The sequence below is a fragment of the Coloeus monedula genome (assembly GCF_965178545.1).
Source record: "Coloeus monedula genome assembly, chromosome: 3".
Taxonomy (NCBI): Eukaryota; Metazoa; Chordata; class Aves; order Passeriformes; family Corvidae; genus Coloeus; species Coloeus monedula.
In genome coordinates, this window is record NC_138783.1 from 43,894,918 (window position 1) to 43,967,006 (window position 72,089).

Below are 72,089 nucleotides of genomic sequence, written 5' to 3' on the forward strand. Positions count from 1 at the left end.
AAATCAGGTCATCATATCCATATCCTTTCTTGAATTATTTTCTAGCCATAAGTAACTACTTGTGATCCTTGAAGAATTCTTCTCCTCTTCAAGTAATAATAGAGGATATGTGTATGATTGATGAATTAGAGTCATCTGTTGGACAAGGAAGCACATAGGACAGGTCCTTAGTTCTGGAAGAGTGACCTCTGTAAGTACATGACCCTGAATTAAGAATAAAGGACATGCGCAGAAGGAAAAAAGCAGGAATAACGAAAGGCAAAGCAGGCAGGAGCAGGTTTGTGGGTGGCCTTTCACAAGAGCTGGTCCAGAAAACAGACCTGGGTACCATGAGAGGGCAGACAGGAGATGAGAGGTGAACCTGAGGCTGAACAGGATACCACTGAAAGTTTGGAATAATCATCCTTGAGGTTGGGATACACATGATTTCAGGCTCTCAGGCACATGGTGTGACTCGGGGTGTCCTGTGCAGGGCCAGGAGCTGGACTCGATCCGTGTGGGTCCCCTCCTACTGGCAGCTTTCATGAGGATCACAGAAAGCCACCCCTGAACAATGAAAGTACCCCCATTTTAGAGTTCTGAGTCCATGTATCTTTCCACAAGCAGTGCTTGTTTCCCCCTCAGCTTGACACTCAGGTGTAAGCTGCAACATAAGCTGAAACTCATGTCATGACATGACAAATGCACTTCCCACCAGCTGGGAACGAGCAGAGAAATCCACCTTTTTCTTTGAGGACCAAGCCAGGAGGAGGAGGGGGTGACTCACAGGGAGCTGACACTCCCACAGCAAGCCCTGTCAGCTCCAGGCTTGGGGTGTCTGGTGGCTGCCAGGGAGTCACTCTCGGTCATTTTTTTTAAAATTTGGTATTTGTTTAGTATGATACTTCTACTACTGAATAGTTCTAGAGTTTAAATTAGAGTTGCATCAAGAACATTCAGGAAGGAGAGCATTGGTGAGTATCCTCCCTGTCAGAATATCCAGTTACTTAAAGAATAATAGAAGAAGAAGGAAATAATACCTACTGCCAACAAAGTAGATTTTGTCACTTATTTCAATGACCGCTGAAGATTGATGCAAATGAATCTCCCAGTGGATCCCTTTTAAAATGGATATGTATGTCCATTTGTATTTTTATGTAATGTCCATCCGTTTGGTAAGTAAGGTGAATCTCTGTTTCTTAGATCAGAGATTACCAGATAACCAAATAAATACCTTTATTGCTGGCTAGCCTGTGACCAGTTAGATATGGTAGCAGCATGGGTACTACTTTGACTTTCTTTGTCAATAGTGTGAAGACCTGAGAGATGACTCTCATATTCACACTGTTGATCCAGCCCCCGGTAACGGGAATTTTTAAATGTATCAGAGAAAGAAGAAACTTTATTTCATTTTGGTTTATTAATCCTTCTTATCATGTAGCATATTGTCCTGTATTATTTACTTTAACACATGCAAAAAAAAACCCAAACCAAACCATAGAGTTTTTTCTTTTAAAATAAATCTCTTATATATGGTTAATGCTGTCAGATCAGCTAGATGGATAAAATCAGATACATAAAAGAGGAGAATGCTTGTACTCATTAAGCCAGGAGATACTGTTCCACAAAACCTTTTGCCTTTTATATAACAAAGAGTTTCAAAATCCTTGATTGAAGAAGAGGACATAAAGCACAAGAGAAAACACACCCTAGACTTGCTGATGATATTGCAACTGGATTTCATAGACAAAGACTTTGAAACAGTGATCAAAAAGCTGTGAAAGTAATATAAAATCTGATTGAAAGCAGGCCCAAGTACACTCACAAGATAGCTTTTGAAACTACTCAGGCCAGTTTTAAGAGCCAGCTCTTGCCAGAGGCCTTCATCCTCATCAGTACTCCAAATAATGATTTATTACAGAAAGCAATTACACGTAATTTAATATTAAATTAAAATGCAAAGCTAAATCCAGACAAGTATTAGTCTGACAATATAGGGAGAATACAAATGTGGGTGCAATATTATACAAATAGGCAGCCGTAACTATAAACACATGGCATTGTTCCATGGAAGAACAGAGAGGACCCTGCAATAAGCATTGGTTTGACTGAAAACACAAGGGCTGGGTTCCCTACTGTGAGTGAATGCTTGATCATGGGAAAATGCCAGGAGAGCTGTCATGGCTCTCAGACCTCAGGATATCAGCCAAGGGATTACCTGCTGGCTCCATGATGGGAGCAAGTGTTCCTGTGAGGTCAAAACATTCATTCTGTAACTCATGATTTGTTTTCTTTACTTGCTTTCCTTCCCAAAGGAAAATCTGCCTCAGCAGTCAGTGAACTACTGATTCTTCATGAACTGATGATTTTTTTCAAGAAGAAGAGGAGAAAATTTACAAGTTTGGATTCAACCCAATATACAATATTTTTGTGTGAAAGAGAGCCTTAGCTTAGTTTTATTCTGTCTAGTTTTCAGGCAACCACTTTTAAGTCTTTGAGCACTATCAGAATATATTTATTTAATCAGAAAATATTTATTTCCCATGCAATAGACAAGTATGGAAAATTTTAACCATTTATTAACATGGGATAATGTAGCATAGTGATCCACTTCAAGAAGTCCACAATTAATAATATGGTTAATGAGCACAGTTTGCAATAAAAGCCAAACCATTTTAAGTGCAAAGCCCCAGAAAATGTCTGAAATTTTTTTTACGTGTTAAATTGGGTTACTTAAGTGACCAGTATCATAACATATTTTCTCTTTTTCTATAGAATTAAGAATTTCTCAGAACAGACCATTTTGTTCTCAGAAACAAGTAGGAGACTACAATCTGATACGACGCAATTTTCAAGGGCCAATTTAATGAGTTCGGTGGGTGTTGATGTTGCCTCTGTTACACTGAAAATGACACAGTTTATCATCCACATTCATTGGGCTCTTCATATCTAGGCAGAGGTTGTTAAAATTGTACTTAATGGTGTAACCATAAGAATTAAATCTAACTGACAAGGAGTAAAATTTCGTCTCCATAGCTTTGCCAGTTATGCATATAATTTCTTATTTGCTTTAGGTTTTTAGCTAGTCTTAACAAATGATGGAGTGGTTCAAAGGACTTGATTCAGAGGACAAATCATTAATTGTTAATCAAGTTCTTAGAAATAGGAAACCGCTTAGCTAGATTTAGATGTCCTGTGTCTTAACCCTAAAGATAAGCAAGCTAATTTTTCATTTGTCTATGGACAGTAGGTGCTTTTCCCTTAATTTTTTCATTGGATCAGGTAACCTTCAAGACCTTTACCTATTGTTACAAACCTGAATGCACTCAGCAAAAACCCAATGCCTTTTACTCTAATGGGACCAGAGTCTGGCCTTTCTATGTGAACATAATTAGTATTCCCCATCAAAAGTGATTTTTTAATGGCCTCCTTAACAAGATAATCCATCAAGGAACAAGTGACAACTGCACCTAGTAACCTACTTAACAGATCCAGTTTGGCAACAATTATGCATTACTGCATGTCATCAGGGCAGGGTGTAACTTGATATTAAACATAGCAAACACATTTGATAGTGGACCATAGTTGCTTGAGAGGGTGAAGGTGGTGACTTCTGAGCAGAAGAATCACTTGGCTGTGGGGTAATACTGACTTGGGGCTGGAATGGAAAAAACATCTACTGCATATGAGGGTAGTTCAATCATCACCAGATTCAAGTAAACGCTTGAGTCTGTGGATGGTACTCAGAGCTGTGTGCTCATGAAGGACTTCCTGAAGATTTTAATTCATTAGATTCATAGGATAGGCATATGATGGTAGAGGAGACCTAGAGGAGATCTCATTCAAATTGGCATCTTGAGAGCACATATTGCCTGTTCTGGGTTGATCAATTCAAATTTTATAGCGAAAAGCCAATTTTCCCATGTCTCTCTCCATTTTGAAATAAAAGATCCAGTTGATAGTGTGTGTTTCTGTGACTGGAATGGAACTGCAATGAGGGAAATAAATATTTTATATATCTATATCTACATATATACATCTTGCAAAAGAGTAAATAGCAATAGCCAGTAATGATTCCAGTGAACAATTCACTGTACATACAGTATTATTAATATTCAGGAAAAAGTCACAGTTTTTCTGGATCTTCGGGAATATTTTGATGTGAGACAACATTTTATCACAGGGAAATTTGCCTTCCCATAGGTAATCAGAATTTGGAAACTATTTCACAAAAAATACTCAGAATTAATCTGCGTATTTTGTATTTACTACTTGCATTCAAGTATTGCCAAATATTTACAATTGTTAGAAAGTCATAATCTATGTGACCTGTACCACCTTTAAATGCTTGGGTTTTTTAAAGAGTCAAAAGTTAATTTAGTACAAATCAGGTATTTAAAATTTACACCTACATTTCAGGTTCAGTTACAGGAAGTTTGGGATCAGTGTGACTGTTGGTTACCTTATAGACACAAATAAATCTTTCAGGAAGTAGAGGAAATACCAAAGTCTAAATAATATGGAATGGTTGTAATGTAGAAAGGCATGCTGGAGTTTGTCAGTAAGGGTTAGTCCACATTAAAGTCCCTTTGTTCCTACGGCAGAAGAAAGCAGAATTTATTGGCAGAGATGCAGCTTCTATCAGTAACATACATTCCTGACATTTTCTAAATAACTCACCTTGCCAAAAAGCTGAAGTAAACTTAAGAACACTTGGCAGAGTAAGTTGAATCTCTTCTCTACAGGATTTTGTTTGAGTGCCTATGTCAGAGGTATAGTGTTTTCTTGATTCTTCTTTATCTTACATTTTAGCAAATAAAATCTAACTGCATAACCCAGGCTCTTATTTTCACTGTTTTGAATTATTTAATCTTGGAGATCACTATTAGTGTACAGTAATACAGGATAGCCTATTCCCAAAGTATCCCTTCAAACTTATTTTGCTTATAAAGTTCAGTTCATGCTTTGCCTTCACTACAAGGAACATACCAAAATATCTGTTGCAGGCATCTTCTTAAAAAAGAGTAACAACTTTTACGTGCAGAGTGGTTTTTTGTTTGGTTTGGAATAATGTTTCTTTTTTTCACTCATTAAATGAAATGAACTGTACTGACAAAACTACCTTCTTCTTGAGGTAAAAGCTGATGTTCCTGAGAAAAAAACCCCATCATTTGGAAGCAAACCCAGTTTTCATTCTAAACTATTTTCAGTCTGAGAGTAGATTTCCATGTTAAAGTTAATAAGATACTCAAATATCTTTCTGTTGCAACAGCAAAAAATTTGGTGAGAGTAACATGCAAGATGAAATCAGGTGTTGGACCTGCAGGATATTAATGTGGTAGCATTTTGGTTTATTGTGGATATCAGTCATCAGATGGCAGATCTCTGCAGTTGGAGTGGTGAAACAGCTTGGCTGGGCATTTTGGGAGACATAGAATAACTGCAAGTGCAGCTACTGTTGACCCAAAGGTAGGCAAAATCACCTGCTAATGGTAAACTACTTCTTTGAGTCACGTAAGCTAGAGGGGAAGTTAAGGTCTCACAAATAACAGCTTGAAGTGATCGTCTTTCAGATAGGTTCCATCCAGGATAATGTATTTTGTGGGTTTTCAGCAGGATGGTTACCATGTTTCATGTATCTGAATCAGGTAGGCCCTTCTGGCATTCTGCTGAGCTGTCTTGAGCCTCTCTACACTACACTGTGAACCTGTGGTACAGATGGATCCTGACTGAATTTTTTTAGTGTTGGGAGTGGGACGGGAATATGTCATGCTCATTCACCAGCGGCCTACAGAGTATGCTGGCATTTAAGCATATGTATAACTTATAAAATACATTAATATTCTCACTGACTGTTTTAAATCAATTACTTTGATGGTTCATAACTGTACTCACAACATTTTACAATTGTCTCATACCTGTAAAGTATATATTCAGCTTCTTGAAAGAGCAGGTCTTGCACTTTCAGTCCAGGCCTGTACTGCCAAATCAATGTATCTCACTTCTGTCAAATCTTCTGTGTACTGCACGACTAGGATATATTGTGATTATATATATTAGCAAGGTATATTATTATGTTATACATATTAATATTATACATTTAATGTATAATTAATATTAATATATAGCTTTATGGCCTTACAAGCCAACATAAAAGCAAGGGAGGCATAACCATGACTAGTGTGAGAAGTGTCAGCACAGAAAGGCTACATTGCCTCTTGCAGACACTCAAGAGCTTGATTCATCCTTCTGCTATGTGACTAGATACATGCCTGCTGTATGACTGAGATGTAGTTCATAGAATAATGAACATCTGGAGATCATGTAGGCCAGGCTTCATCTCCTTGGGGATACCAGTTTAAGATTTTTTTTCCTTTATCTAACTGGAATTTCTGATGACGCAGCCTGCCTCTGTCGTTAGGATTTCTGCTGTGTCCCTCTGAGAAGTCTTCTCTTTCTAAGGCTGACCTAACCCTGCTCACTCAGCTTCTCCTCATACACCATGTGTCCCACCTTTATCACCTTGGTGGTCCATGTTGGATGTCAACATATTTCTTGTACAGCGGAGTCCAAAACTGAATACAGGACTCCAGCTGCAGTCTCACAACTGCCAAGAAATGCCTGCCTTGACCTGCTGGCCACACTCCTGCTAGTACACCTCCTGCTTACCACTGCTCACATGATGGCACTCAAGGAATGTGCTGCAGAGGTCTAAAATAACTTTCAAACAAACATGTAAATAATCCTTTTTCCCTTATTCTCACAGCAAAATCCAATATTAGTGCCGTAACTGTCTGCAGTACAGATTTTCCTATTAACAACTCAACACAGAAGCATTGTACTCAAAACTCAAGCATTAGTACTCACAAAGCCTCATTAAAATGCTGTAAAACTTTCCACAGACAAGAGGATTCCAGCCGTTAAATCCTGTGAAGTCAAACAATAATATTTAATATAAAATCTTGCACTTCATCACTGCCCTTATAGAGAAAACTTTCGTAAAACTGCACTGCTAAAGGAGCTGATAATATCATAGGTTTATATAATGCTTCTTTTCCTTATTATAGCTTCTTTGCAAGCTTCTCAAACGTGCTCCAACAGGTGATGTATGTTTTCCCTGTCAGCTCTCCTCCCTAACTAAATAATTTACTTTGTAATGTAATAAATGTCGGGCGTATGCTTCCCAGCATGGATGCTTGAATCTAACATTCCATCAGACAAGCTTTGATTATAGGGTTTTTTTAATTATGAATCTACAAGGCGGGCCTGGCACAATTCTGTCACGAAACCAGTATATTGGTGATCTTGAGGTAAATGTAAAAAAATACAGACTAAAATATATATGAAACTGTATCTCCTTTATGTTCAACAGATCAGGATTTACTAGTTCTCATTTCAAGATGAAATTGAGGTTGGGTATTTCCAAATGTGGGTGCCTAAATATATAAGGAAATACATATGACATAACACAAAAGCAGTGTTCACAATATGAAGCTACTGTTAAGGTTAAAGAATCTGAAAATAAAAAACCTTATGTAAAGACTCTGCCTACCCAACATTTCTGGAAGTCAAACCCCTTCTCTGCAGATTCCTATGTTTGAAAACACTTGCCCTGGGCTTTAGGACACACTGTTTCAAACAAATAAAACAGTCTCTGTCATCACTGGTAAACCACTGATGAAAACAGGACAGGTTTTACTCTCTACTTAAAAACTGAAATTACTATAGCAAAATTTAGTGCTGTGGTATGGTACCAGTTTTCCAAAATTACCACCAACAGGAGATTTTTACACCTTTGAACAGTCGCTGTTCAAGAACTACCACAGAATAATACAAAGTCCAGTCTTTGTATGCCACTTAGAAATTCTATTTCATGTATATATTACACTTTACTTGAAAAACCAGGTTTTACTCAATATTTAGCAATTCCTGTAACACACCAGGCCAATGGGTATCATCTTTTCAGCAAACTCAAATAGATCTGACATCTTTTCGGGCCTGGTGGAGCAGTTGTTATGACTGTTCTTCATTACAATTTAAACTGTATAGAGTAGCACCAATACAAAGAAGAGAGACTTTGCCTTACCTTCTTTTATCTTTGGAAGACCTGCAGTTAATAACTGAACCAGATTTTCTCCAATTACTATGGATTAGTAGTAAAAGTTCCACCGTCTCTCTGCTACTTTTTAAATTACAGCAAAAAGATGAATGCAGTCATATTTTTCAGGACGTTTCTTGCCTGTAAACTATTAAAGCATCTGTAAGGCACTCTGTTGATAAACTAGTCTTTGCTTTGAAGTGATGCTTATTACAAAAGCAAGGAGTTTTTTGGCAGAGAAGAATTAAAAATAGTTTCCCTTTTTATGAGGGAAGAAAGGAGGGATAAAATATTCACATTTATTTATATTCATAATTTAACTTTTATCTGATTCTTCTTTCAGTTTGAGAGACCTCTGTTTCAAGCCAGGCAAGTTTTCCTACACAGCTATTTCCAAAGAACCATAAAGTATGTGCCATGACTCCCCCTATTCTCTCCCATTTTAAAAAATACAAATGGACCACTTTTGGACTCTTGATTTGAAATATGTGGAAAGCTTTGTTGTTCAACCATCTGTTATGCTTAATTGCCTTTGCTGAGCACACCACCTTCACAAATACTGTTGAATATAAAAAGCACATGGTATAGTGGGTAATTTCCCAAAATAAGATCGTATAATACAGTAAAAATGACCATACACTGTCATAGAAGGAAAGAACTGCACATACTCAGTTTTAAGTGTAAGCTTCAGCAATGGAACCCCATTCCTGAATTTTGATGTAGAAAATTTTATGTCAGATGAGTTGAACATTTATTTATAGCCTGAAGTTCTAGGACTGATTTTCATGCTAAATAAAAATACAACCACTATATACATGAATGTTTGAAGTGGGTTGAACCAGAACAAAGAGGATTATGGTTAGAGCAACATGATACAGTTTTTTTTCTTAACTGGCATAATATAATAAATGACTGATGGACAGTTGCATTAACCTCTTAAGAAACACAAAGTTCTTTCCATATTTAGCATACTGAAAAATCTAGCCTTTCTTCCTGTTCTAATGGAGAAATTTTATGTAACTTGCAGTATAGAACCAAGAATGAAGCCTTCATGAGGTATAGAGCACTAAACTTTTTGCACCAAATCAATCAGACAAGTCCACTGTCCTAAGACATCTCCATTCTTTTTAGTGTAGGGAGAATTTGGTATCCATGAAAGCTTTCATCTGACTGTAGTGAGTTGGGAGCTGCTCAGGCAGGTTGCATTAGCCAAGATGAAAACACAGAAATGGGTGCTTGTGGGCACTGATCTTGGTATTGGCATCTCCTTCCAGGACTATTTATGCATTTTGAAGTAGACAAACTTGGGTAAAAATCAACAGAGGTATTTGGAGCCACATCCAGGACTAGGAGTCTTCTTCTGCCACACCCGAAGACACGCTTTAGCACAAAGGTATGACCAGCTCCTTCTGCCCTTGTGAGTTTTGCATTGCTAGCTTCACGGCTGCACATGCACTTCAGCAGAAGACCTGAAGACCTCTTGTCCAGTCTGGAGCTAAGGCACCCTCTGGAAAAAAATGGCTTTGAATCAAACCAAGGAGGACAACCAGCTTCCCAATTGCTTTACATGGACTCAACCCCTAGATTGTTACACAAAAGTGGAACCTAGGTGGTCTAAAACTCTGCTAACAAATTTCAGATTTCAAGTAGTCTAGAATACTGTAGATGCTATTGTTGAACTAAGACACCAGTGTTTCCCATGGCCTGAAATTTCCAAGTCCTTTTGTGGATCTGTGCCTACATTCACAGACACTGTCACTGGTAGAGAACAGTCTTCAGAGCGGGGACTTGGCACCCAAAGCACTGTGATTGTGATAGCTATAGAGTCTGTTTTAAAGCAGCATTTAATTCTGGTGACTCACAGCCATGATGCTTATAAACATATTTTTCTAATCTCTCCACCTCCTCTCCATTTACCTCTAAAATTGATGAGTATTATATAATGTTGTCTATTCTGCTACCTGCCATAGACCACAAAATAATTTGAAAGCACGACCAGATCTGGTATCTGTAAATCTCAAATATTCATTTTCTTTGTCAAGTTCAAAAGTTGTTTTGTATACAAGAAACAATCTAACACTGAGGTAAACTTTATGAAGAAATCATAACACTGTTTTAATGTATCACAAATGCTTCTTTAGAATAACTTGCACTGACTCATGGCAAGATCTCTTGTGGTGACTAGTTCCTCATAAAACTTTGGTAAACAGGTCCCATCTGGAACACGAGCAGCTCTGTGCTCTTCTTCCTGATGATGCAGTACATCAAACAAATCCCCCAGACACTCCCCACTGCAGACTCAGTGTCTGTCTGGTGGTGGTCATGGAACCAAAACTGTGGGAACCAACATTGTACATCAGAATAAGTGTGAAAAAGGGTATGAAAATACAAGAAGAATACATAACTAAGAATGTCTGCTACTGCATAAGTGTCTTAGATTTCACAGCTTAATTCCTTTTCTTGCATTTTAAGTGGGTAATTTTCTCCATCCAGTACAGTTATAGATCTTCCCTTAAAGGCTTTTTCCTGTGGCAACTGCACACTGAGTCCCTGTCATCAGGCTGAGGTACAAGTTCCATTCCATCCCGTATTTCAGGTTTGCTGGCTTGGCGTTCGGCATATTTCTGAAATATGTAAACAACATTTAAGAATGCTATAAGCACCAACATATAATTCATGAAGCAGAATTTTCCTCCTCCCTTCCAGTCAGAAGCCTACCTTTATCCAGGCTCCTTATGTCATTGTTTACAACCTCTGCACAAGGTGTCTTTGTAACACACCTACTAATAGGCTACACTGCCTCTGAAAACCTCCTTTCATGTTTTTGCCTATTATTATGGTAACTTGAATATTGTCATTATTCGTTCCTAACCACTTTATGCAGATAATGTCATTTTTGTACACAGAACAGCTCCAAACTTTGTGTTAACCTGTGGCTGCTGAAGCTGACATCTAACTGCACAGCAGAACAGGAAAAAGAAATCCGTATTTTCAGAAAGTAGAAACTTCTTTTGCTAGAGATTTGCATTTTCTAAGGAAGAAATGACTACTGGGCCTGCTTCACTGCCTACCACTCTACTAGTCACACTTCTGGAATTTCTTTTCCATATATTAATTGATTTGTAGTAGAAGTAGCTCATGATGTAAGCATGATGGGAAAAAGGAAGAAAACTGGATATACAAATGATACCCTACAGAGATCTACTGGAAACCAACTACCAAGTGACAAAGAAAACAGGGCTGATTGGGCATGGGGGCAAAAAAATACAATTGCTGATTCTGTAAAATAACTAATATGTGCTTTAATGAGGAAGCAGGGTTTAGCAAAGCTCTTCACACTAATCTCCTGTGAATAATATGTACCATGTCTGCTATTGATCTAAGTAAGGAGTGAATATGAAATCTGTAGCATAGGTAGCAGTAGCACCTGGGGGAGAGTAATAAGGTGATCTCTTGTACTGACCTGGAGCACTTTATAATAGTAGCAGTAAAACCTGTGAGGCTGAAGTAATTCTCTTGCCATTAATTGTCCTTCTTTAGCAATTTTTCTTGCTTCCTCATCATTTTCCTGGAAAATTCAGATGAAAGAAATGAATAACAGAGCAATCAGTGAGTTACTCAAAGCCTGACTAGCATTAGAAGTTTTATTAAATGGGCTAATCAAATATGCAAATTTATGTGCAATTACTGGTAGATTGCAAAGGCGTTATTAAAATTGCAGATTTGTTTTAAAATACTGGATTGCTTTTACAGTCAGTACTGCTACCTTAGGGCTATCAATAACAACTTTCATGACTAACTGTACAATTTTGAAAACTCAGTTGATTACTGCTCTACCCTTTTGTCCAAGCCACAAGCCTCTTCAAAATCAGGGCTGACATCTCCCAGACTTACTTAGTTTTACAGAAGACAAAACCACAGCTGTTGTCCTGTCCAATGCAATGGAATTCAATGCCTTCCTTTTGAAAATAACTGCATGAATTAATGTACTTATTCCCAAGCTTTTTAGGTCTATATTTCAAAGCTTACAGTCTTCTCCTGATTCCTTAGGCAGAACCACAGTACTCTCAGAAGAGAAACTTCTCCTGTGTTCTTTTAACCTTAACAGCACTTTGACTTAAAGCACAAATGGTGTTTTCAAACACACAGTCATGTCTCTTTGCTTACAGGATCCCAGCCTCTCACTCTGAGCATGCTACACAGGGCAGCAATTTTTTGTACATTCAAACAGAACATGCAGTAACTTCTGCTCTAGTCAGGGCCTAAAAAAGCTATAGCATTAATTAAGTAGTATCTAGGAATCTGGTTGTTTCTTCCACAATTACCTTAATCAGTATACTAAGGCTCTGACTCACGAACTCTTCTGCCCATACCTAAAATGAACACTTAAGTATTGCCCTAAATAGAGATGGTTACTTCAATTAAGGCCTTCCCATCTTATACTAACAACAAAATGTATTTCCTTTATTCCAGGATCTCGATAGAGTTCATGCAAAATATATATGTGGAAATACAGAAAAAGAGACTATTAAGAAAAATTATTTTCATGTTTGTTTACAATTTTGAACTTGAATCAGTAATGGAACTTACCTTAGCCCATTTTATTTTCTCTAGCAAGTCCTCTAAGTTTCTCTTAACTGGAACATAATGTTTCCAAGGTTTTAATCCAATATAAAAGTGTTCATAGTACTGGGAATCTTGCTTCAGTACCAGGCTGTCACCCAGCAAGAGGTATGGAAACCTGTAAGCTGCTACGGTGCCGTCTACATTCACTTGGTATTTGTACTACAGCATGAAGAGAGAGGAAAAAAAACGTGAAATGTTTTGTATCAGAATGGGAACACTGACTGTATAAAATATTATTTTAACAGGCAAGGAGTAATCATGTTTATTCATCTTCATCTTCAAACTCGTTTTAGCATTAAGCATGTGGTCTTCTAACACAGTGGAAAAAGGATTTGTTTTCAACACCTGGATGACACTCAAGAACCTTTCTGTCACATGAACTGCCTGATGGGTATCCTATTGAAGTGTCCTGGGATAAAGCCAGGGCTACAGCAGAGAAGGAAATAAAACTGATCTATACTTCAATTCAAACAGAGTAAATTTATTCTGACTTAAAATTAACATTATTATGTAGAATAATCTGAAACACGTATTATTATATAAAATAAGCTGAAACATTATACTAAAAGTAACCATGAATGTACTGCTTTGGCAGATGTTCTTGGCTGTTACAGCATTTCTGAAATATCAATCTCTGGAACAGAATTTCAATTGCTATATATTATAATGGCTTTACACAGGACTCTATCCCCTTTTTTTAATACCTCTTTTGCCGTGGAATTTGTGTGTTGAAGTACAATGAAATTACTCATCTATTTTTCTAACTTGTTACAACAAGGACTTTCTGACATCCATAATGTACTTGCAATGGATATAAATTGTGTCCATTGTTTTCATATTTACCCCAAATAAAGGAAAGCCTGATGGAGAGAAATCCAATTTCTCAATCTATTAAAAAATAAAGTAAGACAAGATATGACCTCTCTAAAGGTCTTTCTTGGCTTTCTTCACAGGTGTGTCACACTAGGACATTAATTACAGGTGGTTTATCTACCCTGCATAGACCCGTGCTCCCAGTGCAGCATAATTGTTTTTTTTACTGAAAAGAATTTACAAAAGTAAGCCTTGTCTTTTCAGTTGGTAAGAACTTAACAGCAAAATTAATCCAAAACTGTAATTTGACCGCTACCTTAAAGAAGTCAAAGAAGCCCATCAGCTGAGCCTTCCCCAGCTCTTTTTCTTTTTCTCTGAAGAAAAAATATCCTGTTATTCCAGCATCTAGTAATTCTGGATTTTCCTTGGATAACTTGACAAGATGGAGACGTTCCTCTCGGCTGTCTCGACCTCTAAATAAAGCCCGCTCGGTTTTGTTTTCCCAGAAGGGGCCTATGAGCAGTGAGTGATAAGGCAAAAGCAAACAGCAGTGAAATGTTCAGGATCCATTTAATGCAAGTAAGGAACTTGGTTTGACAGTGGCATTACACTCAGAGACATGGTAATAAGACATGCATGGTTTCCCATAACCACTTATTAATCACGGGGTTAAACTCCCAATTCTGGTTGGAATTTTGGGATGAGAAACTCATAATAGGAAAATCAGAGGATTGCTTTTCCACTCAACAATTTTGTATTTCAATAACTTCAACTATCTTGAAAGCTACATAAGGGATTCTTATAAAATATGTAAGGAAAATACTAATAATTAAAGTAATTCTCCATTCATAAAGCCTGCCACAATAACCACATTTATTTAGTAAAATCCATTTCTGTTACCCAGCAACTTAGTTAGGCCCTTGAAGAACCACTTAACGATGCCTTAAAAAAGAAAATAAATGGCTATGTTGTGTCCTCTAGATATTTAGCAAGAGCCTGAACAACTTAATCTCTGCTTATTACCTGCTTTTAAAAACATTAACTATGTCTTTCCTCACCTTTCTGCTGAAAATTTCCCTAAAGGACCTACTAAGTGGAGTAGTCTCTTATTGTCTCCTAATTGGAAAAGCAGCTGTACTAAATCAGTAAACACACAATGGCTCTAACTGATTACTTAATTGAAATATTTAATTTAAAAACTAATAAAGAAAAGAGGAGCTGAGAACTAATTAAATAAAAAGAAATAACTTTCCACTCCAGTTTTACTCCTTAGGTATTGCTTATGCCGTTTGATTCTTAAGTATTCTTCAATTTCCTGAGGGAGAGGAAGACACCTGTCAGTAAAGCTGACTCTTCTTTCAAAGTCAGAAAAGCAATTCAGGAGATCTCACTCCAAGGTACTTTTTCATACATACAATGTTTTCTCATTTGAAAGAGGCTGCAGCACAGTATCAGCTTACTTCTTTCAGGATTCAAATTCATTTTTTGTAAACAGAACACTGGGCCACAACACAGTTATGAAAATGGTTACTATTTGACTAGAAGAAACATATTTGAGTCCTTTACTGAGGAGAAAGGCTTTTAATTACATCTAGTTTTCCTTTGCCAGGTCACAGTAGGTATCTTCTGGATACCTTTAAGTTAAAATTCACATTTATTGCAAACTGGACTTCTTAAATTTTGATTCTAAATAACACATCTACTTAGTGGCAGTGTTGAAAAGTGTCTGCACTTAGTCTGTAAAGACTAAGCTGCTAGTATTCAGAGATGTCCTAGGGCACTTTGAACTGAAGACTGACACATTATTTGAATGCAACTTGCTTCTTCGATGGAAATCACAAATTCTTTTTAAATCCACACTCCCAAATTCACCTGTATTTCCTTGAATGGAAAGGAGATCATTTGTGACTCCACGCAGGGTTTCCAGAGTGGAGTGGGTTACATCATAGGTTGGCAGGACAATATCTCTGGAATCCACAGAGCCACACCAGGAGATGACAGGTACAGGACCAGGTGTATCATTAACTCTCCGATTCTCAACTGGCCAGTCGCCAACATTAAGATAAAATTCCACATCAGGAAGACGAACCTAAATGTACACCCAGGAAAGGATAATAACACAGAGAAGCTGTTTGTCACTCTTACACATATTCCTCAGCTCTCTCATGTCACGCAGACTCAGTGCATCTACTGGATAGTTCACAGGTTTAGCTGTGCTTAAGTTACGAGTTCCAAGTTTCTGCCCTGCAAGCGAGTACGAAAGGAACACCCAGAGGCCAGGAAACAGCTCACAGTTGGGCCTTAGCCCCTGCAGCTTTCCGAGCATTTTCATTACTGCCAAGGCCAGCCCCCACACATTACCCCTAACACACAGCATTGTCTTGATGAAAAAATGGAAGTCAAATCTTACTTCAGGAATTATAAATCCAAAGATACAACAACAATTGCAGAACTGCCATATTTAAATATGTTTAGCCTGGAGAAGAGATGACTTGAGATGGGATCTTATCAATGCTTACAAATATCTTAAGGCTGGGTGTCAAGAGGATGGGGCCAGACTCTTTCCAACGGTGCTCAGCAACAGGACAAGGGGAAACAGGCATATACCTAAACACAGGAAGTTCCATCTGAATATAAGCAAAAACTTCCTTACTGTGAGGATGATGGAGGCATGGAACAGACTACCCAGACAGGCTGCAGATATTCAAAACCCACCCTGGGGGTGATCCTGTGCTACCTGTTCTGGGTGAACCTGCTTCGGCAGGGGAGTTGGACTAGATGTTCTCCAGAGGCCCCTTCCCACCCCAACCACTCTGTGATTCTGTGATACTGCCTCAATAGTCTGACATGATCCAAGCTGATACCTTTCTGGCCAGTGACAGGAACATTTCATCGGAGAACATTTTGAAGTCTGTGTACTTCCCTAGGGAGCGCCGGTAGATGTGATTATTGAGAATAGTGTAATGAACAATAGCACCTCTTGTCTGGCTGAATTTTGCTGGGATTTCCTTAAGCATTCGCTGCAGGTCAATGGTGGGAAACGAAATGAAGTCTTCTGTAATCTGAGGTTCTTGGGATGGACAGGACATAATGTCCTGCCAGACCTCAGGGTCTTCTTCAGGACAGTCACAATATTCATGATAAACTGGTTCTGTGGAAAACAAAGCATGCAGAGTCTGTATTTGTGATTCTACAGCAAACATAATGTATACATTACAGTGGCTTGGCATTTTTTATTCCATGTTTTCTACAGTTTTCTTGGGAAATCATCCTTCCTATAATTTCTGGAATTTTGCAGTGTAACTGAGAAAACAGCAACATTCTTCTCTTTTCAGAAATACAAGACTTCGTGTTACCAGGGTGAAATTATTCTGCTAATTGAAGCTCCATTACTGTGAACCTGCCCAGCACATGGGGGACTCAGAACTGTTTGAGGTGTCCACAGCTACCACAGGCCAGCTGTTGCACTTTCAAATATAGCCTAATTCAGAACTTTGACACATTACATTACATCAAAAAATACTCTTACCTTTCAAAATATAAGGTGATTGAGCCACATGCTGATCACCATAAAGTATCTCAATTTTTAAGCCTTTTGTGACACTTCCATACATCCGATACCGCATAAGGAATGTACCATCATTTCTATCCAAAGGCCGAGGGGTGTAAATTCTTGTGACTTCTTTTGGAGAAAGTGCTTTAATTACCACTTTAAACTGTGATCTCCCTGGAAAGAGGAAAATAAAACCAGATAAAAGCACTTTAAGCTACTAGAATCACATCTAGTAAATAAGGGTAAGAGCAAGCTCTACTGATTTAAGACCATGGAATTGAATATATTTTTTCACTACAATTTTTAAATTTAATTAATTTAATTACCAAGTTGGCAAAACTAATTTCCAGTGATGAAATATCATACTACCAAATATTCTTGGTCATTGCATACCTCTAAATGGAATATCTGCAGGTGGAAATAAAAAATTAAATATTTGATTACAAGACAGAAGGAAAGGCTAACAGTATTTTGAAGCTAAGATTAGGTTTAATTCTGAGTTTTCAAGTTAGTGCTCTGAGGAACAATAATTTCCTCTAGAGTAAGAAAGACAGGAAACCAAGTTAAAGTAACAGGAGAAAAGAATACTTGCCAGCTTGCAGAAAGGCAGTTGCAGCATGTAGGAGTCACATACAAATTGTTCAGCTTTGGGCTGCTGCTGACTGTCTTGAACATTTAAAGTCCCAGCTACTGAAAAGCAGGGATAAGAGAATGATAATAGGGATGTTCCCTGGACATCTGTCTGACCCGTGCTTAAAGATGCTTAAAGACCACTAGCATTTCATCATTAATGCACTAAGACTTTTTAACTGGATATGGAATAATTTATGGACAATACGAGTACAAAAAACATAAATCTGTTATGTTCTTTAATTCTATCACAAGTGGTCATTGTAAACTTTATTCATAAAAAAAAGAGGGGCACAAATCATTCATGAAGTGTGACAGTCTAGATATTGTGAATCAAACAAATACAGTGAATGCTACCACCAAGTAGTATTTAGAAATATATGAAACTGAAAAAATCCAGATAAAATCAAGATGTTACTAAAATCTGAATGTGTCCCAACAGTACTAAATGATTCATTCTATACTTTGCATCCACAGACAAATGGTAAGTACCAGTCTTCTAACAATCAATCATGTTTTCCTTAGATCACTGAATCTTGACATTCGATTCAAGTCAACTACTGTGCAAGAGTATCCAGATTAAATGACTCTCCTGAAGGAATTAACATCACTGCTTCCAAAGGTCACTGTAAATCACAGCTACCATTTTTAACTTGCTTCAACAAGTACCCTCACACTATGACTATCACCTAGTATTATTTGCATGAAGCAGTATTCAAATCCAGAGCATGTCATGAGGATCACAGAGGAAACAGCTTTCTGTTGGCATCATGTCTTTGTCTCCTTGTACCCATTTTATTAAACCACATTTTTACTAGGTACAGTGATTTCCCACTAGAGAAAAGTAACTTTTCAGCTGTCATAAAAATGAGTGAATATTGAGAAATCACAAGTCAAGTATTACTGAATTTCATGTCCTTGTCCTCACCTACAGGAAATAACTATGTGGGTCTTTTTCCTTGCTGGTTATGTACATCCTGCTCTTGACATGAGGATCCCTGGATCTACCCAAATGATATGTTAGTTTTAGTTGGTGGCACTTTAGACACAGGAATCCTTTGATAAGGGAAGTGACTGATAACAAAGCTCTCTGGGAAAAAGCTAACTCCACTGAAAGGGAAGGGGAAGAAAAACGAGATTGAGTATTTCATGTAAGTACAAATAATTCATTGGAGGCAACAGACTTCTTGTTTATAATTCACAACATTCATTGTGTAATGGGGCCAAGGCCTCTAAGTTCTACTGAGGTATTTAATTATAATAGCTTTTTGCTTATTTTTATTTTTTAAGTGGAGGAAGTTACCATGGTACTTTCACTCATGCTTTTTTGTTTCTCTCAGTCCAAAGGAATTATAAAAGAAATCTGTGTCCTTGTTGAATCAGTACCACTAGTGCTTCTCTGTTACCCTGAAAACATGTCTGGGACAGCATTTTAAGTACAGAAATAATTTCCCAGTACTGAAGAGAGACTAAAATATAGACACAGTCAAAATGGGACACTTTAAGAAATCCAGATAATGACACTTGCTTTTTGCATCTTTTTCCTCCTGTGCAGCTTGCAAAAGAGGTACGCCATGCATGGAAGAACAAGTGACGAAACGGAGGAAAAGAGGGAAAAGATAACAAGATACTGATTTAGGAAAATTGCTAGAGAAGAACAAAAAACCTAGTCACCCTATTTCTGACATGTATGCTGAAGAGAAATTAAAAGATCTGAAGATTTTTTGATTCAACTTAGTGAAATCTTTGCTGGTTACTTTCACAGATGGAAACTACAATATCGATTGAGTCACTGAAGAGACATTCAAATTATTAATGTATTCTTTCAGAGTCGGATGCAAGAGCATATATCCAGCAACAAACAAATACAGGTCCTATGTGTGACCCTCACAAAAGCACAGGGATTATGCTCAACCAAAGACTGGAAAGGAGGTGCTGCAGTGCCCAGGTACGAAGGTGAGTGAACCGAGGTGTACAACTCTGTTTAGCAGCACTGGAACGAGAGCTGGAAGAAGCATGCTCTTCTCTTTGAAAGCATTTGGTGAAACCTGCAAGAACACCTGGGAGGCCTTGAAGAGTACTTGTTAGCAGAATGTGTAGATCATCTGAACAACAGTTAACAGCTGATTTTATCACGGTCAATAGCACATAAAGACATGGCTGGCAGTTGTTAAACCTAGGGTAAAACCCAGCAGGAAAGAAGGACAAGGTGTATCCCAGTATTCAAAGAAAAAAAATCTATGCAGTTTACACTAAAAGTAAGTTCTGTATTTTCAGCAGGGATTTTTTAATCTTTTAAATAATTTTTCTAGGGAATGAATTAATTCTGCATTGTTTGATATCTTCCTACAGAGGCAGTCAAAGACTTACAGTCTCTGGGTTGAAATTTCAGTGTGATGTGCAATGATGCATATCAATTCTGGTGAACAGACTTGACATTCAGAAAACAAATCTGGATTTAAAATCTACTAATTATGCTATACATGTTTTATAATGGATTCCAGTAAGTACTGACCCATTTGACTGAAATTCTAATGCACACAAAAAACAATTCAATAGATTTGGACAAATCTCACAATGCGCAGCCTTAACCATAGCTCTTCTGCTCTGATCACGGTGTTCCTGTTTTGCAATGGAGGTGATAATGTGCATTTTTTGCTATCTCATTAGGGATATTTTGGGATGTATTTAATTTATATTGGAGAGTGGTGCCTGAATAAATATTGTTAATTGTAATTCTTAATGACATTTTACAGATCGAATTTGAACATTTTAAATCATTCGAGAACAGAAGTTTATAGCCAGGGTCTCTATGAATACATTAAACAGTGCTCATGGACTGCAATATGATCAGGTCTACTCTTAATTTTTTTAAGGATCCTTGGCACACTCCTAAACAATTCTCAGCATGGGACAGCAGTTAGCACAGGCTGAGGCAACAGCTCTTCCCTGTCGGCAGCACGCATGCTCTGTCTTTGACTGGAGGCCACAGCAGGTCATGGGATGAATGGAGATCACTCCATGCCAGATGGCATTGGGACCTGGAACCTTTCCTGGGACATTGAATTTATTAACATAAATATGAACACACACGAACACACCGCGATCAAAACCAGGTTCTCAGTACCCATGTCCTACCAGTTTATCTTGGAGGACTTAAACTAGCATGAGAATCCAACTGAACTTCACACCTTTTCACCTTTAGCAACCTGTTGCTTGAACCCAAGGCCCTCCCTGTGCAGCTGATATCAGCCTCCACTTCACTGGCAGTGAGCATGCAGTCACATTCTTGACTGCAATTACAAAAGTGTGCTGACATCCAACACCAAGCTGCAACAGCAGATGGAGAAAGTCCAGACCTGAAAGATCTGAAGTATCCATGGTCCTGTCAGACTGAAGACATACCCAGTATAATATATGTCTACTCTTTGATTCTGCAGGCAGCAGCTTTCTAACTAACAAGACATGAAGAGGCCCTGCATACCTGGTAGCTGCCCTCTCAGTACCATCTCTGCGAACAGTAAATAATACACAGCAAAGTAGCTTCTACCCAGTATAAATTAACAACACAGGATTTCCTCTGGGGCTATCTCAGGGTTATCTTCATTATAGAATCTGTGACACAAAAGTAATTTTTATTCCAAATTTAAACTATTAATATAGTGTGTGGAGTTAACTTGCAGCAGCAAACAGCTGATTGGCATCATACCACTGGCCTACGAGAACAAACCCAATTTCCACCCTCAGGAGAAGTGTCACGGGATGGCTTGTGCTTGTGCTGAGTAAACAGATGAAAATTACTCCTTAACGGAGCAGCAGTAGGATAACAGAGCCCAGAGGGCTGTGCTGACCGAGACAGAAATTTTAAGCAACTGGTGTGTGTTCGGCATTAAAAATAATTGCGTTACCACTCCCAGCGGTGTACTGGGATTTTACGTCCACTAGTTCCAGGAGCACTGGTTCCTTTTGAGCTTGCTGGTTCTTTGCTGTAAATTACATATTATTTAGAGTAGACTACTGGTGAGAGCAGAGGAGGCACTGGGCAGCACCAGAAGAAAGGAGGGTCTGACCATGTGCCTCGCTTGCCATCGGACCTGCATGTCCCGGGCGGTGCGGGACCGGGTGCGGGACCGAGCGCGGGGGGCAGCCCGGGAACAGCGATGGCACAGTGAGCACACGGAACGGGGAAAGGAAGGAAGGAAGGAAGGAAGCAAGCAAGGAGGAGGAGAAGAAGGGAAGGGGTGGGCAGCTCCGGCCAGCTCCTGCGGTGAAACCGCAGCCCGGGGCAGGGTCTCCATCCGCGCCCCTGCCCACCCGGAGCACACGAACGGTACCTGGCGGAGAGCGGGAGAAGTTGCGTCCGGCCGCGCTGACCGCCTGGATGTAGAAGTACCGCACGGGCACGGTGACCCCCGCGGCCAGCCCGGGGCCCCATGCCAGGCTCCGCTCGGCGCTGACGGGGTCCGCCGGCTTCGCCGCCTCCGCCGGCAGCAGCAGCGGCCCCGCGGCGCCCAGCAGCAGCACCAGCAGCAGCGACAGCCCGCGGGCCCCCATCGCTCCGCGGCCCCCACCGCGCCCGCTCGGAGCGGGGTCCGGGGCCTCCTCCGGCCCTGCGCGGCCCCCGCCCGCTCCCCGCCCTGCGGGGCGGCCCGACGGGGCCGGGGCCAGGGAGAGCCGGAGGGAGGCGGGGAGGGCCGGACTACCCCCGGGCGGCTGAATCCGGCGCCGCCTTTCCTCGTTCTCCTCCTCCTCCTCCGGGCCGTCCCGCGGTGTCCCCAGGGAGATCGGGAGGTGAGAGGCTGCCCCAGCCCAGCCCAGCCCGTGTACGCCGGACCGTGCCGGCGGCGGGAGCGCGCCCTGCCCGCGGGGCTCAGGCACGGGAGCGGGTTCGGAGCCGTGCACTTCCCGAGAGCCGCGAAAAACACAGCACAGCCGCTCTGAGAGCGAGGAGCGGGCTCGGACCCACTGGTCTGCGCTTCCATGTCCCGAGAGGTTTTCTTCCCTGACTGTGGGCGCTTTGCGGGACGCGCTGAAGAGCAGATGACTGGGGGGTGTGTCGCCCCCCCTCAAAGAAGACATTACCTGTGGTTTAGGGTGTAACTCTGCCGGCAACTGAACAGCTAGCCTTGAATTTAAAGAGGAAAAAAAAATCGTCTTTCTTTATAGCTTATTGTTACTGCCATGTGTCTGCTGATGTAAATTGCTGTAAAAGGAAAAAAAAAACCCAAAACCCTGACATAGTTTAAAATTCCTCACTCTTTTTGGGGTTTCCCGTAGCAATTGTATTTAAAGCGAAGGACAGAGCAGGGACCCTGTTAGGATGCACCGACACATTGTTCCCTGTCCCTGGGCTCAGATCCGTGCCCCGGAGAGGAGGCTCAGGCATGCACACATGCCCAGGTGCTCCTGAGGCCTGGGGGTGAGATGCTGCTGCTGGCCCTCATCAGTGCTGTGATGCGTGGTGATGGGGAAAAAGGGATAACAGAATCCTCTAGCAAATGTAGCAACAAGGTAATTTCATGGAGTTAAAATGTTGGGATATAAGTAAAGAGGGTAAAACTCAAACGATTTGTCTCCTAGGGTTGTTTTATCATTTTTACTACTTGCTGCTACTAAGAAGTATTTCAAGGTATGAGTAGATGGAAGGGCTTATGAGACTGTAGAAGAATTCAATGAAGCTTCCGGGCAAGCCTGGATTTTCACATGCAAAGCAATGAGAGCACAAATGAATTCTGCCTGGTTTTGAATAACGTGAACTTCAAGTCTCTGTGCATATAGACCATGAAAAACAGGTTCCTTGAAGGGGGAATTACCAAGTCTGGTTTCCTCCTTGCTTTTGTCTTTAGTCTCCTCAATTCCCTCACTTCAGACAGCCACAGATCTCCACCAACATACCATGTGTGATACTCCCAACAGGTGAGAGAAAACTTGTGTCATGTTGCAGAGTACAGGTGAGGGCTGAGGTCAGGTGGGGACATCAATCTGCAGATCAGGATTGGTCCCTGTGAGGGAAACTGGGGTCAGACACCACTCTGGGCTAGCTGCCTGTCCTGGGGATGTCATCCTGCAGATAGGGCCAGACTCAACAGGGTGGGCTGGCCAGGAAGGGCAGTGGAGAGGTGGAGACCAGTGATCTGTGCCATCAGTGGGGCAGGGACTGATGGCTCCAGGCTGGGCTGAAATGGTGTCATGAGCCATGGGCAGGGAGAGCAGGAGGAGCTCTGACGAGGTGGGGGGCTCTGGGCCTGATAGTGCTTTTGGGCCACTGTCCCTGGGAAGCTCATACCCTGTTCTGGTATGAGCTGGGACCAGCTGCTGGGACCAGCTCTGAGAGAATGGCCCAGGGGGTCCTGCTGGGCAGGGAGAGGGACATGGGCCGTCAATGAGCCCTGGCAGTAACGATGGCCAACAGCAGCCTGGGCTGTATGAACACGGGCAGAGCCAGAGGTCAAGGGGAGTCATTATCCACCTCCACTCAGTACTTGTTAGATCACATCTAGATCCTGCATCCAGCCTCGTGCTCCACAATACAAGACATCAATAAACTGGATCAGTTCCAGGGGAAGCCACTGAAATGGCAGAGCTGGAGCATCGGCTCTGTGAGGAGAGGCTGGGGCAGCTGGACTTGCTAAGCCTGTTAAGAGATACCTTCGATGACGGGGTGGACCTTACAGAAGCCCCCAGGAAGATCATGAGATGGGGCAGGGCAGAAGGATGAAAGACAACTGGCATGAGTTGAAAGAAGAGATGGTCACCCTGTAATGTGTCCATGTTACAGACTGAGGCACAGGTTGTCCAGAGAGGCTGTCCAGTCTCCATCTTCAGAGATTTTCAAGCCTCAACTGGATGAAGCCTTGAGAAGCCAGCCCTGACCTCGAAGCTAATCTGCTGCGAGCAGGAGGCTGGACCAGAGACCTTCTGAGGTCACACCCACCCTGAGTTATCCTTTGATGAAACCATGAGATTTCTGTCCCTTCTTTCAAATGTCATCAAGATGGTAGAATGCTAAAAGATCACCTGGGCACATGCATGACCTACTGGGTGGACAGAGGTCTAGACAGATAAACCACCTTAGTTCATAAACCACGTTTCCTTCTGAAGCCAGACTGAGGGACTGCATCACTGAGCTCAGGTACCACAAATACTGGCTGCAGTAATTAAGGTTGAAAGACCGTGATGAGTCTCACACACCATTACAGGCACGTGCAGCCAGGTTTCTTTCAGGCCTAACTGCAGCTGAAGGGATTTTCATGTGGAGATCATCACCTTGTAAAACTATCACCAAACACTACCCTTGGCCCCTGCATGGAGTATTGGCACCTCAAGGCAAGTTGTAGGCATATGGCTCTCTAAAGGCTTAATATGTCTACTGTAAAGATTCTACCACTGACAGGAAACTCTTTGTGTGCTGGAGACTCATCAGCTGGCAGGACAGGAGAAGGCAGCACATCCTTCCTGTGCAGGACGCAGGCCTGAGCCCAGCAGCTGATGTGGCTGCTGGCTACAGCTGCAAGACGGACCAAGACTGGCTGCCCTGCTCAATCCATGGCTTTGTTGGCATCAGCACCCTGATGATGTTGGCAACCATATTAAGATGCTGTATTTTTTGAAGTTTTTTTTTTTTAATCTATTGCATTCACAGCAAGTGAAAAACAAATGCAGTACCAATACATTTTTTCATGTGAATGCGGAATTTATTTCAAACAAATAGTTTTAAATATGAAAATCCTATAAATTATCAATATTTATAGAATATATCTTTGCCAAAGAAAATCTTGGAAGAGTGGAAGTGTCAAAATTTCTAAAATGAATGGAAATGATTGCTACTCGGAAGGTATGTCTCCCTATGTTTTCATGCAATCAACTGTTAGAGTTCAGTGAAATTTTAGTTTACAGATCCTCAACAGGCTGCAGTCTTCCACAACTGATTTACAATCAAAAGCAGTTTTTACTTGCTTACATTAAATCATTAAATCAAGCCACCTGATTTCCTGTCATACACAGCATAGCAAATGAAAAAAATTTATGCCTGCAAGGTGAAAACTTAATCCAACTACTGTTGAATGGGTAGAAAATATTTACAAATAAAAATGTTCTAAACCATCCACCTCTAGTCAAGAAAAACTGTATGACCATTTACTTCCTTTGTAAACATTTCTTTTATTATTCTTTACCTTATGTAGGCTGGTATCCCAAATTTTTGGATTAATATATTTTGCAGAAATGTACAACAGCAGAAATTCCGCACAGATACTCAGCTGGTTTTATTGTCTTACTCTACAGAATCCTGTACACAGGGAATAGAAACATTTACAGAAAAACATAATTTCTCCTTAGAATACCACATTTTACAAGACTGCAATTATACAGTAGTCATTTCATTACAGCATTGCCCATGTCAGCATATTCTTATATCCTTGTGAAACAGGCATGTCGTAGAGATCAATTCTGACTATAAGTATACAGTTTATGTTAGTCCTTCTATGTACAACTAAAGACAAATTACCCCAGCATAAAATAATACTTATATATCAGTACAGATTTGAACTACAGACCCACTTCTTTAACGAAGCTTACAGTATGAAAAAATAAGGATACCTCTTACCTACTGTAATATTTTCATCTTTTAGTTTCTTGTGGAGTAGTCAGTGGTACAAGCTTGTTTTGTGTGAAAGATATAATTTTAAAATACCAGTATACTGTCCTTTGAGTTAGAAAAATATAGTTATATCCTACAGAAATTTTATTGGATTAAAAAGCATATAAAAATATGGACCATCACTTCAGACCATATGTGAAATTAGAAATTAAGTAGAAGAAAATGTATAATTATTTTAAAATATATCTTCTGGCTCAGTGAGCCACTTCTGATTTTTCATAAAAAGAGAACAAAGCTTAGTTAGAAATTTAATGGCCAGGGACAAGTTTTGGCTACCGAGTAATAATACTACATTATTGTTGTGGCTGAAGAAGAGCCAATGGAACATGTTTACAGCCGTTCAGTTTGGAGGATAAAGAGTACTGTGGTCACAGCAGGAACAGTAAAAATACCAAAAACGGATGGTAATTTAGCAAAGGGCAAAGAGCCTTTCCTACTGTTTTTTTTTTACTTTGCATGTAAAAAGCTACCAATCTGTACTACCAGTGTAGTGGTGCCCCAGCCAAATGCCCTCTCAGGCTGCCCCAGGTGCTGCTGCCCTGAAGGAGCCCAGTGGATGCAGCTGCCTCATCCTGAGACCAGCCAAGCAGAGGCAGCTGCAGAACTTTGGGACCTCACAAGTTGTTTTGGTTATCTTCCCACAACAACTTAAGATTCAACCTATGAGGTTTATATAGGAAATCAACAGGCTGAATATTTTTATATTTTGAATTGTTAAAAGTGTCTGACTACTAATCCAAATTAACCTGTTTCCAAGTCAAATGCAGAAATCTGGCCAATCATGTCAACTGTAACCAAAGCTGTGCCAGTTATGAATCTTCCATGTCTGGAAAGCAGATTTCCATGCTCAGCTGTCTTCCTTTCGGTCAGTTTTTAGGGCTGTACCCTGTGTTGAGCTTTTTCTCCTACACTAGAAATACTTCTGCAACTCACATTGCTCACTGCTCTTGCAATGCTGGAAAGTCCTGATGTGGAATCTGCCTCAACAGCACAGCAGAATAAATGCCACCAGGGACATTACTGCTACACTTCCCAGGAATGCAGAAAAATAACATTCATACAGAATATGCTGTAAAAATTTAAGAGGTTTCATTTTGTGAGGATATTTGTTCAGTGAGATGGATTAGCATTATCATGCTTGATAATGAGAAACATCAGAGAAACAGCAAATTATCAGCAAATTAACTTCTTGGTTTTCTATTAAGTTCTGTAAGAAAAAGCAGCTCAAGCTAGAATTTATCCATTCCAGCGCTTTGTAGCTGGCAGGAACCTAACTACTGCTTGCTGACTCAGCCATTCCTGGACTCACACTGCCCAAAACTCCACAGCTATTTACCTTCTAGTATTTGGGGAAGGGATTTTTTAACATTGTTTTTCCCTGCTAAGAGAAACAGGAATGGTGAAGCCACATATTTGATACAAAAGTCTAATGCTCAGCTAATATAACATACTAACTCCCTTGAAACTAAGGAAGCTGTACTGATTTATAGCAGCACAAGAATGGACTCAACGTATTTGACATGTTTTTGCCTGCCCAGAAACTACCACACTATCATGCCCTCTTAGTACCACAGTCCCTTCATAGCTCTGATTCTTTATCTATCTCATCTAGGTAATATTCATCATCGGTGGTGGTATCACTGTCCGAGTCCGAATAAGTGGCTGGGTCTTCCACGTAGGTATCAGTCAGCTCTCGGGGCGATGAAGCAGCTGATGACATTTTGCTCCCAGCAGAACTCGAGCTCAGAAGCTCAGCCCTGTTTGTAGAAGAGTTCTCTGTATCTCTGAAAGTGCCAGGGTTATTAAGAAGACATGGTCTCCATAATCGCCCTTCTGTGAGTGACCTCTTGATATTTTCCAGGAAAGCCAGTTGTTGCTCTTTGCCAAATATACCAAATTCCACAGACGGATACATTAAATTTCTAGTGCTGTAACATTTCTCATCGTCTGACGCCCAGTTTTCATTCTCGTCACAAGACAACAGCTCTGAGTAAGATTTAAATCTCTTCCCATGTATGCCATCTTTGGGTAGAATATTGCTTCCTGAGGCAGAGGTCTCAAGGGAATCTCGAGCACAAATGCTCTCAGAGAGGTGACGCTCACGCTGACTTTTCGCATGGCTCTTGCGCAACCGATAGCTATTGAGGTTAGCGTTTTCTAAGCCAGTAGGCTGAGAGGTATTTTGATGCTGACCAAGCACTGTCTGGGAAGCCAAGTTTTGCTCTGGACATGTGTCTGCCTGCAAGCAGTTATTTACATAGGTGTTTAAGTTTTTGTCAGTTAAAGGTGGCGAGGGAGGAGCGCAGGCATGACTGCTAGCTCTTCCTTTCTCTTCATCCAGTGGATATGAGGTAGTAGCACTGGGAGTGATGGGCTGGATTTTGCTTTCTAACCCGAGATCAAGCATTTGGGAATTCTTATTTCTCATGGTTACTGCTTTATCTGGAAATAGGGTTGTGAGTCTTGGCCTATTTTCCACTTTCACTGCAGTTTTTCGAGGACTGATGGCTTCCTTCTGGGTGTATGAACTTGTAAAAGGCCTCCTTTTGGTGTTAACAAGCAAAGAAGGATCATTCTGATTTTCAGTCTTCTTATTCTCAGCTGTTCTTGGTCTTGGCAAATTCTTATCAGAGTTCAGACTGTGACTCTGATTTTCATTGTCCAACTCCAGGAATGGCTGGTGGGAATCCATTGAAATCAATGAGTCAAGGGACATGTTGACCTCTAAAGAAGTGTCACTTCCATCATTCTGTGAAAAAATGTTACTTATGTGTGGCTTGGGGGGTAAATTTTTACTTGAAAATTTACGACTTGTTTTGTAAACAGCTGCCAATTTATTTTTAATTGAAGGTCTGTTTTTCCTTTTTTCTATATCTTTGACTTTGTCTCTTGTGCAGTCAGAGAGAAGTTTGTTCTCATCTTCTGCACTCTGTGTTATCTTCTTATCTTGTGTAGCCCTGGGAACTTTATCTTTAATGTTCAGGTTGCCTTCACTACGCCTCTTTGATTCCTGAAAACTGCTGTAAACTTTACCCATATGAGAACTCTGTGAGTTTTGCTCTTTTTTAATTTTTAAATTCTTTACTTCATCTGTATCTGTGCTAGTCACTTTGCCTAGCTGAAGTAATGGATCAGCACTGGAAGCTGTGCTCACCTCAGATGTTTTTCTCTGAGGCTCTGGAAGCACTTTGCTACAAAAGTTTAAACCATTTTCTTTTTTTCTTGAACTGTCAGCTCTTAATTGCAGTCCATTAAATTTATTATTACGCAGAGGGGTGGTTTGGTGTAGGAAATTTACTCTCTGTTTAACTTGGGTACTATCTGTGTACACGTCTTCCACGGGAGTAAGTGGCACACCAGCATGTGCTGTGTTACCACTCCTTCCAAGGGAACTCTTCTCTCCGGAGCGGAGGAGTAAACTGTTCAAATTTTTCCTGTTGTTCACTTTTGGGGGCTGAGAGCAACTTTCAGAGCTTCCCTTCTGAATAATATTTTTATTTGTTGAAGCAGAATATAAACGATTCTCTAAATGTCTGCCTGGCTTGGGAGGGGTTGATGAAGTGGACATTAGTGGTGTGGCTCTTTGTAAAATTTCCTTCTTTTCTTTCAGATGTATTTCTGCATTTTGGCTGCTTGAAGCATCAGAAATGACCTTACCTGACTTAGCCACTATTGCAGTGGGTTGTGGGCCACCAAAAGAAATTTCTTTTGTCACCACATCAGAAAGCACATTTTCTGCTAATGAAAGATATGCTGAATTTTCTTTCTTGTTAGTTACCACACTCACTGACTTCTCAGAGCTAGGGGAAAAGTGAGAACTCTCCTCTTCACTATCAGCAGCAGTTCTTAAATTCTGAGGTGTGACCAAAACTGAAGATACTTGATCAGAAGAATATGAAGGCACCTCTTTTTCTGAAGTAGTAGGGAAAAAACCATTTGCTAAACTCACATGATCTTCATTTTTCTTGTTTTGTATTCTTGGTGACTGAGCATTTTCTTTGGGACAAGGTAAATCTGCATCCTCTGAATTATCTCTAAAGAGGCTACAAAATGTTCTTGAATGCCTCCGTGGTAGCGTGTAATAAATTGAAACTAATTCATGATACTTGACATGATCTTCATCAACACAAACTGTAAATGTGCTTGTGGTTTTATATTTCTGCAAAAAATTTCCCCCCTCCTTATAATCTGAAAATACAGAGGATTCTCTTCTACTTAGATGTTTACATCTGTCTGTCAGATCAACTGATGTACTACAACTTATTGAATCATTCATACTTTTGGTTAAAGGACTGGGGTAATCTTTATTACTTGTAGCAGCATTTAATGATGCTGGTGTTAAAAAGGAACATGTTGGGTCTAAACAAGACACATCTCTTTGATTAAAACAAAAGGGGTCGGCTCTATGTGGAGTTTCAGACCTCAAACAATCGTATGTTGTTCTGCTTTCTCTAGGTAAAGAGATGGGTGTATCTGACATAATACTGCCTGCAATGCTAGCTGATTTTCTAGGCAAAGTGTAATAAATAACAAGGGGGTCAGAAGATTTGGAGCTGTTTCTGCCAGGGGAGCCAGTAATACTGCAGCTACTGGTATGTCTTGGTGAGCTGTCTTGCTTGTGAAACCTTCCGATACAAGGTGAAGTACTCCTCATTTTTCCAGTTCCTTTTTCAAGGCAAAAATAACTTAAACTATTTTCAGAGGTATTGGGGTCTCCATCAAAACTATGCATATAAATATTTCCAGAATTTCCATTATTTCCATTTTGTGGAGAACTAGCAGTGAATTGTCCATTACAGTCCTTAGTAACTAAAGTGCTTGCGTTTTGCAGTGTTTTCTGTGAAATCTCCTTGCTAACACCTGTTCTGCTCACTTGAGCTGTTTTTCTCTCTTCTGCTTGAGAGTCAGTAAATGTGCAATTTACTGAAGAGCTAGTTAGTGTTCCTAAGCATTGAGAATTGTCTTTATGAGAAAGTGCTTGTGGAGAGCTTTTTGAGAAACTAGATGAGCACTCAGGAGGACAGGACAACATGCCTTGACAGCTTGCTAATTTTTCAGTGGATAGAGCAGAAGTAACATTCAGTAGGGAGGACTGTCTCTTTGGGGTAGCTTCGTTAAGGGCTTCTGCACTCCAGTTACCCTGTTTGATGCTCTCTCTTTGTGCTGCATAATGCAGATTATGTTCCCATTCTTTCTGACTTGGAAGAAAAGGTTCTTTCCTGCTCTTACCAGCTGGGGAAATACAGAGAGGCTGACTGAACACACTGTTGGGTGGGCAATCATTTTCCTTCATTTCCAAACTTCTTTTATCACCATTTGATATATAAATTTTTGCAGTATCTCCTCTGGCAGTGGCTTGGGTTTGTCTCTTTGATGTCATTGTGTTAAAGAGAGATACATCTCTTTGCCACATGGCAGAAGCAGGGCTGTTAGAGGAAAAACTCCGTGTGTTGATGTAGCTTGTATCTGCTTGTTGAGGAACTGACTGTAACAGCATGTTTCCATCTTGCTGTTTCATACATTCAGCCCTTTCCAGGTGTGCAAAGTCTGCCTTAGTACTCCTTTGGGTAATGACAACTGAATTCCTGTTCAGTCCTGTAGGTTTTGGTTGGTCCTTTGAACTGGGAAAGACTGACTCATCAGTTCTGATACCAGATGAAGAAACAGAAGAGCTACGACTTAGCCAAGGTTGACAGCCCTCAGTGAATTCTGAAAAATTTCTGTTTGCAGTTCTTGTCATCCTTTTGATACTTGTATTTTCTGGAGAGTACATGTGAAAATCGTTCTGCAGGCGCTGTGAACCAAACTTGGCATTCTTTGTATGTGCCCACTGCTGGTCATTTAAATTGGCCATAAACACTTCAAAGTTGGCATCAGGGGAAACAAACACTTCATCACTGTAACACTGAGGAATATCAGCCCAAGAAGGATAGCTGTCTTTTCTTCCATAAGAAGAATTTTTTTGGTTTGCATACAACTTGCCATGAGAAGAGGTATCTCTGTAGTAGGATCTAGAGAGATTATTTTCTGATTTGTACAAAGGATAGTTTTCCCAGTTATCAAAGGGCAACGGAGAAGTAGCTTTGTCAGGGCAACTAACTCTGCTAAAGCAATTACTGCTTGAAATAGATCTTCTATAGTGGTGTTTTGAGTGGTAACTTGAGTGTTTCTTAGTTTCTTGTAAAGAGCTGGGATATCTACCATAGTCTGTAGCATGAAACTCCATCAGTGATTGAGTTCTAAACATTTTTTCTGGAGTTTCTTCAGAAGAGTCTGGTGTGTTGTTCCATACAATGGAAGACAGAGGAATTCTCTTTGGGTTCTGTCGACCAAACCTTGGTACAAAACCATTCTTGCTCTCCCTTGCCAATGGATGCTGTAAACTTGATGCTGATAGCTGATCAGAAGATACTGATGATGGACATCTCCGAAGGGAACATACAGAGTAACTTCTGCCAGCTGTATCCCTGTTCATACAACTCTTGTGTCTAAATCCACTGTTCTGTGTTACAGAAGGAGGATATAAGCTCCCTTCTGAAGACCGTCCGAAAGAAACCGAAGACAGCCTCCTACGGTGCAGACGAGGATTTCCATCGACTGCATCACCATAACTGCAATCTTCTTGAAAGGCTGTTTGGTGCCAGTTCATATATGCACTGTGTAACTTCCTTGGTCTGATGAAAATCTTGTGTTCATCTTTGGCCCTTAGTGTTCTCAGTCCATCTGGGAAAAATGTGCTAGGCATATCACTCCAGTCATTTCTCTGTTGCCCCCTACTAGCAGTCTGCCTCTTTGAAGTAGGGAATGCACTACTACTTTGGACATTTGATGCACTGCTAGTAGAAACTATCCTGTCCAAAGGGTCTTGGATTTGTTCCTGGGCCAGCTGGTCATCCAGATCACTCAGAACTGCACAGGAAAAAAAAAAAAGATACTTGGTTTTGTTTTCTTTAATAATCTTCTGACTATTTATGTTAAAAAGTTTCACGTACTACATTAATAATCAGAACTGGCTTTAAAAGAATTCAAAACCCTTCCCAAACCACACATTCTTCCTCCATAGGATCTTTCAGCAGTCACTCATTATAACTACAAGAAAAAAAATGTCCTCCACCATGACTGCTCTTTATGTAAATGTTAGTCTTCATGCTATTCAAAAGAAGAACAAAACAATTTGAAGTCTGAGTTCTCACTCACACGTATATTTGTGTGTGTGTGAACCTTCCAAATATAGTTTGTAAGTAAAAAAAACCCTGAAAAGAATTCACTAGGCAACCATGGACCTGTCTGCATGTTCACAAAGCACAGTTATGATGTAACTGTAAGAAAACAGAATCCTGCAAACCATCAAAGAAGCATATTCAGTAGTCTGGTGTGTCCACTGTTTGTTTCATTCATAAAAGAAGTTCTCTTCTGAATTGTAGTCTATTACACTTAATTGAGCACTGAAAATGGCATTTTCTGGATAAGAATGGGTAATTAAATAGTTAGGATTCAATCTAGCAACAAATACATATTTATATACATATATATAGGCAACCTCATGAACTGGAATTAAACATTATATAGCTCAATTAACCAAGATATTCAGTCAGAAGACTGACAGCAATGTACTAAAACTATTTTTATTGTCAAAACAAATTATGCCTTTGCTAATTGTCTTCTTCTGGTATTTTGAAAATACCAGAATATACATAATATAAAATGGATATGACTGTTTTGTTACAGAATTTCCTGATCCACTTAAGTACGTAAGACTGACTGACCAGTCATTACAGATCTGTGCTAACAGTACAAAATCATTAAGAAAGCATTGGTAAGTATGTATAGTTGGAATAAAATGTGATCTGAAGGTACTAAAATTCTCCATTTTTCTAAGTTTCTCTTCAGCACACAAAAGAGAAGACTCCTGAGAAACTCAGAACAAGAAAAAAGATGAGTTGTTTCTGAGTCTTTCATTGGGAGGACATGAGCCAAGCTAAAAAAGAACGTGCAACTCTTGACTGGGGCTATAAAGGCTCCCAGAAAGCTAACTGAATGCCATAATGCATCTTGCTTCTGTGGTTTGTGGCTTTACAGTTTTTAAAATCAGCCCAGTAATTCATCATTATCAAAATTATGCATGCAGGAAACTGGAATAGAATTCTCACAGAACCACATGTCTGCATCTAGAGGGTGCAGTGTGGGCTCCCAACAGAAACAGCAGGGAGAACTGTACACAGCTACATGTGACTCTTCTGAACTGTATCAGTATGAGATAAAATGCATTCTAAGAGTGATCAGTGACATCTCTTGAAGTCAATGTTGGAGTAGACATTCCACGGTCAGATGAAGAGAACAAAATGTAGCCACTCTGCTAGAAATGAGCCGTGTCTATAAAGCCTGTGCTTTTGCAGAAAATTCTCTCAAAACACAGTCACTTCTGGTAACAATACCATCAGAAAAAAGTAAGGACACACACTTACCACTGAAAATCTCCTTCTCCAGCTGTTCATTCCATTCCAGTGTACTTTTCTCCATTATTTCATTTTGGTTTGTATCAAAAGAATGACCACTTGTTACAGTTGACTTTGGAGAATTACACATTTCAGCCTGTTAAAAATTGTAAGGTAACCTGGTTTCAGTTCTACATGTGGGTTCAAATCACATCTCACATGTCACATCACAAATTGTGTCACAAGTCCCAGAGGTGAGCAAACTCTGTCAGTCCATTAAATAACGTATTATTAAAATACACAACTGAGGGTTGCAAAATTGCATGCATTTTATAGACTTCTACACATATAATAAGGAGAATTACTCATCTTGTCCTCATACTGTAGCATGTTTTGGATAAGGGCATAGTTTACTTATTTTATCCAAATGCATCCTTATTGCACTGTATTCCTTATTGCATTGTATCTCTCAATTTAGTTTTCCCCAATCACTTCTTCCTTGACCAGTGTATTTTAAAATTCACATGTTGACCTCCCAACAGAGATTTAGTAATTTAACACTACAGTCCATTTTCTTATTGCAAGACAGCACTTAGTGGTAGAAGTGGGGAAAATGTCATCCTATTCCCCATCTGTGTTTGGATCAAATCTTAAACTGGAGAGGTTCTGTCCCATCCATATTTCTCTCAGCTCACAGTCTCAGATGGTAGAAGTGCAGACAACTGTTTAACTCCTGAATTATTTTAGCTGAAACTCTTTCTCCTTTTTTCAAAAAAACCCACCTTACTACTTTGTTGTTCACCATATTCATAATATTTTACTAGTCTAGCTATAATACAGCTTTATATTATATGTTTATATAACACGCAGGATTCTCTGATAAGATCTTTGCTCAGCCATATATTAATATAGATTATCCCTCTGTTTTTGAAATATGAGAGAAGGGAGGTGGCCAGTTTACATCCTCTGTGCCTTTGATTATACACTGTATACCTTCTTAGTCCCCTCTGTGCTTATACCACCCAACTGAAGATGAGGAAAAACATGTTAGTAATACAGGGTAATAAAGTAATTAAACTAGAAAATATAATCCTTGGAAGAAAATCTGTTATTTCAACAGCATGCACTTAAAATTACATCAGAAATAAAGCTGTTGTTTTATCCTTAAAATGAACTTGTGCTTATAAAAGGAAACATACATCAAAAAAAAATTTCCTACTTCAAAATTTACATTTACATGGTAACTCTGTGCATGGAAATGTTGCAGAAGAGGTTCTACCCTACTGCCTGCCCAAGCCAGCTACTATTTTTCATCCTTGTACAAATGAAACGAAACAAAGTAAATACATGAGATTATTGTTTAGTGTGAGTTTTGATCTATTTACAGGTTGGTTACAGTTGCCAAGATATGTGAGTGTCTTGACCTAGGAAAAGATCCATGCAATTATTCTGTCATTATGAAAGAACTGAAATCTGGCAGAGCTAGACTTAGGGCCTAGCTAGGAAGGCTTTGGACTTTTATAGCTAACAGGCAAGCTCATTCTACTACATGCAACAAGTTCACAGCACAGACATTTTACTCAGCATTTAAAACAAGAACTTCAGGAATACTACTTAAACAGATGTTAAAGCAACGGCCTAAACCATGGGGACTAGTTTTTGAAAAATCTGTATTTAAGCATCACAGACAATAAATAGATACACTACTTACCGTTGCCATTTCTTCCACTTTTGAGGATGGGCTAGCAGAATTGTCATATCTGTAGGCAGAGGGATTTAAATGTTGGCTTTTAAAAGGAACTTGATGTAATTTTATCAGGTAGTGAATATCCGGCAGCTTCTCATTTTAACAACTATTGAGAAGCATCTGAAGAAAACTTGCTCTATGAAGAATTCATCCTTAACTCCCCGCCCTGCCAAAATCCTGCAAAAACAGAGTGCTGGGAAAATGTACCATTCAGTTTGGCCTTGTCAGCTTGCAAATTTCATAACTGCACAGCCCAACATGAACTCAACCTACTGGCATCTCAGTGTCTTCAACAGCCATAAAGCAGTTGTTTCAATCCAGCATTATGGTAAGATTGTATTCATTCTTTTTCCAAACAGCAATAATTTAGTAGGTACTACTCATAGCCTAAGTTATATACTTGTAAATCTCTGAGTGGTTTGCATCTGCAATTCTATTGTTTTTCTCTTCCATTTCACCCTGCTCAGATGCAGAGCTGTGCTCTGTCCCTGCAAAGGATGAGAGACAGACAGCAGATTGTTTTTGGTGTGAACTTTGGAACTTGCTGCTACTCACCCAAAATGGCCTTTATTTACCAATTTTTAAGACCTGGTAAAAGGCTCATCTGTTTTCCTAAGCTATTTAAGACTGCAAGGGCTTGGCAGAGAACTGGCTCGAGTGTCCATGAGTAATGCAGTGGTTAGAACATGCCGAGAAACCCTGAATATAAAAAGTACTCTGTTCAATGGGGTGACTTGCAGACAAATACAAAATAAACTAAAGAAACAAGAACAGGACTTGACTTACACTGAGTCTATTCGAGTCTGCAGATCCTTATTTTACAATTAAGCAAATCCCGTCTGTTCAAAAGCCCTGAAGGAAATGTTGTTCAGCCTGTGCTTATTGCCAGTTCTTCCTTGTCTCAGAAACTGTTTTTTTCCCAGGAAGTTAATTCTTGAGAGAAAATGAAGTAGGGAAAGATGGTTCTGCTCAGTCCTGTTTGTCTCAAAGTCTTTATGAATGACCTTGTTCTTAGGCTCTTAAAAGCTCCCTGTGCTCAGGTAGACTACTTTATTGTGCTTCAACAGCAAGTATAAACCGGCTTGTTGGCAAGTTCTTTGTGGCCCAGCCTTTCCTCCTGAAGTGCTTTGTCATTTGTTTGCAATGTGCTTGCAGGCAGGGAAGAACAGTTGAAAGGTGCAATTTGTTTTTGCTTCTGTAATTGTGAACTGTAAAACCAGGATTCCTCTCTGACACGGGGTCCAGCTGAAACCAAACAAGCCTGTTGACTTCAGCGGGATTAGGATTTGGCTAGACAGTCTGATTCTGAAATTCCTAATTTTTCCTTGTAGCTCTAAATAAAAACAGCCATTAAATCAGTGGGTTACTTCTCCCTCTGAATTAAGTTTACAGAACCAGAACTTAGAAATATGTGTAGCTCTTCCTTTAAACTTAAATAAAGTTGAGTATGTTTTAATGCTTTTAAAACAAATTAAGAACGAAACTCACGTTTCAGAGCTTTTACAATGATTTCCTGCAATTTAAGTTCAGTAAAATCCTGTGGCTTAGCAAGTTACCTTAGTTTTACTTATACCCATAATAAAAATGCAAAAACTTTGTTAGAAGCTTTCTTTTTCAGCTTTACTGTGCAAAGCCACTCTTTGGCAAAGCCCAAGAGTGCAAAGCTCTCCTCACTTGATGTTGGATTAATTGCTCCTTGCAATGAACCTACATGAAGTAGACATGTTAGTTAGAAATGTCAGTTAGAAATGTCTTCTGATAGTCTAGGCAAAATTTAAATTTTCATTTGCACCTCTGGCACTATTCTAAATTAATCCGTGTCTTTATTGTCACTGTTCTCTCAGAAATAACTGGTCACTGTATCCTGCTTTATTTTTCTCCCTGCTAACTTATACAAACAAGGTTATTTTAATCTTTTCCCTATGCCAATCTCTTCATTTCCTGAACTGCCTCATTATTTTCTACGAACATTTTTAAGTTTTCCAGCATTTCAAAATTAAAGTTTTGCTTACTTTCAGAGAAATATTGCTTAATTTTAGGAAACAGCAATACAGTTTCTTTTTTTGGTTAATGATACTGAGCACTGTTTACATTATTTTGCAAACAATGCATACACACATACTTGTAAATATTGTCTATTATTCATAAACAGGAAAGAAACTAAATTGATGTTCAAGTTCAGAAATATTTGCCATCTGGAAAATACTACTCAGTATGGAAGACAAGAAATTATACTTTATACTTTTCCACTTACATACATATGTATCTTTTTAATGCAAGATTAAAAGTAAAAGATGACTATCACTACTGGTAACAGTAATAAAAATCCACGAATTGAAATCTGCTGCAAATTAGTATTTCCACAGAGGCAAGGCACCTGTCTTCTCCAGGCTACCTCCAAGCTGTCTGATGCCAGTATAATCCATTTTCTTCAATACTATTCTTATCTACATAAGAAGCCAACTAAAAACCAAACGCATAACTCACATATGCTGAAAACACAGTTAAACAGCATTTCTGCCCAGGATGAATTGCACTTACCTATTAGAAAATAATAAGGATGAATTCTAGAACACTGACACCTTTGAACCAAAAGTGAGCAAACATTTCATTGCCTTCAGACTACAGTTACAAACCTTTTATTAGCATCTTCTGTATCTCCATGTAAGCGCACTCCTTCCTGCAGCATCCATAATTTATCCTCACAGTAAAACACCACCGCAGCTGACGAAACTGTCTCTCCAGAACTTAAAGGACCCTCTAACCAGCCATTAATGTTTAGCCGTTGAAAAGCTTCTGCCAGTTAGGCTTACTTACAAGGATTTACAGTGCTGCGTCCTATAGTGTTTCACTGGCTCTCCAAAATAACTCTGCCTGGAGAGAGGCAGATTATTTCAGTGCTTTGCCTATGCATAAAGCAAACCACATGCCACGGCAACACCTAGAAGAGGGTGGGGGAAGTTTTCAACAGAGAGGCGTGACTAGAAAATGTAGCAATCAGCTCAGTTACACGTCAGGATTGACTTGTTTATTTTTCAAGTTATGCTCGGTCAGAAATCAAAGGCACCTGAACCTGAGATACGATAGATTTTCCATGGAAAAGCCAGATAAACACACAGGAAAAAAGCTGATGCAATGAGTAGGCACGGTTTGGGTTTTTTGCCTTCTTAAATTAAGAAATCATTTCAGTGCTTAGATTGTACAGCAAAGCCTAGACCTTCATGTGTGCACTGGCTACCTCACTGTTCACAAGGAAAAAGCACCTGTGAAATCTGATTCTCAGTTACACAAGTGTCCCTTTATTCTTCAGGGAAGACTGTGGCCCAACATTTCTGTGTTCCAGGATGAGGGGCATTACGAGGTTACAAGAAAAAGGAAGGAGAAGATGACAGGTAAGGAGCAGTGTTAACACTGCATATTCTTTTTCTGTTGTGTTGTTATGTAAGAGAATAGTTACCAGTGAACATCCACAAAGCTAACCTCACAGCCTCTACTCAAACCTCTCCTTAAATCTTCTGCTTTGATACAAACACTCCACAATAGCAAGCTGCTCTGTTACAAAACCTACATATCAGACTAATCATAATTTCTTTAGAGGCTTACATTCCCTCTCATTGTTTATTACAGCTGTTCCTTGTCTTACCCGTCGTGCCAGCATGGAGCCCCAGGCACAGACCAGAATACCAAACTGAGACTCACTGAGTGAAAATCAGCTTTTTGTACCAAAGATCTTGCACCTTTATACTTAGATTTCACAGCACTGCACAATGCAGCTCTACCTGTGATTGCCAGTCCCAAGCATTACCCTAAGATGCACAGAAGAATAGTTAAGACTTCATTCACTTGTTGCTGACATACGGCCATACAGGACAAAAGTTAAGAGAGAACAGGCAGCCTAACCAGCCTGGCTGTAGCTTTCCCCCATCCCATTCCCTCTGAACAGCACCTTTTACCTTGGGCATGGCAAAGGAGAAGGATGCTCTTCAAACAGCAGCTCCAGACCTGCGTATGAGACCATCTTTGGTTCAGATTCAGCTGAAACCAAAGCACTGACAAAGCACAGAAGGCGAAAGTGCCAAGAGCCGTCTGGTTTGCCTGGCTGGCACTAAAGCTGCAGGGCTGCCTCTAAGCTGCCTCTGGGCTAGATGTGGTGGGAACTGATGCAGCAGAGCTGCCTGGGGCCGGTACTCTCTGCCATGACATGGGAAAGCTACACTTTCCTATTGTATCACAGCCATAGGGCACCAGATCCCCATGCACCTTACACCGTGTCCTCTTGAGAGGGAATTAAATAGGATGCAGCTACTCCTAAGTCTACGGTCGTTCATATACTTTAAGCCTTTATGCAAAACCTGAACAAAATAGATTTAGCCAAGAGACTCTGCCTATTACTTGTGACTTAGTCCTCTTTCTTCTGATACAGTACAGATAATCTCTCATTACATGACCACGTAAAATCCCAATCTTCCCAATGAGGTGAAAAGCAAGAGACTGGAAAAATGATTTAACAAAGTTTTCTAAGCAAAACACAGAACAATTCATAGACTTTTTAAAAGCTGGAAGTAATGTATGTTCTGATTATAGCTCACCGTGGTTGCTTCTGAGTCTGGGTTTTCCTGGATTTTCTAAAGGAGGAAAGCCAAGCAAAAGGTGATCTGAACCCCAGAAAAGAAGCTGAAGTGTTCTTTTGTGCTTGAGGATTTGTGCGGGATGACATTTTTATTTCTTTATGATCTAAAAACATGATAAAAAGTAGACTTGTTTGAAGTTCTTAATAAATACAGTATTAAAATATACATAAATGTTATGTCTTCATAAACAATTTTCTTTTGCTTACCTTTTATGTCTGGAAAATCCAGTTTTGACATTTTTGGACAGACTATGTGACATGCTGGTTTATAATGACTAACTAGAAAACAGGTCTAACGTTTCAGAAGGTATTATTGGTTTTGGGTGATGCACGTGGGATACATGAGGCTGATTTTCTGAAAGTAATCAGCATTCAATCACTCGAAAATCATAACTGTTTTAAAATATAAGCAAATCAAATATTTGAAAGTTGAGCCACCCAGAATCATTACTCACTTTATTTTCATGTTTGTAAGAAATATGAATGTCACAATCCAGAATATACGACTTAACAGACGGTAACATAACCACATAACACTAATTCAGATTAACGTGTCCTCTGTATCACAGAATTCCTTACTATGGGATTCCTGTGGCCACTGGAGTACCTTTTTTTTTCTGCTACAAATTGCATATCAGAACTGTATTTTCAATGCAAGATACTGTGAATGATTTCTCTGGGAAGGTTATGACTTGCTTTCTTCAAATGGAACATAAACTCAGTCTGCCTGTAAAAGCAGCAGGCATTTGGTGTGAAGGTGAGGATGAGTATTGCTCACAGATCAGGGAAAGAAGCAGCAGGGTCTGCTACACACCACAGGGAACTGGAGAATATAAGGAAACAAGACTTTGCTCAGAAATAAGGCATTACATTTTCTTTTCCATTTTAAACAACACATGCCTGAAACAACACAACAGCCTGAAAATGGCTTATCCAATGACTGTAGGAGAAAGCAAACCCAGAAATGAAAGCTAAGTGTCATTTATAAAAATAGCAAGGGGCAGCATCTGCACCTCACATGGACTGGGACTGTGGATAAGTCCATGCTGCAGCAAGTATATCCCTGGAGAGACTGTGGCTCTACTTGGAGCAGGTATTCCCCTGAGAGACTGCAGTATACGGGTAAGTCCAAGCAAGAGCAGGGGCAAGGGGAAGGCAGTGGGGTGGTTAATGGGGATATACTGGATAGTGTGGGACCTGAGTATGATGCAAAAGGTATGGAATAAGGAGTAGAGAATGTGCTGGGTTTGGCTGCTTTAATTATTTCCACAGCAGCTAATATGGGGCTATGTTCTGGATTTGTACTGAGAACAGTGTTGATAATTCAGGGATGTTTTCCTTACTGCTGAGCAGGGCTTACACAGAGCCAAGGCCTTTTCTGCTTTTCACTCCACCCCATCAGTGAGTGGATTGGGGGTGCACAAGGAGGCGGGAGGGGACACAGCTGGGACAGCTGGCCCCAGCTGACCTAATGGATATCCCATACCATAGGGATATAAAATCTAAATATAGTATATAAAATCTAGGGGAAGAAGAAGGAAGGGGGGGGGACGTTCACAGTGATGGCATTTGTCTCCTCAAGTCACTGTTACACGTGATGGAGCCCTGGAGATGGCTGAACACCTGCCTGACCATGGGGAGTGGTGAATGAATTCCTTGCTCTGCTTTGCTTGTGTGTGTGGCTTTTGCTTTATCTATCAACTCTCTTTATCTCAATCCACTTTTAGCCTTCCAATTCTCACCCCCTCCCAAGGTGGGGGAGTGAGTGAGTGGCTGCATAGTGCTTAGCTGCCAGCTGGGGTTAAACCACAACTTTTTTATACAGTGCAAACATCACTGCTTTGACTGGGAAACTACCACTGTATTTACCATAATTATAGCAATTTCATTTTGATTAATAAAGAAATTTTTTACAGTGAGGACAATTAATCACTGGAACAGCCTCCTCAGGCATATGGTAGAGTCCCCATCACTGGAGGTTTACAAGATGTGACTGCAAATGGTACTAAATAATCTCATCCAGGTTCCCTTTCCTATGAAAAGTTGGACCTGAAGATCATCTGATGTCCTTCCAACCTGGGCCGTACTATGATTCTAACTATGGCATAACAATAACAGGGATTTTCTCTTGTGAATCCCAGCTCTGCTTTTAACAGAATCTGCTTAAAGAAACATACCCATTTTGAAAATATATCTTTGGTAAAACTATGATATGAGAAGAAGCTCGGTGCAATTTCAGAAACTCCTTAACTATTACACTCTGACATGCTATAAGACATTGGTTTGGTGATAAGGAAATGGACAAATGCAACTCACTGGTGTTTTTGCTCTTCCTTAGCTGATGCTCTAATGGTGGTTTTAGCATTCTATTGACATCAATGTAATTCTGAAATTTTCTTCTTTTTATTTCTTCAAACCATTCTCCAGTCACTCCCTGCAGCCCTTTTTCAGACTTCTTTCTCTTAAGAAGCTTGCTAAAAAGGGGAAAAAAAATTGTAAGCCGTTTTAGGTATTACAAGCCCATCATTAGGAACCCTCCCTATTGTTCATTAAAGTATTTACAGTATATCTCTACATATAACAATTTTTACAAAGTCAGCAAGACGTGATACATTCACAGCAACCACATTAAAGTTTTAGTGACAGCAACATTCTACAGTTTAACAAATGAGATTATGTGACCAGGTTAAGTGGATGACTCATGTGCTTGCATTATTCTCTTCCTTGAGGAAGTGCATCTTTTTTCCTTGCAAGAATAAGGCAATTCACACGCATTCTAAAACTAATTGAAAGTAAGATTAGTCGATCCAATAATCAAGTAAGAATAAATAACACTCTAAATAAAGCAATTTTTGAGATACTTATTCACTCATTTAAGTAGAAGCAATAACAAGATTATTTTTATTTTCAAGAGGAAGATCACTGATGCCCTGACAGTGAGGCATTCACTACACCTTTTCTATGCAAAAGAGAACAGTAAGTTGTGAATTCAGCTAATAGATATTCATGCAACATGTTCAACAAGTTTATCACATTTTCCTCTTTCCTTGATGCATAGTGATTCTGCCTGTGTTCAATACGGATGGAGCAACTAATAATGAGTATGAATGTTCTACTACACTGAGCAAGCCACACACATGTGGCTGCAACTGAAGAAGATATTTAGTAGCAAGTTCAGCTTTTAGACCAAGAGGTCACAGGAATTAACTGTTTAGCTGGACATAAAAGAACAAGGTACAGTTGCAAAGGAGTGGGAATACTGCAGTTACTTATTTTCAAATTACATTACACTAGTGTCGAAAGTATAGATGCAAATACAGCAAATCCACGCCCCAACTGATTCTGATGGCAACAAAAAAAGACTCTGTGCACAGCCTGGAGATGCCATACCAATTTTTGAGCAAGGCTTTCATGTAAATCTGCCTCCTTGATCAGTGGTAAAAATCTGTGTCTAGGAATACAAATGCTCTCAGAGAACATAAGTCATTTCAGTTATCAATTTAAATAAAAACTCATCTGAGACAATACTTCTTCAAAAACAAACTTAAAATTAAACATCTAGCCTGGAAATTGATATATTTTGATATGGAATTCATAGAGCTCATTGGCCATACTAGGCCCTACCATGCATCTGGTGGCATCTGATGGACAGGAAGGCTGGAGGGAGACATTTTTGGGAAATGAGTATTTCCCTTGAAGAAGATTACACAGCCACATGCACGAGTACTAGCCATCCCAAATAAACTTATTACAAAGGCAAAAATGTTAATCATCCCAGATATTACCGCACCATGGGAGTGACTAAACACCGTAAATGCATTGTGCAGCCTGGAACACAGCCTAGCACTGATGTGAAACACGAGGGGATGAACAATGTGCTCTCAAGAGCCAACTCCATGACCTCACTCCTCCGGCCTTACCAAAGGGGATCCAAGATACTGGGAGGAGTAAAAGCACAGAGAGGAAGGCATGAGCTGCTCGAGGAGTGGCTGCAGGCACAGGGACCGCCCGGGAAACAGCCCCGTGGCAGTTCTGCTGAAGTCCCGAAAGCGGAGAGCATTTGTTACAGCCCGCACCCGCGGGCTTTGGGAAGCGGGCCGGGCCGGATCCCGCGGCCGGAACAGGCGCTGGGACCGCCGCTCCCGGGGCAGGCGGCGGCGCCCTGGCGCCCCCCCGCGGCGGCCGCCGGCACCACGGCCGAGAGCCCGCTCCGGGCGCGTCCCGGGGCAGAGCCGCCGCCGCAGCGCCCGCGGCGGGGAAGCGACAGACTGACATGAAAACAGGCATCTGCTGCACAGTTGCGCATTCCAGAGCAAAGGGGAAGTATAAAAACCGCGCAACCACTCTAACATTGACCATACCAGGTACTGCACGAACATGCCTTGCACTGAGAAATGAAGTCTTGCACAAGCACTGACTTTAATGCTTAAATACTGCAAAGTCTTTACTGGTACATGCTTGGCATTATCTGTAGCTCTTATCCGTGAATGTGCTGCTTTTGAATTGTGCTGTCACCCCCAGCTCATCAAATAAATCCTTTAAACTGCTTGTGTGTATTTATATTTATGTACTCACGCAGGCCCATATACGGAACCCTATGTACATAGTTATTTGAGCAACGAATAATAGTAATACGATAAACGATATGTAACTGCAATATCGCATGACTATTAAGTATTTCTCCCTTGCAATGACTCCCAGCCAAACCACATCATTTCCCTACATACCTACATGTTCTGTCAAGTTTACATGCCCCCTCATGACACTAATGAATGACAGTTGTGAGCCAGAAGGAAAGCCCGTCTCAAGAAACAATTACAGCAGGAGATGGTATCTGCAGTCAGTATTGCAATGAATCTGCCTCTGAGGCAGCCTTATTGTTGCTCGGATTACACATTATGTATTGAGCCACTGCTCCATAGGAGTGTCAAAACATCTATTGCCCTCTAAACTGAATGTACTAATCCTGCTTTCCAGTCTGCTCCATCTATCCTTACTCCTCATTTGTCTACAGCTACTTTTGTACGTTTGGAGCTACTACATTTTGAGTGGAGACAACATCCTTGTTACTGGGAAAAGTACCTATAAACTGTTGTGGGATTGAAGGCAAATCCTTCCCAGGATTACTTACAGGAGACTGCTCCACAAACCAGAGCAGGCAGCAATCCTAAATGACCTCACAGGCTCATTACCTTTTCCCATCTATTATTCTGCACAGCATCTAAACTAATGAATCACTCAGGAGCAATTTCTTCGCACTGTTTTTAAACACATCTCTTCCTTACTTGCACAAGGATGTCCCAGTGTTTCTTACAGACATCTCCAGGGAAAAGTTAACCTAAAGGTTTGTATGCACTAGACTTTCATGTGGGTTATCATAAATACTGTTAATAGATGGGTAGCCTCCTCTGCCACTTCCTGTTAGGATAATAAGGAGCTTTAAATGCTACTGTAAGAGGAAAGGTATTTTCTTTACCAACTTCACCCTGAATATAGAGAAGAACACGTGTTCAAGGTAGTAGAAACTGGGTTGCCAAAGAGGACATCTGGGAACAATGCTGGTTTTTGCAGGGGACAGAGAACTCTATCCCATTTTTGCTAAAGCAGAAATTATGATTCCTATTGAATTTAGCAGAGGAGGATTTGGCCCTAAATGACTCTTACCACACACTTCATAAGAGAACGAATAAACAGCAACTACGAAGAATGAGGAATGGCACCAGGTGAACAATAAGCAGATCCAATCTGCTCATTGGATCAAGCTCTCAGTGTCTGAAAAGACAAGGCTGAAAGAATTGCAGATAAAAACAGTGTTGAAAGCATTAGATAAAAACTACAGCAGGGCAGATAACATGCAGAAACAGTAACCTAAGCCAAGCTTTTCTCTTTACTCTGTTCACACTCCTTGCTTTGTCAGGAAGAAAAAGCTGGAGATGTTAAAAAACAGTGCCCGAAAAACCTGTTCCTTCCTAATTTTTACTTCAACTTATCCCCTTCCCACTGCTTTATACATCATGCTGCACTAGTGAACTGTACAACTCCATAATTTCTATAATCAGCTATTTTTCTAGAAAACTGACTGTTGTCACAGCCATGAGTAGCTCTAAAATGCATATGCAATAATATTTTCTTACTTATAGTTCCTTCTAATTTTATGAAAATAATTTAAAGACACACTTCCAAGTTATCATCTTATTTGGAAAAAAGGGGGGGAAAAAAGTACTACCGACAAAGGCAAAAGCTACCACAGCTGAAGTAATTTGAAAAAAAATATTATCTGTCATTTCCTGGAAACATATAATAGCAATAACGACAACATTCTGGTTTCCAAGGTGCCAGAGAAGCTCCTGTGACAGGTTAGTCCTACCAAGAAGAAAAACAGTGATACTGAGTCAACACACTGTTTCCTAGTACACCAGACACCCGACAGGTGTGTCATTATTCTTAGGCAGTCTTTATTCTTAGTAGATGGTACACTTTTACTCACATTAAAGCATCTTTTGTTTATTTTTCTTTCTTACTATTGTGTGTTTGGCTAATGAAAATGAACCAAGTCAGCCTCATTATTACATGTAAGACACATTATGCACAAGTAGATGAATCACAGAGGAAAAATTACTCCTGTGTTTTGGTTGCACATACTACAAGACAATGTAAAAAGATCTAACTGAAAACACACTTCTTTTTTTATTTGATATTTGTAAAATTAAACATTTCTGCAGTAATTCTCAAAAAATCAAGGTCTCCTCTAGCTTGGTGAACAAAATGTGTTGGCAATAATGCTTGAATCTAACTTGCTATGTCGTTGCCAATCAACCACCCATATTGAATTTTGTCTTCCCCTGAAATACTAGTTTTCTGTCTAAATCTTCATCCTTTTCATCCTTTTGTCATTTTTGTTATTACGTATTCATTTTAAAATGCCCATTAACTCACTAAGTTGCCCTCAGATGTATTTATCTGAGTGTGTGACCAATAAAACTGTAGATGAGCATGGGCAAAGAGGATGGGCCACAACAAGGAAGAACAAAGAGTGTGTGGGCTCGGTGTTTGTTACTGACCAGGACCCAAACACCAATAAATGAAAAGGAAGGACTTTCACTCTCCTGAACAGGCATCAGGTCACGCTGCGGGAGGGAGTCCCCTAGTGGTGACACCCCTGAACGGAAAGGAGCAACTGGAAGTGCCAAGAAATAGTCCCCTGAAGGCCAGGGGTGCTCAGCACTGAACTGTATGGGATATGTTTTCAATTCCACTTTCATGGTCACATGAAGTTGCCAGCTCACAATTATCCCTAAATATTTAGATTCTGGAAATGTACAAAACCAGGACACAGAAGACAGAAGAAGTGAAAAGGGAATTAATCTTCTCTAGTTTTTCCTCCCAGACTGTACATTTAATAGGCAGAAGTACTTAAAACACAAAGATCCCGTTTCTGCACATGATCTTAATATGCGCCCTGAAGTATCCTTTCAAACAGCAAGTAGGGCTACATAAACAGATATCTGCAAACAGAAACATAATTTTGTCCTTAGAACACTTTTCTGAGAATAGGTATCAGATTCACACATTAAGTCAGGGATACAGTCAGGGAATATGTGAGTTAAAGGCAGAACATCTCTTCTTCCCTTACTAAAGTTCTACCTTGTCTGCTCATGGGGAGCATTTCTATTTCCACCTCTCCTCTTCTTAATTAAAAAGTAGAATAATCTGACATTATTACACTATCTCTATTCAGCAAATTTATTCTTTTAAATTAAAGCTGATCATCTGCTTTGAGATAGCCTAATCCAGTGGCATTGTGTGCATTCCTTATACCCAACCCACAAAGACAGCGAGACTGTGAGCACACATGACACATTCTCATTGGACTCCCAGTGGAAATTGAATACTTCTACTCTGTAAGTCGCAATGTCTTTTGTGTCTACAATACTGTAACTTAAGCACTCTCTGTATAGTGACCAAAAGTTACCTCTGTTTTCTCCAAAACATTAACTTCTCATATTAAACTATGTGAAATTAATATACTTACACTAGCTGCTGTTTTCCTTCACCAAGTCCAACACTCCTTTCCCCCTGAAGCTTTTGTCTGCTTGCCTGAGTAAGAGCATGGAATGACACTTTTCCTTTGAAATGGAAAACTAGAAAATGTTCTAAGGGCAAGAACAAAGGTTAATTCTCATGCTGACTACATAACTCCTCTGTTCTGGCAGCTCAGGAATCAGAAGCGCTCAGTTAAAGCTCTGAAATCAGAAGCTCAATGAGTGTCTTCAAAAAGTTAAGTTTTCAAAATACAGAGCATTGAAAATTGAGATCACAGGAGCTGAGGGTGATTAATCATGCATCTCAAGGTGTAACAATGCCTCAAAACATTACTTTTAACATGAAACTATTTCTTTAGCAGCTACCCTGAGTTTACAGTGAACATCATTTCAGCCCTGCTGGAAAGACCAGAGAAGTCTGTAAGTACAGATCTTTTAGCAGTTATACATACTTAGAAAATGAAAGCTTTTAGTCCTTTGGGCAGCTGGTCACGAAGAATGAATGAGATGGAATACTGCTAGGAATGTCACAGCTGTAGGTGACTCTCCAGTATGGGCTGACTCTCTGCCATTCCCTTCACAATGCGTGCAAAACAGGGGAAAGCTCTATTCTGTGAATGTTTTATCAATCCGTTACAATGTCTCTGGAGACTACAAATAACAGTCAAGAAAAAAGGGTGTTACTTTACTATACTGTTAATATTTGCAAGCTACCTACCAATATTATATGGTAATAACAAAACAAATCCATGATGCAATGGAAAGAAAAGCCACCTATCATCATTCAAGTGTGTCACATAGCTTCAGATGGTAGTAATTAATGTCTCTAATGAGATTACTTCGTTAGTAGGAATTTCTATTAATATGAATTCATGCTAATGGGGGCAATGGATATAATTCTCAATGTAAAGATTCTGATTTGTTTGCAGTATAGATGTAGTCTCAGTCCAGAAACACTGCATGCCAGGAATAAGTTTTGAGCTCCTGAATTTCTGTCCCAGAAATCTTACATGGAAATGTAAGATGTATTCCATGTGGGCCACATGATGGGTTGAAAGGCTGAGGATCAGGTCTCTCAGTAAATCTGAAGCTAATGATTAACAGCAGGCATATTTACTCTTCCAGGGTAGAGCTGCTAGGTGATTACAATCAATTTTCATAAATATTGATAGCATGCAAAGAGACAGTCGTCTATTGCAAGTAATTTACAGCTCAGTCACGTATTATAAACTTAACTGCCTTACAAAGACATACAATGAAGATGTTCTTCCTCATGTTATTGTTTGACTTTCTTTATGTAAAGCCTTTCCTAACAAACAACATAAGAAAAAATCCCCAAGAAACAAGAAACAAAACACAGGCCAGGTAAGAGGGGAAATTGAAAGAGGGGAATTGGTTTCAAATTAGGAGCATATCCTCACCTCTACGAGTAGGTTTGTGTATGATGGCCCATGGGTCTGGACAGAGCTCTAAAACTGAGAGGTTCCAAACAGGCTTAGACATTTGCTTGTACAGAGCTAAGCCTGAAGCCTAGGGCTCTCAAAATACACCTTTGCAATCTCAGATAATTGTGCACAGTCTCACATCGAGCAGGGTTTACAGTTCTGGACAACAGAAGTAAGACAGGTCAATGTACCTGCACACAGTTTATGTATTACTGTAACACTACAAAAGCCTCATTTACATTGCTTTAAATTAAGGAAAGAGGTCATAAGAATTAATATAAGCTTTAAAAGTTGACACAGTGGGTGTTGTTCATCTGCAAATGTAATGCTTATATGTATGTAATGTATGTACATGTATGTAATATATACCTACACAGAGAACCTCTCCTATAGTACCTTAGACTCTCATAGTTTATCACAACTCTTCCACTGGAAATAGAAATATTATAGTATAATATCACTTTAAAATATTATATTTACATGTATATAATTTTACATATATTAAAGAACACACATATACACATATAAATATGTATTTAAGAATACACAAGTCTATAATGCGGAAAGAAACAGACTGCAGAGCACCCCAGACACATTGCTGCAGCTTTTCCTGACTGCAGCTTTCTGCACTCAGACCCCTACTGATCTAAAAATCCAAAGACACGGCAAGCAGAAGTGTTACAGTTCCTTGACTATTCCAACAACAAAGTAAAATCCATGTAATTTATGTGCTATAAAGTGTAAGCAGACAGTACTTTCCATCATTTACTCTTAGCTTTTGTGGTTTTGATGTGTTTGTTCACAGTTAATATGGTACCAGTACATGGATTTATTTATTTCTGAGGTAAGACTGAGAAAAAGGAGATAGTTTCTGTCAGGAGTTTAAAATGCAGACATTTAAATACAGTTTATTATAGTTAACAGTATTAACATAATAATTTAGCTGCAAAGAAGGATTAGAAATACATTTCATATGAACTTTTAGATGCACATGTCCTCAGAACAAGTCCCAAAGACCTGCTTTAATGAATTTCTTGCATGAAATAAATACGTAGTGAATTTTTTCAGACTGTAAGCTCCAAGGAAATAAGTAATTTTTCAATTTAAAACAAACACCTGAAAGACCAAACTGAGATCAGGCCTTAGTTTATATAGCCCTGTGTTAAATTTCTGGAGCAGAAAAGAAAATAGGGTCTCCGTGCCCAAACTCAAAACTCCAGTGTGCCAAACTCCACTCGATTTGAAAACTAGATTCAGGGAGTAAAAAGATTTTAAAGGATAATTAAATTCAGTATACACAAACCACTGACAAAACCTAAATTTAAAAGAGGAAAAGGAGATGGACACACACAACAATTTTCAAATGCCATCAAAACAGTATCTGACAGAAACCAGTGAACATCAGCTGGAGTCCTAACACACAGCCCAAGTAGCTTTGCTCCCAGCTGTTAGCCAGGCCTCGCCCAGAGCCACGTCTGCGGGAGGTGCAAGTGCTGCCTGTCTGGATGGACATGGGAGTTTGGAGTACATGGGGGACCAAATCCAGCAAAACTCCAGCGCCTTAGGCTTCACTATGGAAAGCAGGTGCTGCAGTCTTTGACAGGCCTACATGACACACGTAACCTGAGCACAGGAGCTCTACTCTCACTACTGGAGAACAGCTGTGCTGGTATGCGCGGGCCACTCTGAACATGAATCAGATGTGTTTCTGTGAAACACTTCTTTGAATTTCCGGCATAACCAATTTATTATTTCTGAAATACATGCAAGGACTTGAAGGTGTTGGGACACAGTGTGTAGAAGCTGTCAGCATGAGAAAATCATTCTCTTCTCCTCATACAGACACCTCAACATCTCTCTGCTTGCTTAGTATAAGCTAAGTATAAAGCCGTCTTCTTCCACCTAATGTCAATTTCCAATTTCAACTAATGTCAATTACTAATTTAACTTCTGCATTTGAATTGTGGAGGAGACAGGGTGTTGAGAATATAGAAACATTACTACTGGAAAGGTCAAACCTGGGAAGTGTGCAGACTTCCTACAAAGTGCACAAGACTGTAACGGGGTCACAAGTCCATGGAAAACCTAAAAAAATTGGACTGCTCTGCATTAGCTATTCCAGAATAACTCCTCATATTGACTGTCTACTCAGTAGTTAGTGCTTGCCTGCTCTGCTGTGTCTGACCTATTTATTCTTGAAGCCTGGTCAATTTACCTATATAGACAGAGTTCAATAAATTCTACTTTTACCATTAAGCTTGGACTTAGAAAATGTCTGCCTATGACTTAACAGTAATTCTTTGCTTAAATCTGATCAATTTCAACACCATCTTATTTTTGGCAGCCCTAGTGACATCAGAAAGTTAGCTCAAATAATAACAATAATAATCTTTGTGATTTCCACTTTTACACTGTTTGGTCACTTGAAAATGCAAACGTTAGTCTCAATGGTCCGAAAGACCTAGCACAAGGCCTGTGTTTGAATGAGCATGGGTGAAAGTGCCCTGAGAACGTCCTTCCCGCTCCTGTGGGTTTGGCTGCCTAGGACCCAGACCAGCTTGGGAAGAGCAGAGCTGGGTGTCCTTAGAGAAAGGTGTCATGAAGACAACAGCCACAGGTCTCAGCAAGGGCGAGCCCTCCTTCCCCTGGGAGCTGTGTTTAAGCGCAGGCTGTCCCACTGGGCCATGCTCCAGTTACAGCCCCAGATGCATCCCCAGCTCTGTCTGTGTATGGCCACTGCCTTGACCCCTGGGCTGACACCCCAACTTGGCCTCAAGTCCGGCCACCTCACCCCTGGCTTGCCTGGCCATCACGGGGCCATGGCTGACCCTAGTCACTGTCTCCAGGTCTGACCCTGACATGACTTCTTGGCTTGACCATGGCCCTGCACCATCATCCCAGCCCTGCCCCATGACCACCAGACTGTGGTGGACCTGGCTGCCATCAGCAGGACTGACCCCAACCCTGAGCGTGACTCAGCCCCACAGCCGGGGCCCGGCCCTGCCACGCCACCACAGCCATCGCTGGGGCCGCCCATCTGTGTCACTGGGGACAGGCCCTGGTGGCCAGGCACTGCCCTGCCAGCCCCATGGGGAGCAACTGTGGGGAGCCACCATGGCCCCAGTAACCTAAAGAAAGAAGTACATTCAGTGCCCTACAGACAGGCTCTTCCAAATGTAACACACCTCAAAAGGTTCTTCCTTCTGCCACCACACACACCACAGGAAACCCCCTACCTTCAAACACCAAGTGCAAATCTTTAGAGGAAAGGATTGACACTGAAATTAGTTCACTATGAAAGGACAAGACCAACGAGCTGGCAGCAATTCTGGTCCGGACCCTGCTCTGTAAAATGTATAACTGGAGTTACACCACAGACTTTGATCTAGTTAGCCCAGATGCACAGAGCTGAAAAGCAACAGAGAAAATGGCACACATAGTGCCTACCTGCCCCTGGCCATTTCTACTTGCTCTTCCTCATCCTGTGTGAAGCCCCAGTCCATGAGTCTAGACCCCACCACAAGATAGGACTATTGAAAAACACAATGAGGAAAAAACTTGATAGGCAACTTACCAATTACATTTGATTACAGTACCCCCACTCAAACAAGGGAAGTCCCAAAATGGGATTCTTATTCAATGGTAATTGTTTACCAAATTGAGCAAAAGTTTTTAAATCCCGGTCTTCCCTGCCATTTTTGCTTCTATTTGCACTTCTTTAGCATATTAGCCCTTCAGGGCTCCAAGGACCTATTTTCCTAAGTGTTGACAAACCACTAAACACGCCAGTGGCACAGTATCCGTGGTAACTAATAATAGTATCTCCTCCACAAACAAGACACAGTGGAACTTGCACCCTGAAACATTCCCGGGTGGAGTATCTCTTATGAAAGAATTTCTTTATTAATGCTTTGTTCAGGGAGGGAGCTCCACTGGAACAAAAATATACCCAAGTAATGCTGTCCTGGTATCCTGTCTGCTCTCCTCACCCATGCAGCTCATGTATTTTGGAGCTGATTTTAAAAACCCTTTGTAATTATGAGGAGTTGAGTCCCAAATCTAGATCTCTAACACCCAATAAGTTATTCTTAGTCTCCAAGAAGGTAAACAGGACTACTTTTGTGAATATGACAAAATAAAGCCTGCAATGGCAGACCCCTCAAATTGTAAGCAAGGCAATATAATTGAAGCACCAAGCATGAATATGCTCAAATACCTACAAAACTGAGTATGTCTGCACTTCTGCAACAAATGTCTTCCTAAAGTTATGAGTATGGTGAAAAAATACATTTCCAACACAGGATTTTATTCCCACCTTCTACTGCCAGACCTGTGAGAGAAAATGTCAGTCAAGAGAATACAGTAAGGAATTACTTGCAACAAATGAACTCAGTAAATGATCTGCCGTGAGGCAGTAAGAACAGTTGTGTGCCTGTAACAAATAACTGTGTCCAAGTGATTTATTTTAGAGACTGTCCAGAACAGTCCAAGGAGGGGATTCCTCTTTCCCACAACACTCATCTGTTGTTAATGGGTTAGCAAGAGTGGAACACTGAGTGGCGCTGACTGTACCTCCCAATTAATTTAATATGCTTTTCATCTTTAAATTTGAGGGTAAATTAAAATAAACCTTTGTTTTGCTGCCATCTTTTCCCATTATCATCTGCAAAATAAATCTACTAAACTACCACCTATCCCGCCAAAAGCATAAACCAACCTGGAAAAGAGCAAAACAAATTAAATGAAATGGAATGAGTGCTCTTCCCTCCCAAAAGCTTCATTTCCCTTTCCACTTTTTTTCAGTTCCTATTCATAGATAGTGACTGAAGTACTAGATATGTTCTAGAGCTGTCAATTAATATTTTGCCATTCTTCCTACCAAAAAAAGAAAAAATCCTTACATAATACATGCACAGTTCTCAAAACACCACCTAGAAAGCAAATTGGTATTAGAGGAGGTAGGTTCATTTCCCTGTTCTGTGGTTCAGTCTCTCAGTTATTTTCAATGTCTCATCTGAAAATGAAAATAACAGTATTTCCCTTTTTCTCAAGAACTAATAAACAAAAACAGCACAAGACTATTGTATGCAGTCATAATAGGAGCATTATATAAAACAGCCAAGTCTCCTAAATAGAAGTTAATTATTAAAGAATACAGAGCTCTTGTGCCCTTTTACATGCATTTTCTATTTATCCATAGCTCTTCTACTGTATCTTGCAACCGTTCATTATTTGGACAGCCTGCAACTGTACAAACTACCTGTTCCCATGCCACATTCCCCTACCTGCTGCCTCTTTTAAGTAGCTGGCTCCATGTCTCCTGGCTTTTCTCATCTCAGCTGCTTTCTCTGGGCCTTGATGCAGTTCCAGGGGTGGAGGTGCATCTATCTCTACATCCAGTGCTCAGACACTGAGACATCAGCGACCCAAAGCTGACTGGAATGACACCTGCTTGGGCAGTGTGTCTCTCCACACTGCAGAGGGAGGAGCTGCCTTGGAGATAAAAAGCTCCACCTCTGAATTCCATAGCTTCATGCCCTAATGCTGCTGAGCCTTCCTACAGTGACTGCCAGTTCCTCTGCTACCTGCCAAGCTCTGAAGTATTGTCCTGAAGAGATGGAAGGCAGTCAGCCTCTCTTCACCCAGCCCATTTACTTCATCAATAAAGGACAGAAAAGAGAAGCACCTACAGGTTTGTTTAGCTTTTGGGACCTGAAGCAAATATTAGCTGTCAATTCTTTTTTAATTTCTGTCCCCAGCAGCTGCAGAACAAAGCTTAAGAAGAGTGCACCCTCAAGTCTTGAAACAGTAAGTCAAATAATATCTTGAATGTTTTTATGTTGTGATTTTCAGGCCTATTTCATTACACATGGAAAGTTGATCTGTGGTATTAATAATCGCACGAGCATTCATTGTGTTCTTATGGAAACTGAATTGTTGGGGAGCCATCTGAACATGATACTGCACTGTGAACATACTGTATTCCTTCCTGTTTTCTCCTGGGCATCTCATTGTAACTGAAATATTTGTGACAAGGAACCTCCTTCCATGAGCATCTGTAAAATCATCAGTTTCATTAACCAAGCTTACTAAAATAGCATTTCATGACTTGAGTTGGACTTCTGCCTTAATACTGCAAATACTATTACGGAACAATGCATGTATATTGATATACAAACCTTAAACTCCATCTCTCTTCCATGCTAACATTTATGATAAATGAAATTTTCTTTGCATTGGTATTATGAATGAAACTGGATTGGATGAGCAAAGAAACCTGAAGGCAAGGGTTACCCAAGTTCAAAACAAATACGTATTTTTTCCTTTAAATTATTAAATAAGTGATTAATAAGTTTCTGAACTATTTTCAGTGTTTATAGAAGTGAACAGCCATATGAGTTATACCAAAGCTGACTGTTGCTGCTTCTCTGAACTTGTTTCAAGGAAGAAGGAGGCAGGTACGGCTGGTTTGCGGTGGCTGCTCGAAGGTACTGCTGAGAGGAGCCACGAGAGGGCACTGGAAGGAGAAAACAAGCCAAAAACTGCAGTTCCGGGAACCAGCAGGCCAGGAGACAGCAGGAGCTCCGCTCCCTGCCCGTAGCGAGAATAAATTAAGGTCCAACAGGACACACAGTTCATTTCTGTATAAAAGCGAAAGCTATACTGAAAGGTGTCCCAGACCAGGCCAAGAGGTCTGAAGCCTGCCAAGGGAGCCAGGAAAGGGCCAACGCTACCCGGAGAACGTGCTGGGGCATCAGGAGCAACAGGAGGGGACAGCACCAAGCACAGCTGAGAACGACAAAAATGCGCACAATTGACAACCTAACTCACACATTCCTGCTCTAAAAAAGGCTACAAAGAGAAAGAGAGATGAGAGAGGTTGTATAAAGCAACCTTTTCCCAGAAAATATCCCCATTATGCACTTAATTTCATAAAGGCATGGGCTGTCTGGATGAAGAGAGATCCAGTGGTTCTACCCAGTGTAGGTAAGCAACAAGAAAAGAAAAAAAAAGTATTTGTCAGGAAACAATTGCAAGCTCAACACATTTGAGGAAGTCAGAATAAACCACAGAGAATGTCAGAATTCATCTTCTGACCTTACTTCTTATTTCATCTTTCAAAATTAACTGGCATTAACATTTTTCAATATAACTAACGTACCTTGTTCCTGCTTTTTGGATTCCAGAGTTATATTGGGAATGAATTGCAATTCTTCATTGATCTTTTAAGAGACTGGCAGACAGCTACGTGCTTGCTTGTATGACATCAAACAGTATGGACAGGATCAGCGCAGTCATTAGAACCTGACTTTGGTCTGCCAGCAGATGCTTAATTCCCTCTGTCAATCCAGTCTAGATTGGTCTATACTGGAAAATGCTATATTATAAATACAGATGGTCACTGAAAAAAACTTGACCAGTTTGTTATTCACCACTGGTTGTTACTGATTTTCTCCCTGGTCCTGCCCAGTTCCAACTAGCTCTTTCCAAAACCACGCCCAAGAGCAGTTTGAAGGGCAACTCACTTCACTAACTTTGTGCGAAAACAGTAGTCTTAATGAAATTGCTCCTTCCATTCCACAGCATCTTCTATATACCCTGTTTGACTGACAGCATAAATCAAATAGCTTCAAAATCACACTCTGAAAATATTCCAGGAGTGGGCTGCCACAGTTCTCAGGCATTATTTTAAAACTTTTAAACTGAAAAAAAAGAAGTAATAATAATAAGAATGACAAGAAGGCAGGCATACGGGACAAAGAGGAACAAATGCAATTTTGTTTAGAGCCTCTGAAGCTCACTGTGGTCATATAGGAACTGCAAGATTTGGCCCTCCAGGGTGATCACTGTTATTACTTTGATTATAGTAGCACAGGGCAACACTACACAGACTGGAATCTGTCTGCTCCTGATGGAAGTCCTCTGGCCTGAAGAGCTTACAGTCTAAATAACACCAGGTAGACAAGTGGAGTGAGAAAGAAAGTACTTTTATTAGGCCCAAGAGAGAGCAAGAAACTTGCCCAAGGACATATACCTTTGACAGATCCAGGGTTTAACCTAGATTTGCAGTAGGGCGCCTTGGTCATAAACACTCCACCTACCTTCCACTCAACTTGTGAATGACTCTTCAGCTGAGATTTAAATAGACTACATCTCAGTAAAGCATAACCAGAAACATCCTGTTATACCACATTTATTTTGACAGCTTTCACGTAGAGAACATTTTCTATTAACAAAGTCCTAAACGCACAGATGAAGAAACAAATACAAATTTGGGGGCAGGTGAAAGCCTTGAGCTCAAGAGCAGGCTACTGCTTCCCAAGACTCTCTATAGCATTGGACGCTTCAATGCATTTGCTTCAGCTTTAGTCCTAAAAACTTTAAGAGTTTTAAACTTGTGGCTCTCCAGCTGTGTAATTCCCTGCATCCAGCAAAATATTCCTCCCTTTTGGGGGGGTCATAATAAGGCACACGGAACAGAATTTAATCAGAAAAAGAAAAGTAATACCAAATTATGGAAGAAAGAAATCGCCAAACTTAACTCAGTCTAGGTTCACATGCCACAGAAAACTGAGATGAGTTTTAGATGTAAGTCAGTGTTGACACATAATATTTAACCATGCCCATCATAAAATCCACTTTACTGAAATACAAAACACACAGTACAAAAACCCACTTGAAGCAAATGTTACTAATTAACATTCCTTCTACCTCTTACATGAAAGCATTACTTGTGAAAAGGGCCCACTTGCAAATCTAAGAGGACACTGCCTCTCACTTTCACAACGTGCCAAAAGTCATACCTGCGGGAAGAAATGATAACCTTTGATAATAAACGGCTCATTTTCCAGCATAATTTCTATTACTTCCTCGACCTTTGCTTTCAATATCAACACAAATAGCTTTGATGACTACACAAAGGGGAAATATGAGTTAGAAGCAAGGTCGAGGTGCCATAAGGCAGAGAGAATTCAATTAAGTCACTTTCACGAGTCCTGTGAACTGGCTTTCACGCAGGTGAGTGCCTGGCTTTGTTTCCAAAAGCTGCCAGGATCGATTCAAAAGCCGCAGAGCTGCGACGTTTCCCTGCAAGGTCCAGCACAACTTCCCTGTCTCCGTGGTCTCCCGGGTACTGGTGTTCGGCCCGCACCCCATGCCAGCGGCACGGTGAAGCACAGAAGCGGCCTCCTCCTCCTCCTCGGGGAGGGAGAGGTGCCACGGGGAGCCGCAGCCGTGACTCAGAGCCGCCTCTGTCACAATATGCATTTCCCAAACGTCCCGATGCTTCAGGTGCCCGGCCGGACGGCTCCGGCGGCAGCCGGCGCTGGCGGGAGGCTCTGGCGCTCCCCGATGCCCCGGCAGGACCGCCGGGAGCTCAGCTCTCCCTGCCGCGCAGCACCGCTGCCCCGCGCCACCTTGGCCGGAGCAGACCCTTCCCCGCGGGGCGCCCGCCCGCCGCCCCCTTTCCCGCTCTTCCCGTCGGGATGAAGCGGCCGCGGCTCCGCCGCCTCCCCGCGCCGCCGGGCTGGGGCCGTGCGCCCTCCGCAAACCCCGTTCCGCGCCCTCCGGCTCCGCGGGGGCGCGATGGGCACCGACAGGACGGGGGTGAAAGCCGGTACCTGACTCTGTCCTTCTCTGCCCGCCGGAGCTCCGCGTCCCTCTGCAGCACCTGGAAAATCGCCCTGGCTTCCTCTTCGTTCAGAAAACTGAGATCTGGCCCCTGAGGCGCTGCGGTCATGGCTTTGCTTATCGGCGGGCGGGCGGGCGGAGGCGGGCGGGCAGCGCTGACCCCCACGCAGCGCGCAGCCACAGCAGCATGGCCGGACGCCGGGCGGACCGCGCACGCCGGCACCGCGGGACGCGCGTGTCCCTGAACGGCGACAGCCGCAGCGGCCACCGCTCGGAACCGCCCGGGCGCGGGGCGGGCAACTCCCTCCGGAGCGAGCAACTCCCTCCGGAGCGACCGCAGCGCAGCCCGGCGGGGCGGGGCGGGGCAGGGCAGGGCAGGGAGGAGCCGAGAGGCGGCACCGCTGTCGGGGCCGGAGCTGGAATCGGAGTCAGCCTTGGCGTTGGAGTCGCCGCTCGCCCCGTGCTCATGTCCCGCCGCGAGCCCGCGGCTGAGTCGGGTGATGCGCTGAGCGCTCGGCGCGGTGTCTGCTTTGGCGCTGTCCGGGAGCACACGCCCGCTCGGGGGGCCGCTGCGGTTCCCCATGGCGGTGACGGCCCGGTTCCCGCCCGGCAGCCCCGGCACGTCTGTGCCCGGCTCCCCGCGGCACCCGAGCGCGGCCCCGCCGCTCTGCCCGGCAGCCCCTCCGTGGAGCCCGCCGCGTCCCGCTGCAGGAGGACGTGCCCGTAGTCTTGCGGAGTGGATAAAAAGCGGCAACTTTTCCACGAGGGAAGAACGGGGCAGTGTTTCCTGTGTTTGCTACTTACCCTCCTTTAAGGTTTTCCTGAAGAAATAGTACAGAACATAAGTTCTTGACCTGGGAGTTATAATCACATCTCACAAGTAATTTCATTCTGATTCCATTGTAATGGCTCTAATGCAACTCAGCTCTGTGCTGGTGGGAGCACCACGAATTGCTGTGTCTCTCCAAAGTATGTGTCTGACTAGTACACTGTACTAGTTGAATACTTTGTAAAATGTCCGTTCAAATTTTTACATCAAAGAAGAGCTTTATTCAGGGCCGAACTGCAGATGGAGAAAGAGAATTATGGTGAACTATTTCAGGCTGAGAAATTTGGGGCTGTTCAGCCTGGAAAAGAGAAGGTTTGTTGTGGGGACCTTGTAACAACCTTCCAGTATCTGAAGGGGACCTACAGGGAAGCCAGAGAGGGATTCTTTGTTAGGAACTGTAGTGGTAGGACAAGGAGTAATGGGTACAAATTGAAAGAGGTGAAATTTAGGTTAGATATTAGGAAGAATTTTTATACTGTGAGAGTGGTGAGGTACTGGAACAGGTTGCTCAGGGAGGTTGTGAATGCCCCAATCCTGGCAGTGTTCAAGGCCAGGTTGGACAGGGCCTTGAGCAACCCTGGTCTGGTGGGAGGTGTCCCTGCCCATGGCAGGGGGATTGAGACTAGATGATCTTTAAAGTCCCTTCCAAACCCTTAACATTCTCTGGTTCTATGACAGAAAATACAATTTTTGTTATGGCAAAGCGAGTCAGTGGAAAAAGGCAGGGCAGTGTGCAGCAGGAGCTGGGCTGTGATGCACGCAGCCACTCTCCCACTCTGCAGCAGGGGGCTGCGCGAGAATGTTTCTCCACTAGGAAGTTGAGTGGTGCAAGTGGAAATAAGGGCTTCAGAGCATAGCGGGAATAATAGGTTGCAGGAGGTTCCTTGTTTTGGCAGAGCTTCTGGCATCATTTGTCGGACCCACAGAGGAACTTACCTGATTCCTGGTAACCAAACAACAAAAGCAAGGCTATGAGAGAATTGATAAAAATGTAAGAAAGCAAACTATGAAGAATTATGATGTGGAGAGGGTGTGTCTCTGACAGAGAAAAGAAGGTGAATTTCTAAAAGTGTATGAGAGACGCTTCTGGGTAAAGTCCAAGCATGTTGTTTCTAAAGGTGCAAGGGCCACAGCTGTCCCTGATGCACTAGGAGAACTTCCTCCTAAGAGTAAACGTCCTTTGCTTCCCATTCTGTTGCACTGAGTGACTGTTTCACCAGCAGAAGCTGAGTGCATGGAGTTCTCCCAGGGAGTCTCCCAGGCAGTGAATTAGACATCACTCTCCCTTTTTGACTGGCACCTGCAGGATATGGGAAGCAGTTGCTCACTGTGCTTCTGCGTCATGCTGGATCTGCTCCCGCAGCTGGGGCAGAACATGGTAACATTTTTTTCTGCACATCCATTGCAATGAAGCTCATCAATGCCCACACTTGCCTTCAAAAGCAATGTTTCATCTTACTGGTGAGTTGTGGTCTTTTAACTTCTTGTGCAAACTCATAAGATGTCCCTACTTGTTGCAGGAGATTAGACTTGATGACCTTTTAATTCCCTCCCAAACCAAACCATTCTGTGATTCTATGGTGAAAAATAAATACATACATACAGAATATATAGGAAGGCTGTGCATTTTCTTACGGTTTTGTAAAGCAAGTTATGTAATACAGTTCTTACAAATAAAGGGTGACATTTCCCCACAAATTTGGTGACTATCTATAATTGTATTTATCCTGTCTGTAAGTCAAGAATGGAATTGTATTTCTAAATTTCAGTCAGTCTTTTTCTCTGTTTCTAGAAATCTGATTAATGGTACTTTTTTCTTCACATCATTAAAATCTTTGTTGGCATATTTTTAGTGCAGAGGGAAGGAGTGACAAGATATTTATTTAATGTATAAGCAATGTATAGTCTTTCATATAATAAGGAAGAAAAGTTTTTTGTTGTCTAAAAAGCAATGGAATTGTTTAGAAGAGTGACAAGTACATACACTAATGGCTTTAGAGGGAGGCTGCAAGACCACAGTGATAATTATATTTCAATGGCTTTTATCCAGAATACTTAGAGATTTGGGCATAGCCATTTGTATAATGAGAAGACCTTTGTTTTTCACAGCATCTTTGGTACGTCACATAAGCATTAGAAAATGTGTGTTGGACCATGACTAGAAGGAGCTCCTATCTATGGAGTCTTTTACCAGAAATTTATTTTGTGAAAAATAACCCCATTTCCAAATGGGAATGTCTTTTCATTACTCCACCTCACATACAATTTATGTCTTTTCCATATATGGATCATGATGGCAAGAAAACACTGCCTGTATTTCACTATTTAGAGCCTCTTGCACCTTATGTGCTTTAATTTCTGCTCCATAAACCTAAGATAAGATACATGCTTTAAATTTTTTTCCATGGTTTTTAGCTAACAGCTGTTCCAGGAAGATACAGAGGTGTTTCTTGTAAATGAGTGGTGTTTTCCGGTTTAAAAACCTGAAACAGAGAGCCAAAATAGCATATGAGAGGCTGCAGACATGAGACATCATTAGTAATCTTAATTGCGAATGCCACTAAAGAGGATGCTGACACACATACCTTAATTATAGGGTAAATTATTCAAAAATTGCATTTCACAAATACTGCTGTGCTGATGGGTGGTGCTAACTCCACTTATTCTCAGTGGAGGAATTCAATGTGTAGGTTTCTGGAAAGCCAGAAAGATTGATTCTAAAAGTTGGTCTGTACCTAGGAAATTGAGAAGAATGTGCAGAAGGGTTGGTTAAATCTTGTAGCAGTTGGCCTTGAGGCTCATATCAGCCTTGAGGCTTGAAAGAACTCTAAGGTCTTGTCTGTTCCTGTTGAACTAATTACTGTGTAAATTGTCAGCCAGATTACTGAAGGCTGGTTTAATTAACGCCCTGTGTTAAGTGAGAATGGCTTCATGACAAGGCAAAGCATAAATACGGAGCGTCTTTCATTTAAAATGTACTAAATCTGCTTATTGTTTTTAAAATAAATATTTTTAACACTAGGCTAGGCAAGAAATACTTGGATCAAAGTACTCATAAGGACAAAAGCAGTGCCTCTCCTCTGTTTAACAAGCCCATTGTTTATACCTCAGTTTATTCTAATAGTCATTTTGTGTTGATGTGTGTTAACATCTGGAGATCCATCTGAGTTTCAGAGGACATGGAGGATTGCAGTGTATGGTTGCCACTGTCACAGGTCAGCATTTCCACTGAGCAGTGGGTGTACTCCAGGATCTTTCACTTGGCCCTCAACTCCCATTTCAAAAGTGCTTTGGACTTTCATTTAGGCATTTCAGCTGTGAAGTGGTGCACTTTGAAGATTGCCTGGACATCAAGATCCAAATGCTGTTTGTGTTTTCGTAGCTGTTTGTGTGCTACACAGCCCCTTGTGAGGCAAGGAGAGAGCCAAGGCCAGGCTGAGCAGGCTGCGGGGTGTAGACCATCACTGACCACCCTGTAAACACCACAGGCAGCAGATCAGCTCCCACAGGGACAGCCAGTCTTCAAGGAACACTGTGTTCACAAGTCACATCTTGCAGCCTGTGTCGCTGCAGACTACTCCTTTTCACAATCTCCTCCAGCACTTCCTCTTGCTGAGTCTTGTCATTCACCTGCTTCTTTTTTCCTCCCCAACCCTGGAGAATGGGCTGCTCCCTTCCCCCACTTTTAGACTCTGCTCTGCCCACACAGCACATTCCTCACTTTACAAGTACTGCTTGTTGCTGCTGCCTCTTGCTCCAAGGCCTTCCTACACCATACATTGTCAATATGGACTCCTCAATTTGTTTCCTGTACAGGGTTGTTTCTGCTGAAATGGACTTGTTGATACCTTAGAATGACATAAAGACATCATAGCAAGATATGATCTGTTTTTTGCCAACCAGAAGAAAGGCAAGAGTGGTGTCCCAAAAGCATATTAGCATTGCATAGCAGCAAGGAAAGGTGGTTATGAGAGAGACCTCTGAAATGGTAGCTGCAGTCTGACCCTGGCACTTCATGACACTGCTGTGTATTTGGTGCTGCTTTGGAAAATAACTCCATGACACCCCTTTGTTTTGCTTTTTCCTTATGAGTGGCTGTCTGTCCTTCTTCCTCCCTTATTTTAGGATTCAGTTAATTACTAATTTAATTTGTAATAGTCATTGGGACTGCATTTTCCCTGGACTGGAAAGAAGAGAGTATTGTTAGTAGGATCCCTCACAGGGCAAGACAGATTGGGCTTGTAGGGGGTTGCTGCAGAGGGCTGCGGCCCGGAGAGGCATATGAAGCAGATTGTTACCTTTACAGCTCTGGAGTATAAAACCACTGCTTAGAATGGGAGGGTGAACATGTTTGGTTGAAATTATGCAGGGTTTCTGCTTTATTATAGGTCTGATGTCTTGACTGTCAGAGCCATAGGTTGGCTAGTACTGCATATAACATCTGCTCTCTTGGCAGAAACTAGGCAACCTTCTCTTCCTCCTTAACTAATATGTGCATAAACATAATCACCAGAGGCCAATACCTGGGACACGGCAGAATTATGCATTTAATATATTTAGGTCATATGCCAGTGCATGCAACCTATTAAGACACGCTTGAGTAAAGGTACAAAGAAGCAGGCATGACTAAATAATAAGGAAGAGATGTCATCAGAAGCAAGAAGGCAACCTTGAAAACACTGAAGTCATATCCAAATGAGGAAAATAGAAAAATTCATAAAATCTGGCTGATAATATATTAAAAAAAAAAAGAAAAAAAGAAAAAAAAAATGACCTGGGAGGAGCATCTTGCTGAAGATCTCTAAATAAGGACTAAACTCTTCCTCAGCACATCAGGAAGATCATCAGAGAGTCTGTAAGGCTGGTGAATGACTGGTATATAAAAGATGCACTATGGAAGACTCAGTTTGTTTTCTAAAAACGAAACTCCTACTTTACAGTTGCAAATATTTGGACAAAGACAGCCAGGTTGATGCAATCTGCTTGTACTTCTGAAGACATTTCATAGTACCATCATCAAAAGCTTCCAAGGAAACTTAGTAGTCATGACATTAAATAAAAAGTAATATTATGGGTAAACAACAGGTTACAACTTGGGAAACAGAGGGTAAGAGGACAGGTTACTTATTATAGTGGAAGAAGGTCACTGGTAACAACTGGTCACAACCACTGGTAACCACTGATTTTCCCAAAGCTCTGTGCGCGCTCTTAGGTGGCTTGGAAAAGAAGTGAGCAGTGAGGTGAGCAAGTTTGCTGGTGTGGTGGGAAAGTTTGTGATATGAAGATATTCAGGGTAATAAGGACAAAGGCATACTGTGAGGGACTACAAGAGGCTTTTGTAAGACAGAATGACTAGGAAAAAAATCCTGGCAAGCAGCTTTCACCAGTAAGCAATGGACTCTGAGCTGACTATTATCATTTGGATTCAAGGTCTTTATGATATGCATAACTTGTGAAAACATCAGAAAAGGAACCCAAATATTGGAATTTATTAGCAAAGGAAAAAAAAATCCATAGTTTTCTTACAGCTTATAAATGAATATGGAATTCTGTATGGAACATAGATTATGTTACATATTCCTATACCATATGAACATAGATTTCTGAATATATATTCTGAATACAAATTCATATATATTCTCCATATAAACGAGGGAATTAGAATATGGTGTTCTATAAATTCTATATGGTATGGAAATGGTGGAAAGAAATTAACTTGGGCATTTCTTCAAGTACAAGAATGAGGGACCATCAGATTGATCTAATAGAACTTGCTGTAATAAGGAATATGTGTTTCATGTGGCTGCAGTGGGCTCCTTGTCTTTTGGGAAAGGGCCTGGGGGTCATGGTGAACAACCCAAACGTGAGCCAGCAATGTGCCCTTGCAGCAACAAAGCCTAACTGCATGCTGGGTTGCATTATTAAGGGTGTAGCCAGCAGGCTAGGGAAAGTGACTTCCTTGTGAACTCAAGAGGCTGCATCTGGAATGTTGTGTCCAGTTTTGGACTCCTAAGTACAAGAAACATTAGCATACAGGGACAAGTCCAGTAGAGGAGCATAAAGCTGACCAGGGGGCTGCAGCCTGTGACACATGAGTACAGGCTGAGACAAATGGGTTTGTTCAGTCTGAAGAAAAGATGAAAAGGATTTACTTGTGTACAACTTTTTAGTGGATGGTTACAGATCTCCTTGGGGGTCCAACACAAAAGGACAAGTAATAATGGACATAAATTCCATGAAAAAAATTCTTATTCACCGTCATTAAAAAAACATATATATATATACATATCCTGGATTTATTTGGGTTGAAAGGGACGTTTAAAGATCATTTCCAGCCATGGGCAGGGACATCTTTCACTAGATCAAGTTGCTCAAAACCTCACCCTGCCTGACCTTGAACACTTCCAATGATGGAATCATAGCTGATCCAACACTATAACCAGTTGTCTAGGAACTACAGATACGTAAAACTGGGGAAGGCACTGAGCATCTAACATCAGAGTTAGACCTGCCTTGAGAGGGGATTCAACCTGACAAGGTCCCAGAGTCCATCTAGATTACTTTATGCTTCTGTGATTCCAAGTGGTTATAGCATATATGTCACACTTAACTCTTCAAAACAAACATTTGCAGAGACACAGAATGCTTCTGTGTACTGACTGCAAGATGTAAATATAAGCCAACATGAGGAAGTTTGTTTCATTGTATATACTAGAGACTAATAACCAGATTATCAGAGACAGTCACTACAGAAATTGTGCTGGGTGTCCTTAGAACGTAATGATTTCCAGTGCTGGGTGGAGAAGGTAATAAATTTTACAAAAATTATTACTTCAGTCTTCATTTAATTAAGAAAATTAAACTAAATGAAACACAATACAAATTTTTCACAATTTATAATAAAGTGGCATAACAGAAAATCTAATGTTATCTTTAGTAAAATAGTTTTTGAGCTAAAACCATATCATACTCTGTTTAAACCTTGAAGCAAGTACAATTATTAATGCTCCAGAGAAAACTCTGGCTTTATTTACATGCTCTGTTTTGGAGAACAAGGTACAGAAACTATGATAGAGCTAAATCAGAATGCCTCTGTGAATATGCCAGGGGAAATTAATATAAATTGTGGCGTGAAAATGCCTTTCATTCCAGCTAAGCAGCAGATTGTCTTGAACTTAATTATATGGCAGATAATTCTGTGATCATTTTTAGCATGTAACTCCAAGAATTCTTTTATTGCAAGAGGATCACAAGAATAACACAAAATCCTTACTTTGTTGTGTTTGCATAAATACCCCTAACAGTGGAGGGGAAGGAGTAGCCCATTCACATCCTTCTTTTAAATACCAGTTACTATGGATGTCGATCAGCTATGAATATAGTAGATCAGAAGAATAAAGAGTATTATTGAGTAAAAAATATTTTACCTTTGCTCTGTGTATAGCCAGTAAGTTCCATCTGGAAGATCAGGTAAAACATACATTTGTGCTTTAGTTCAACTGACTAACTTATCCTCTTCTAAACACATTGATGATGAGTCTAAATACCTTCATCTGCCAAAAAAAGTAATCACTTTACTAAATGTAAACACTTATGCTGCAGACAGCTCCCTTTAAATGAATTAGCCTAATTACTTCTATTTTCAATGAAGAAGACCAAATGGTTATAGCACACAATTTATCTCATTCTAAAGTAGACATTTAAATAGGTCAGATGAATCATGCCTTAAAAGAGGCTGTTTCTCTCCATTGAGTATAAAGGGAGTCTGGCATGACTAGCTCCAAATTGTAAACTGTATCTATCTAAAGTTAGGTGAGAGGAATCTCATCCCACCTGTTTGTGCACTTAATAAAAGAAGAATACCAATACAGTATAAAATTGAACAAACTGTCCCCAGGCTTTGAAACGAGTTGTTTTAATCTTGAAGCAATCTGGCTCTTAATTTAGGGTTTGATTTAACTCCCACTGAAGTCCGTAGCTGTATGTTTTAAGGGGAATTTAATGAGTCTTGTCAATTACTTCTGTTCACTTTCTCAAGTACACTTAATTAAATTCCTTGAGAAATGGATACCCAATGCTTAATGAGAAATGATATTGTATAAATACAGGTTACATTTTGAACAGAATCTTTTTGTAAATCAGTTTTTCCCCCTTCCATCTAATAAATGAAATATGTAAGCAGTATACATAAATCCTTAGTGATAACTGTCTTTAATAATTATAATTCAAGTAAATCAGGAAATACATATGTTTTTTCCTTGCGCAGGATTATTAGCTCTTTAATTAATGTGTAATATATTAAATAAAGTCCAGCAGGTTGTTATCACTCTGTTTCAGCGACAACTCTGAAACTTGCTTTGCACTGTCACTTTTGCAGAGCTCCTCAGTGTTGGACCCCAGAGAAAAACAGCCTTACTGTACTATTTACAGCATAGAGTGCAATGGAGTTTAGTTAGAAAGTCTGATAGAATCTTTTGGGCCCTACTATCTGAGGTGGAAACGAATGGCTATCCAAATGAAACCACTGAAATTTTATTATGTAGCCAGGTGTGGTTCCAGTCCTGATGTGACTGTGGGGTACTGAGGAAACAGTGGGTGTGCATTACATGATTGTGACCATGATGTGTAACACAGGGGACTTTGCTGGCACTAATGGGAGAGATGAAGCCAGAAGATTTGTGTTCTCTTTTCTCCTTGATGAATTCATGCTAAATACCTAACTGGCTTCACAGTTTATTGATTTGCATGTGCAACTGGTACGGAGGTCTTGAAGGAGGAGAGAGAGGGAACTCTGTGAAAGGAAGGAGCTAGCAGCTGAGTGAGATTTACAAACCCTGGAGTTAAACTCTACCCTTCTATTATCTAATTCAGTTTCTATTTCTACCTGTAAGTGTTCTTAAGAGTAACATGTTTGAGAAGACAGAACATTACCAGGAGGTGCATGAGGGAGAGGAGGCTGCCTTGCTTTGGCTCTTTGCTGAGAACTGTGTGTTACAAGTTTCCCAGACAAAGGCAAAGGCAAAAGAGGTCAGCTTGGAAGGATTTAAACATATTAAAAACTGAAGCAGCAACCTGCATATTAATAACAGGATTAAATTAAAATAACTGGATCAATACAGAGTGGCTGAAAGCAAAGGACTCTCTCCAGTGCACCTGGCAGTAAAAGGATTTAAGTAGGTGGGGAAATAGAAGCAACTTCAATACATTAGAAACAATGATGCAAAATTGAATGCTTATTCTTTTATTTAGCCTACCCCATTCTTGTGGTATGAGATTTTCTGCTAAACAAGCAGCTCTCCTGTAAACTAGCTCTGCTGTTCCATTCCTAGCTTTCATCCACACAACATCCTGGCTACCTTTATTGTGGCACCTAATCCAGCCACTTATGAATAGTTAGCCTGTGTAAGCCTGTAAGGGAGAACTGTGTGCTCTGCAGAGTTCTTTAGTGGGGAGCTTTGGAGATGATAGCTTGTAATGTTAGCAGGGTAACTTCAGCCCCTTTGGTGCTCTCCTTCTGGGTAAATCTGTGCTTGAATTGTTCTAATTGTGTCAACCTGTATTTAAAAATATTTGGTGCAGACTAAGTAAAATCCTGGGTCCTGAAGGATGCAGAATTAAAAAGTTTTCCTGTTCCAACTGAAGTAGCTACATTGCATTGGTAGTTTTCTTGCAAAATTATCACTTTGTTAATGGACCATACAGGCTTTGTATTTCATACTGAAAAGAATGTGAAGTTTCTGTGCATTAAAAAGTGACTGTGCTATAAAATCCACTACTTATTTTTTCATGAGGAATAATGAAAAACTGAGAAATTGTATCAATACTCTACAGGAAAGGCATTAGAGACTACAAACACGCACGCACACCCACATACATATATGTATGTAAAAGTTATAGTTATATTCAAGTATATAGTCAAGTTATATTGATATAACTGCAGCATTTTCTGGTATTTGTTGGTACAGCGACCAGTGACATGCTGAAAAATTTATATATGTTCTCATTTTCCTGTAATACCATCCATAAGTTTTGCCTTATACTGGTCTATTTCACCAGATGAAAGAATCACACACAAGTTTTACAACACTATAAAGATAGGATGAGTCTGATTTCTTTAATTACTAGCACAAAAATGCTAGTAAAAGTATTTTTGATGGTACAAGTGATGCCAAAGTAACTTAATCAGTTTTAACTTGTTCTATTTACAAGCTCACAAGATCTACATAGAAGCTTCTTTCTTAAGAGCAAAAGAAAAATACAGAGTTAAGACGGCAAAGCCTTAGTAATGGCTTGGCTTTAAAGGCAAGGGGATTTATGAGATGTACGTGTTCAGTAAACAATCACATTTATGTACTCATCTGGATTTGACAGTGGAAATGTTGCCACAGGATCGGCATGGCAACAGACATTTACCAAATCAGTGAAATTGCACAATAACGATTTTGTGCCATATATAGAATGGAAATACTATCTACTCTCTTGGGCTAATTTGCAAGGACTTGCCTACCCTGCAGGCACTTGTGTACCAGACTTATTGCAGTATAGAGATCCTTATATAGTGGTGCTAATGTTCTATTGGTTAACGATTCCCAGTCATTCTTTTCTCTTCTCCTGAGTTGTGGGCTTCAGGAGTTGGTGGGCCCTGAGTTGCAGTCACAGACTCTCACTACCAGAATTACCTTTCCCCAGTTGAAGCTGATTCAGCACAGTTGCTGAGTTGGCTTTATTATTTTTTTCCTTATCTTGTCCGTTCTCCCAAATTTCCTGGTGGGCCACAGATTGTGCATTCTTTGTGTCCACTATCAGTGGAACACTCTTCTTCCCATGCTTTAGTAATCTCCCCCTGGATCTAAGATCATTGAAGGTTGTCAAGTTCTAAACCTTAACAATGCAATCCTACCGACAACTAATTTCCAACAGACATCACTTAGAGCTTGTTAGCTGCTATCTGTTTCATGGATTAAATTTCCTTT

The 72,089-nt window shown here is 40.7% G+C and overlaps 2 protein-coding genes across 2 annotated transcripts; both read right to left on the minus strand.

The window, feature by feature from the left end:
- Positions 1-8,974: 8,974 nt before the first annotated feature.
- On the minus strand, positions 8,975-22,289 carry POGLUT3 (protein O-glucosyltransferase 3). The gene is made up of 8 exons (XM_082277433.1): positions 22,034-22,289; positions 17,046-17,243; positions 16,381-16,667; positions 15,389-15,605; positions 13,833-14,029; positions 12,668-12,862; positions 11,541-11,645; positions 8,975-10,701 (listed from the first exon to the last, which is right to left on the minus strand). Exons 1-8 carry the CDS (start codon positions 22,251-22,253, stop codon positions 10,576-10,578), a joined length of 1,545 nt encoding a protein of 514 aa, XP_082133559.1. The 5' UTR covers positions 22,254-22,289; the 3' UTR covers positions 8,975-10,575.
- A 5,648-nt stretch (positions 22,290-27,937) lies between these two features.
- EXPH5 (exophilin 5) lies at positions 27,938-60,396 on the minus strand (the record flags this gene model as incomplete). Its single annotated transcript, XM_082279342.1, has 7 exons — positions 27,938-33,267; positions 34,824-34,950; positions 36,505-36,553; positions 41,130-41,274; positions 41,378-41,449; positions 43,487-43,644; positions 60,278-60,396. 7 exons carry the CDS (start codon positions 60,394-60,396, stop codon positions 27,938-27,940), a joined length of 6,000 nt encoding a protein of 1,999 aa, XP_082135468.1.
- Positions 60,397-72,089: the final 11,693 nt, after the last annotated feature.

Excerpts from the sequence above, each read along its gene's own strand:
- POGLUT3 (XM_082277433.1), bottom strand. The coding sequence starts at position 22,253 with ATGGGGGCCCGCGGGCTGTCGCTGCTGCTGGTGCTGCTGCTGGGCGCC. Across the intron at positions 15,606-16,380 it reads TCCTGTCACTGGCCAGAAAG|GTTCGTCTTCCTGATGTGGA; the intron begins GTATCAGCTTGG and ends GTGTACATTTAG. Across the intron at positions 11,646-12,667 it reads AGAAAATAAAATGGGCTAAG|GAAAATGATGAGGAAGCAAG; the intron begins GTAAGTTCCATT and ends TGAATTTTCCAG.